This window comes from Adiantum capillus-veneris, chromosome 7, assembly GCF_014529385.1.
Source record: "Adiantum capillus-veneris isolate H3 chromosome 7, ASM1452938v2, whole genome shotgun sequence".
Lineage (NCBI taxonomy): Eukaryota > Viridiplantae > Streptophyta > Polypodiopsida > Polypodiales > Pteridaceae > Adiantum > Adiantum capillus-veneris.
This window is the reverse complement of record NC_140937.1, coordinates 50,385,312-50,457,400: the sequence shown is the minus strand read 5'-3', so window position 1 is coordinate 50,457,400 and position 72,089 is coordinate 50,385,312. Positions and strand designations below refer to the sequence as shown.

The following is a 72,089-nucleotide window of genomic DNA, read 5'->3' as shown; positions in this document are numbered from 1 at the left end:
AGGATGGAACCTTCGCAACACTTTCAACAATCTCAAATGGCGTCTTCCCCGTCGAAGAGTGTATTGTGTTATTGTAGGCAAATTCCACCAAAGGTAAGTTCTTTTCCCATTGAGTCTTCTGATCTGAGATACAAGACTTCAATAAATCTAAAACCACTGAATTGGCAATCTCAAATTGCCCGTCAATCTACAAGTGGAACGATGACGAGAACTGCAATTGCGTGCCAAACTCATAAATCTGGGGTCTCTGTCGGAGACAATCGTCTCAAACGTGCCATGTAATCGGAAAATCATCGTGATCATTCTACGTTCTCAAGAGATCAAAAATGAAATCCATTGCAATACTTTCCCAGGGGTGGGTGGGTATGGGTAAAGGCTGTAACAATCCCTGTGGCTTATGCCTGTCAAACTTGACCTTCTGGCATACTGCGCACAAACTCTTCCACATCCTTTTTGAGTCTCGGCCAAAAGAAGTATTTCTCTACCCCTTTCATGGTGGTAGCAATGCCGCGGTGACCCGTAAAAAAGGTGGACAGTGGCATTCAGTCAATAACCTTTTCCTTCAACGGCTGTGTAACGCACAACATGGTTTTTCTCATCAAGAAGACTTCCCGAAGGGAGTATCCTGCTACTGTCTTCCCATCCCGTATCCGTGTGAAAAATATCTGCAAAATCTGTATCTGTGGCATACTAGTCAACGATATCCTCGAAGCTCCTATGATGTATCGCGGAAAAAAGCCAGAACCAACGGCTTCCGAGATAAAGCATCTGCCACCACATTCTTTTGTCCCTGCACATGGACAATCTGGAAGTGAAACTGTGACAAGATGTTCACCCGCCGCATCTCCTTTTTCGAAAGCTGCTTCTATGACAAGAAGTAACGCAAACTCTAATTGTCGTAAGACAATAAAATCCGCTCCGAGTAGATAATGCCGCCATTGAGTAAGAGCATGGATAACCGCCAAAAACTCTTTCTCATATATCTGTGCTGTCATCTCCGGCCTAAAGAACAATCGGCTCTCATAAGCAATGACATGGCCTTCTTGCATTAAGACCGCACCCAGACTACGACCACAAGCATCACAAAATACTTCAAATGACTTCTGCAAGTCCGGCAAAGTCAAATCTGGTCTTGTAGTCAACTTCTCTTTCAATGTCTGAAAGGCAATCACCTCTGTGGATCCCCACGAGAAAGGGACTCCTTTGTGTATCAAGATATGCAAAGGGGAAGCAACCTCTGCAAACTTTCGTATGAACCGTCTGTAGTACGAACACAGTCCAAAGAAGCTTCCAACTTCATGGACATTCTTCAAATTGGGCCAATCACGGATAGTGTCTATCTTGGCCACGGATCCATTTGCACTCCTGCTGCTGTTGAGACAAAGTGTCCCAAAAAAAATGTATCTCTGAAGCAGATGATCTCTGTGTCCCAAAAAAAATGTATCTCTGTGTTCTGCCTCATTCTTGGAGAAAACAATGATATCATCAAAGAAAGTGCCAACAAATAGCCTGTACTCTTGAAAAATCCTGTCCATCATCTGGGTAAAGGAGCATTGGTTAAGCCAAAAGGCATCACCAAAAACTCAAATAACCCAAAAAGTAGTCCGGAAGGCTGTCTTGTAGACGTCTCCCATCGCGATTCGGATCTGATGATATCCACTCTTCATATCAATCCTGCTAAAGCACGAGGATCCCTGTAACCTCTCGAGTATATCATCGATCCTAGGAATCGGAAATCTGTTCTTGATGGTGATTTTGTTGAGAGCTCTATAATCGATGCACATTCTCCAAGATCCATCTTCTTCAAATTTAACAACAGTGGAGAGCAATACGGCGAAACACTATGCTGGACAAGACCTTTTTCCCAGATGTCTTTCACTGGGTTCATAATCTTTTCATTCTGTAGTCGGCTCACACAGTAAGGTGGCCGGTTCGGTGGCGTGCTTCTAGGTATCAGGTCAATGGTCTGATCTTCAGGCCCTCTAAAAAGCAATCGGCATGAGTGTGGAGAAAAATCTTGGCGTTCTTTTGATCAGGTCAAAACATATTCAACCTTTGTCCATCGTCCAGTTCTCTCCCAAAAGAATGAGTAAAGAAACTGAAGTTCATCAAGTACTATCTCTGAGCCCTTCATTTATCAAAGTCGCTTTCTCTGCCCGGTAGTCAACCACGGCGTAGTTCTTGTGGTACCAAGGTATCCTGAGTAGAACGTCACTCACATGCCCTGAACACCCCTGTCATTGCAAACGAAGTTTGCCAATGCTCGGTGTAATGGCAGCATCCCATCCGGGTGCCAGTCGAACTACCTCCGCCTGTGGCGTCAATCTGTCGGGCGTAATTCCAAATCGAGCCGCCAATTCCTAGTGAAAAGAAGTTGGCCTTGGCTCTTTCACTTTGCCCCAAAAGCGGCAAAGTTTGTACTTTCATTCATTAGATTCGATGCAGGTCCCACGCCATGTGGTATCAGTTCTGCTTTTCTATTTGCCTTTTCTGCCACGTTCCTCAATTGCTCTCGAACTCTCAGGCCTGTCGTCATCTTTATCATTCTGTCCTTTCTGTGCCTTTTTAGGGCACTTCGCGGAGATATGTCCATGTTCCCCGCATCCAAAGCACTTCCCCTCTCTGATGAAGCGAGCTCTCTCCTTTGGAGTAAGCTTGGGTCGTGCATCCTTTTTCTCTGGATTGCCCTTTTTCTTTCTACTTTCATTCCCAGAAGTCTGTTCGGCTCGTTGTGTCATGGCCTCATCTGTGGGGTAGGTCAAACTGCCAGAGTGAATGGCAAAGCCCCGCTTCGCATGACTCATCAACTCTTGAATAGAAGCTGACTTCTGTTCCAAGCAGTGATCTCGGATCTCTGTAGGTAGACCCAAGGTAAACCGCTCAATGTGTTCTCTAAACGAGATCTTCTTGAATGAAGAGGCGGGTAGAAAAAGAGCTCCAGAATCTTTCACAGTAAGCATTGATTGTATCTTTCTCAGTCATCCGAAGATGGTTCCAAGCAGCTCGTACATCTCGTTCATATTCTTGCGTCAACCAAGAAGAAATAAAAAGCTTCTTAAATTTCAACCATTTAACTGGCGCAGTCTTGTTTAAAAGAAGCGTGGACCACCAAGTACGAGCATTCCCCTTAAAGAAAGAGGCAGCTCTCCGAATCTTGGAGTGCTCTGAATAGCGTCCTCCCGCGAAAGCAATGTCAAATTGTTGTATAAAAGACAAAGCCTTCGAAGCATCTGAGTATCCTGAAGAAGTATCAAACTTGATCGAGTGGCCACCTTCCTTAAACTCTCGGAATTTCTTGCTTTTATCTTCAAGAAAGTCATACTGGTTGGCTTTGAAAAATTCTTCTTGTTCGCATAAAAGTTTCCGTCATCCGAATCTGAGCTGTCTGTAGACGAGTCCTCAGTAGAACTGTCAGTCTTTGGGTGAGATTTAGCCTTCTTTGTCTTTTTCTTGCCCTTTCCGAAGCTTTGTTTCTTGCTTCGCTTTTTACCTTTTCTGTCTTCTTCGCTCGAATCTGAAGAGCTAGAAGAACTGTCAGAAGAAGAAGAAGAAGAAGAAGAAGAACTGGGTACTCCTTCAAATTGAACACGCTTCTTCTGTTTCTTTGCCTTGTCGAATGTCGACTGACGACCCAAATATCCCGGGAAGTCAGTGCCTTTTTTCTGCTTTTTGCCGTGCTTTTTGGCTTTCTTTTGCGCGTCAAAAAGCTGAGCAATCCGTGCATCAACCACCTCTTGTAATTCCTTCTTTGAGTACTGTTTGTGATCAGAAGGTTCCTTGAGAACGAGTTTCAGGGGTGGTGTAGTGGTTTTCTACCACTGTGCATGCACTTCCTGAAAAGAAATTTTGCCAATTTCGGATCCTTAGCAAAACTGAGCATCATCTTTGTTGCATCGCCGATCAATTGACGACGCTTCATCTCTCTTTGCTCCGCCTAAGTAGGCCGAGGCGGGCCATACTCTCTGCCGGAATCTTGTTGTGATCCCTGTCCGCATCTCCAGATGCAGAGGGAGTCGACTGATCCTTGAGTGAAGCCATAGGTGCCGCGAAAAAAAATTGGGGATCTGATTTCCAGTAGAAGAGAAATCGGCCGTGCTCTGATACCACTATAACAGACTTGGACACTCCAAGTCAAGAATCAATCACGACATCACCAAATAACCACGCTAAAACAATTCACAGATCACAATAGATTTGCACTAGCCCGACGGAGTTCCGTGCCTAGAGATATTGGCCCCAAAGACTAGCGCCCCTTTCGGTATTTCTTTATGTATTAAATCAATGTCAGAGTACAAAGAGCGGTTACGGTTTCACTCTCAGACTCTGCGTCCAGATGCTCTAAGAAGTGAGGCACTCACCGCATATTTGAATGTTACAAGGGATGCCGAAAAGCAAAGCCCCAAAAGCTTGAAAGCAAAAGCAGATTCTCTCTCTCTCTCTCAATGAGAGTAAAAATAAAGCATATTCTCTCTTTATCTCTCTTCCAATTTCCTTGCAAAGCCAAAAAGCAGGGATTTGCGTCGCTCAAAAAAAACCCAAAAAAAAAAATCCACCTCCAGGATTTCCGAAAACTAGGGTTTCTGGCAGAAATTAGGGTTTGCAAGAATTTTAGGGTTTTTGGCAGAAATTAGGGTTTTTGCTTTCGGTAGCCACGTCATCACTTTGTGACAAGCAACCCGAAGTGGAGGAAAACGAGGAGATCCTTGTTCCTAAACAGATTTTGGCACATAAGGACAGAAAGAATAAGGATAAAGTACGAAGGCGGTTCTTGGTTAAATTCAAGAACTATCCTGCATTGGATGCGAAGTGGATGGAGGAGGAGGACCTAGCAGATACTCCTCAGATTGTGAAACTTTACCTTGAAGCTTTTGGTTTAGCATAGTCTACTCCTAATGGAACCCCGAATTCAGCTTGGCTGGAGATGTGGTGCAGTGGGTTGTACAAGAGGAGAGTTACTCCGCTCCTTTGTCAACAGATGCCTCGAATTTTTGAATACTAGAGTCACTGATGTCTCTTTGAGCTTCAGGGATACTGAGAGCTGACAGGATTCTACTGTATGACTTTATGAAATGGAATTCCTGAATATGAAACTGATTTGTTCTTGACTTGTTTTTAAGTGCAGGAATTGATAGACGAAATGACTGCAGTATTTTGGTATGAATGATCTCAAATAGACATGGTTGCAATAGGGGTTAGTCAATTGGGCATCTATGAGGTCCTGAGTGGATCAAATGCGATTGATAACTGCATTGCCGATAAATCATGGTCTAAGATCCGAATAAATGTTGAATGTGATTTGTCATGTGATGTCCTGCGATGTCTAGTGATGTCCTGTGATGTCATGTGATGTGACTGTCGAATGGTACATGTTCTAGATGTGTGTTCCTAGTGCATCGGTACTAACAGTAGTGTCTGCTAAGGCAGTTTATGGCTTTTGTCTATTTTGCAGGCATAATCGAGGGCGATTACAATGCTTTCAAGAGGGGGGTATGTCACAACTCAGTGACGTGGCTGCCCCATACTCGCACACACCCACTGGCTGTTTCCAAAAATGCTGACATGGTTGCGGAAATGCTAATGTGGCTTGTTGTACGGACGCCCGCGTTTGGCGGGGCTGTTGACACATGGCAGCAGCATACGGCAAGTAGGGACAATGCCACATCATCAGTTTGTGACATACTCCCCTCTTGAAAGAATTGTAATCGTCCTTGATTATGCCTGCAAAAACAGATAGAGGCCATAAATTGTCTTAGTAGACACTGAATGTTAGTACTGACGCACTAGGCACAATACATCTAGCGAGGAGAGAGTGAGGGGAGTGTAGGGGCGAGAGGGGGAGCGAAGGCGGGTAGGGGACTAGGTGGGTGATGGTGAGGTTGAAAATGGCATGCTGCCATGGGACCAGCAAAGCAAAAGCCACAGAGGAGAAGCAAAAATTTCTTTGAAAATACTCAAGTATCTTAAATGCCCGAAAGGTGCCACATCACGCTTGAAGATATTGAAGATGCCAATGCCGTCAATAAAAAAATACCAGACAAGGACACAAGGGGAGAAGAAGAACGCCACATTCACAGTTCCAAAGCTCTGTAGGCTGAAGAGACTGACTAGAATGGCAATAGAAATAAGGACAACATATTCTTCTTGTAACCACCCTTTTGGAAGCTCATCGAAGGGAAGCTCATCATATACAGAGGAGAGCTTTGACTTGGTGGAAGAGGCAGACATCGAGAAGGCTGAGGTGAAGGCTTTCACAGCCTCTGTGACCTCCACACTGGCGAGTAGCTCACGTGGCACAGTTGTTGCTGGCCTAGGGGGCTTACTAGGTTCAGTTACAGTAGAAACGTTGGAGGAGAATGTATCTTTATGTACATATTGAATAGAGACCCCATAACAAGGCATAGACTTGGTGACTTCCAACCACTCCATAAGATCTTCATCTGACCCGTTAGGTGGAGTAGGTTGTTCTAGCTGAGGCTTGGTTTCCATTGACAAAGAACTATATCGCATCATAGGATCCATGCCTCCTTCTAGGCGAATGGGTTGCATTGGGGAGCCAGAGTATGTATCCACATTCGTCATTTCCCCAATCATGCAGTGCTTTAGTTTATTGTAGCCATGGTCTACCGATGAGCAAGGGAAATCCTCCCTCAACCTGGGGAAGACGAATCATAATAAAAGCCAAGTTAAAGATAAAGTCTTGTATCTGCAGAGGCATGTCACAAAGTGATGACGTGGCGGACAGCAGAAACCCTAATTTCTGCCAAAAAACCTTTAAAAAAACTGCAAACCCTAATTTCTGCCACAAACCCTAATTTCCGGAAATCGCGGAGGTAAAAAAAAAAATTTTAAAAAAAAAGTTAAAAAAATTTGGGGGATATTTTTGAGCGACGCAAATCTCAGCTATTGGCCAGAAAAGCATAATTGCTTTTTATTGCTCTCATTGAGAGAGAGAGAGAGAGAGAGAGAGAGAATTTGCTTTTGCTTTCAGAAACTCTCTATGAGAGAGGGAAAAGAGCTTTTGCTTTCAGGGCTTTTGATTTTGAAGCTTTTGGGGCTCTGCTTTTGGGCATCCCTTGTAATCTTTAAATTAGTGGTGAGGGCCTCACTTCTCAGAGCATCTGGACGCAGAGTCTGAGAGTGAAATCCTAGCCACTCTCTTGTACTTTGATCTGATTAATATAAAAAGAAATACCGAAAGGAGCGCCAGTCTTTGGGGCCAATATCTCTAGGCACGGAACTCCGTCGGGCCAGTGCAAATCTATTGTGATCTGTGAATTGTTTTGAAGTGGTTATTTGGTGCTGTCGCGGTTGATTCTTGACTTGGAGTGTCCAAGTCTATTTACAAGGCACCTTGTCCACTATTGGGTAAATTGTTCTCTGGTCGGCCAACGTAATTGTGAAGGGAGCAAGTCGTGTAGGCTGCAGACCTAAAGCCAACATAGTGAACTCAGGCATTAGGTTGATGCCAGATCCACCATCCACTATCACTCCTGAGAATTGTCACCCCAAGACGGACGCGGTGAGATGAGGGCTTCTATAATCCGTGAGGGGAGCAACGGGATGGGATATCATATAGGACTCGGATGATTGCACTGGGAGGTACCCGCCACTAGGACCTGCTCCGGGGTAAAGCGATTGAATAATTGCAAGGGTGTCACTTTGAAAACTCGCATCTAGTCGCAGCATGTCATAGAGAGACACTTGTTGGAAGGTGTTCTTCAAGATTGTCTCTGCTGTAAGCTTTTCTTTTTCTAAGAGTGGTTTCTCTGGTACCTTCATCTGCAACAGATCAGAAACGACTTCCAAGAAAACTTCATCAATATCGGAGAGCAAATATTTGGATCCTTGCTTGGAAATGGGGGGATGGCTAAGACTGAGAGCGGCCCTCTGGCCCGAGTGAGGATGCCCGATGACTCCTCTACCAACTGTAGCTTGTCTTGAGGGGTAACCACATGGGCGGAAGGAGGCGGTTGAGGGATGGTGCAATTGCTATCAGATTGATCTTGGGAAAGGTAAACTCATTTTGGCTTTGACTTGGGCTCGAAGCCGTGGATGCATGAAGTTTGGGACAATCCTTACTGTAGTGATCCTTCGCTTCAGGGCAATGATGGTAGGGAGAGGACCCTTCTGGTAGGTGGCATTTGCTTTGGTAATGTCCATATTCCACGCATCTGTAGCACAAAATGGGTTGATTCGATGGACGAGTCGATTGGCGAGGTGGTCCTTTCTCCTGGTGCATGGAGGTGGAGGTGGAGGCGTAGAAGCTGTGAGGGGTAGAGGGAGCATTCGCATGATAAAATCTATGAGAGGGAGAAGTGATCGCATATCTTGCATAGGAGGGGCTATCAGCAAAGGTGGCATGTGGCTTGGATGGCCATAGGGGGAAACCGCTAACCCTTGTTGAAGAGTAGGACCAAGACTTTGTTGTATTTGTCGCAATTCCTTGAGGTAGTAGCAATCCTTGTCCTCGTGTACAGACTTTTCACAGAAGTGGGAATAAGTCCGAAGGGGGCATCTTATGCAGGGTTCTCTGGAGAGCGGCATGAGCTACACCAGACCATAGCCTTAGTCTCCTGATGAGACCTGAGCTCCTCTAGCTCGTGCTTGATTTGGTCCAAAGCCTCGTGATGTGGAGGCTTCTCCTTTTGAAGAGAGAAGGATCTTTCCTCTTGAAGAGCTCGTTGTAACTTCAGGGCTTCGAGTTCCCTGCATAAAGAAAAAGGATGAGGACTTTCCAAAACGACTGAGATGGCCTCTACCAGAGGGGGGTCAGTGAACAGCTTCCTAGCCCCTTCTATCTGAGTAGCAACCGTAACAAACTCCTCCAGAGTGGCGTCAGTTCGAAGACTCTCTCGGAGTTTTTGCTGAGAGGTTTTAGGAAGAGCCTTCTCCACCCACTTCTTAACCATAAATTCATGTGGTTGTTGAGGAAGCTTAGCAACCAAAGACTTGGTTCTGGTCATGAGTTCTGTAAAAGTCTCATTTGGTTCGAGCATCAGGTTGGCCAACTCGTCCAGAATCTTCTCTTGGAAATCCCTGGCCTAAAAGCTTCACAAAACTATTGTCGTAATGTGGCCCAAATCGTAAAGTGGTTCTCTGCAACCGACTGTACCATTTGTCTGCTAAGTCATCTAAGGTGGATGGGGAGAGTACTAAGTAGGCGTCTTCTCTAATGAGGCCATGACCCTTGCAGAGGGATACAAATCTCCGAGCATGGTCGTCGGCATCCTCTGTGGAGAGACCTTTGAAAGTCGGAAACTTGATGTTCACCTTAGCCAGAACGCTTGTCAGCTCTTCCATGGCTATCTGCTCCTGAGCCTGCTATTCAAGAGGTCGCTGTAACACAATGGTTGAGAATTGTATTGGGGAAGGTGACCTCGGAGGTGAAGAACTAGTTGAGGGAATGGAGGGAGCTGCGTAGGAGGGTAGGGGTAACGGGGCTGGTGGACTTCTACTTGGCACGAAAGGTTGACGCTTTTTGTGGTAGTACTTCAGAGGGCTTAGTAGTGGCTTTATCGATCTTTAGACTACCTTGTATGTGTCATGCAGTAGCATCAACCCACCCAACAATCTCTGGGCGTCGAGATCCTCTAACTTGCTAGATAGTCTAGATTGGCTAGACCAGACCCCACTAGACCCTAGGCCACTCATGTTGAATAGGGGCGAGAGAGACTAGACCAGCTAGACCAAGTTGGACGAGGCGAAGCTGGTCTAGGGCAAAGCTGGTCTAGAGCGCTGGTCTAGGACGAAGAAGCTGAAGCTGGACCAGACCAGACGAAACAAGCAGATTAGCACAAACGTCTCGATTTTGACTCTCGACGGAGTGAGACTTTAGTTGAGGTCCCACCGGGCGTGCCAAAAATGAGAGCACCTGTATAGAAGAGAAAATGTGTCGTGCTCTGTACAGTGGGTGCTCCTCAGTACAGTGTGCGTGAGATCTCACTCCACAGAATGCAAACACAGAAGACAATGAACAACAGAGCAACAACAACACGACTCAGCAGTGAACCTGAACATGAACATTGACTAACTCAAAGAGACCAATACAGACTCTGCCATGGCAGCACACACAACTCCAGTCCAGATCTCATAGGTATAGTGGGGGTATCAAGCTAGACTCGAGACGAATGACCACACAAAGTAGATGATGTTGATCGTGTCCGCAACTAGAACCAACCACACATATGTATCTCCTAAAGGGCCACCAACGGCTGGCAGATATCCCAATCTAGCTAAGCCTATCTCCAAACTGAGGTGGTGGTGATCTGGCCACGGTGTTCACTGGACCACCATCCATATCACTTGCCACGTGTCACTGCCCAGGCGAGAGTCCGTCCAGTGTGAACTCCAGCCCAACTGCAACTAACTGCTTGTCCTGTGCAAGTGACATTGTAGCCCTACTACAATTTGTAAACCAATAAAAAATACATGATTCTTTCAATGTTGATGTTTGTTGTGATAGAGTCCTATTTCTCTATGTATGTAAGACATTAAAGGTGTCTACTTTAAGGGTCTTGGGGTGCTAGGCATAAACCATTCCAATTAGTTACATGCATGTTGCTAGAGAAGATTTGTGTGTTCAAACTTTAAGGGCTTTGAGTTTTACTTTTGTGGTTTCATGTTCGTAGACACCAAAGAGGCAAATGAAGATTGTGGGGTAAAGAGGAACCTACAAAGGAAGGAGAGAAGCCTCGCAAGTTGACTGTAAGCAGTTCTATCCTTTGTTTGTGGCTCCCTGTCACTTTTGCTAAAATGTATTCTTCTGATTGATGTATGCATCTTTCAGCAGCTTACCATATTTTGGCTTTCTAGTTGTCTAGTTGTTGAACTTATTCGTGTTATGCGGATACATTTAAATGATCCAAATGGTGATATCCTTCTCTTTTTGAGGATGGGAGAGCTGATTACACTCCTAGTTTATAGTGCCCTTCCTGGTGAAATCAAACAATAATTTTTGACCCAGCACCACCAAAAACAAGGAAAATGGTGGTTTCTACCCAACATTGCAGAGGCGTCTTTAAGCATTGTTGGAATTGACTATGTGGTAGATCCAAGTTTTGCGAAGCAAAATGTAGACTCCCGGGCTTGGGCTATATTCACTTATCATCACGCCCATTTCTCAAGCTTCTACAAAGCAAAGATTAGGGCAAGGAGAGACCTATGGCTTATCCACGTTGAGTGCATATAGGAATGAAATGTTAACAACTGTGCCTGGAATTCAAAGGAAAAGTCTAACTTGCAATAAAACTGCTCTTTGATTTTATGACCGATCAATTGCCTTCATAAGCTTTTAAGATTAGCCATTGAATAGCTCTATAGTTTAGGAGCCCTGGATGAGCAAGGGCTTGTCACAAAGCTTGGAATGAAGATGGTTGAGATTCCTTTGGAACCTTCTTTATAAGCATGGACCTTGGCTAGAGTGATGAGATCTTAACCATCATTGCCATGTTATCTATACAACATTTTCTATAAGCTTCGGGAGAAAGAGGCACAAGCCGACCAAATAAGAGCAAAGTTTTCCCAACCAATGGAGGGCCATTTGACTTGTTGAGCTGTTCACGAGGCATGAAAACTAAGGTTTCCATGCAGACATCGTCACTCTTTCCCTCTCATGCCAATTTCTATAGTCCAAAACAACTCTTTGAGCATGGGTTTCAAAATTTGGCAGAGTGAGGGTTTGTCTCGGGCTTTGCATGGTGGGCATTTCCCAGGCTTTGTATGTGTGCATTGCCCCAAAATACATCAATGAAAATGTCAACTAAGCACGACTAGAGATTGCTAGAGAGAGTTGCTCCACTAAATATATGCTAATGGATCCTTAGATTTCTTGTTTCAAATGTCTTGGATAGGAAGTCGCTCAAAAGCAACTCACAATAGTGGGTTACACTATGCAATGAAAATCACTGAGCCGTTTCACTTTGGTGTCGAATATTTAAACCCAACAATGTTTTTCTTACACACCACCAACAACCTTGCATGCTTTGGGATCTAGGCAAGGTTCAAGACTAGGATTTCACAATCTACTTTGCTCTAGTACAACATATATTTCAAGCAAATCTTCGCTATAGAATGACCATGTGGTTACTCTTTAATCGATACTATGTAAAAATTCAATTGTGAACATGTTGATTTTTCTCATTTTTTACACTTTATATAACTCATCATGGTTTTATACACTGATAAATCAATTCATTATAATTTTATTTTTGCTATTTATATGAGAGGTTTAAGTCTTGTTTTCGCTATCGAAAGCCTTAAATCCCTTGTGGGAGTCCTACTAAGTGGAAGGCATTCTTATTTGATAAGATTTTGAAATTAGTGTCAACATATACAGAAAACTTTGGTGAAATTTTTAAAGATGACAAAATATCTACAAGAGTTAATAGAGAGCTTTAGAACCCGTATATATATTATGGAGGGGGATCAACTTAACTATACAAACACTGTAGAAATGGACACTAGCTAAGGCCACAAATGCATGAGGATCAAGCATGTAAATTCTTGTGCAAGCAAAGTGATCTCAAATCGTTAAATGTCTATTAATATTTTAGCAAGGAATATCCGCAAAATATCTATATCACTTGCGATGTGCTACGTACAATCAACCAAACTAGTCTAGTAATTCCTTCTTTAAACTTAAGAGTACTCAAGCACATTATTGTATAGACTAACAAGAACAATCTCTCATTCCAACTTTAAATCACAAAACTCTAGACTACAAGCTCTGCAAAGATTAAAATTTGATCTCAATCAAATTCACTTTTTCTTAAAACATAGTAAGAGAGAGAGAGAGAGAGAGAATCTCCATCCACAAAAGTATGCCATTAACCACACAACCAATAATGACTTGTCAAGCTTGAAGAGTACTAAGCTACTTCTTATTCATCCTACTCAATTGCTACAACTACATCAATATTCAATCTCAAATGTCCTAAGTTAGGATATGTATTGCGACAATTGACTCTTTAAGGACCATGCTATCACACATGGTTGTGGTCTTTAAAAGTGGAAAGACTTCTTCTATGACTTCGCGCCTAACCACTTCATCAAAATCATTTCCTTGCCATTTTCCTTGAGGGAAAAACAAAAATTTAGTACACTTAAATGAGAAAGGACAATCTATATAGAGAATCCAATATTTGAAGACACACCTCTTATGGCATGCTGGGTCTGGCTTCAATTCGGACTTGTTATCATAGAATAAATAAAGTCGAATGGTTAGTGTAGCTAAAGAATGGTCACTTCATGCCAACTTGAAAAGCTTGCTTCCTCAATTACCTTTGTTTCAGTATTTGACAATTCATGTCACCATCTGACTCGTCGAGCGTGTCAGTTTTCTCACCTACATGCAACAAAGTGCATTCACGTGGGAGGCCATCATAGTGCAGGTGGTATATGTGGCATGAGAAACAACAAGGAAATGACTATATAGAGTAGTGGTGGTATAAGAAACAATATGCATAAGATTAAAGCCTTATACCTTCATGTCCTTGAGCCTCTTCTAGCTCCTTGTGTTGCTGCATGCATGCAAGGTGAATTGTATTAGGCCGGTATTGTCCGACATCAACGACAACAACCACCACCTCCATGATGAGGATGAAAATACTGACAACAACAACAACAATAACAAAAAACAAAATCAATAGAAATGTGTACCTGGTTGACTCACTACAAGAGGCTATTCATATTAGCGACGCTCACACAGCGACACTCAAAAAAAAAAAATCCCGGCGTCGCTATGAGCTTCGCCTTGTAAATTTGCGACGCTCATAGCGACGCCGGCTGGGCTAAAAAAATAACAGAGAGCGCCCAAAAACTCAGATCTGAGTTTTTCGGCGCCCTCAAGCAAGGAGCAGGTAACGCTCTCCCTCTCTCTCTCTCTCTCTCTCTCTTTCTTCTCCACACACACACACACACACGAGGAGAGGAAGGAGAGCCATGTATGCTCCTTTCCTCTCCTCACTCTCATGTTCCCTTCCCCTCTTTCTCTCTCCCTCTCTCTCTCTCTCTCTCTCTCTCACACACACACACACACACACATAGTGTTTTTGAGAGAGAGAGAGAGAGAGAGAGAGAGAGAGAGAGAGTACAAACATAAACAAAAACGCACACACACATACATAAACAAAGAATGCACACACACATTGAGAGAGGAAAAGAGAGAGAGAGCATGCATAAACAAAAAACGCACACATTGAGAGAGGAAAAGAGAGAGAGAACATGCATAAACAAAAAACGCACATATTGAGAGAGGAAAAGAGAGAGAAAACATGCATAAACAAAAAAACGCACACACATTGAGAGAGAAAGAGAGAGAAACTAATTTAACGTCGTAGGAAACTAATTAAAATTAAAAGACCTAAAGATCTAGCCGATGAGGAGTTGAACTCAAGACCTATTATTCAAGAGGGAAATGGCATAACCAATCTATCATACTTGGCATGGGTGATAGAAAGGTTATACCATTTATCTCTTTTTATTGGCACACACATCCACACATGCGCACACACACAAGAAGAAGAGAGTTATAACGTCGTAGGAAACTATCCTAAAAGACGTTAAAGATTAGGTTAGATGTAAACTTACGTTAAATTAGATTTAGGTTTATTTAAGTTAAATTAGATTAGATTTAAGTTTATTTTTAGTTAGATTTACGTTTATTTACGCTAGATTTAGATTTACGTTATATTAGATTAGATTTAGGTCTCCATAGACTGCGATGCCTACATGAAGCGGGTGAAGAAAGCCCTCAATGGAATATAGGGTATTGCTGCCTTCACTCATGGTGGGCTCCGTCGATCCAAAAGTAATGGTGAAATGTCTTCAGAAGATAGGGAAGAAGGTGGATCTTCAGGGCGGCAAGAGTCACTACATCCTCGACAATGACCATCTAGACAACCTCTAGTCATTCAACAGCAACTTCAAAGTTAGTAACAAGAGCAAGAACGGTCCAAAGGGCCAATTGTTGTCGTCAGATGTGGATGGAGATGAGGCAGCGTCACCGCCGGAAGTTAACTCTCACATCTTTAGTGATGAGAATGCCAACTCTTGCCGAGTTATGTGAAAAATTATGTGTTAAATTAGTTTTAAGGTTCTTATAATCCCTGTTAGTTTAGTTCTTTGTTTTTAATATAACATAATTTACGTTAGATTTAGATTTATGTTATATTAGATTAGACTTAGGTTTATTTAGGTTTACCCACACACACACACACACACACAAAAGAAGAAGAGAGTTTTAACGTCGTAGGAAACTATCCCAAAAGACGTTAAAGATTAGGTTAGATGTAGACTTACGTTAAATTAGATTTAGGTTTATTTTTAGTTAGATTTACGCTTATTTACGTTAGATCGAGTCCACACAAGAATTACTTACGGTTTAGGGTTTAGAGTTAGACGAACAGTGAAAAGATCTACTGTGAAAAGATGTTAAGATGCTCTGAAGTGCTACAGCTAGAGAAGAGGCAAAGGGGTTTTGTCCACTACATGCAGTATCATGTAGACGTGGGTCTGTAGATTTCTTGTACCCACAAATATAGGTATTGACCAATAAAGACGAGGTTATAACCCGGTGGTTCTGATCTCCGTGCACCTCTAGACCGAGGTGTGCGGGGATTGGACATGACTAGAGAATGTGAGGTAGAGAGAGAGAGAGAGAGAGAGAGAGAGAGAGAGAGAGAGAGAGAGAGAGATAAGACGAAGAATGCCAATAGAATATTAAATTTGTTGTCCAGGTTATAAGATTTTTATCCTCATTATGAGTAGTGACGAGGATGTGGGACCGTCCAACCGAAACACCTCTCTCTCAACGAGGGTCTTATGTCCTTGTAATCAATGCAAGCATGTTGTGCGACGGACAAGACGTGTTTCTTTGCAGCACGTTCGCGAATTTGGCGAGTTCGATCCATCTATTATAGATCAAGTTGTTGCCAATTATAACTCGTCGGACTCTGACGCTGGCCAACAAGCAGCAATCTTGCAACCCAATAGACGTGTTCGCAGGCGCTTTGGTCAAGCAGCATATGTGAGGCCACAAGATGTAGCCTCTAACAGCTCGGGGGATGATCATGCAGAGCACATTCCCAACGAGGCAATGTTTGAGCCCGAGATTGATGAAATGATCGAGACGATCATGGATTCAGAAAGGCTTATCTATGATGATATGAAAAGTGAAGCCGATACGCCATTGTATAATGGAGCACGTATGTCTAGATTGAAAGCACTCCTGGTTCTTCTCAACATGCAGGCAAAGTTTGGATGGAGTGACACTAGCGTCACAGCGCTTTTCAGGTGATCTATTACAATTAGTTTACTTTAATAAAACTCTAAATGTATAATGATCTGATAGATTTTTACACGACTGTATCATATTTTTATGTTGTGTAGATTGCTTAAAGAGCACATACTACCAGCTGACAATGTGATGCCAGATTCCTGAGATGAAGCAAGAAAGATTTTGCAAAACTTGGGGATGGATTCAATTCTATCCACGCTTGTCCTAATGACTGCATTCTTTTCAGAGGGGAATACATAGACATGGAGAAGTGTCCGAAATGTGATTCCCAAAGATATCGAGTAGATCTCCACGGGACAAAAATTCCACAAAAGGTTTTGCGACATTTTCCTCTGCTTCCTCGTATCAAGCATTTCTTCGAATATAAGTCCATGGCCGCCCTAGCATCATGGCATGAGGAGAATAAATCTTCGGATGGTGTGCTACGAATTCTTGCAGATTGCGCAGCCTGGAAACATATAGATGGAACATGGTCGGATTTTGCCAGGGAAGCTCGAAATTTGCGCTTAGGCTTGGCTATGGATGGCGTAAATCCATTTGGTCAAAGATCAACATCTTACAGTGTATGGCCCGTTGTCATCGTCAACTACAACATTCTCCCGTGGTTGACTACGAAGAAGGGGCACCTATGGCTAAGCTTGATTGTGCCAGGGCGATATAAAGTGGAGAATATGGATGTGTATCTTCGTCCACTATTGGAAGAGCTACAACAATTGTGGATTGGCATAGAGGTGGTGGATATGAGCCGACACACAGGACGACGGAATGCTTTGATCAGAGGCATTCTAATGTGGACCATGCATGACTATCCCGGGCTAACAGAATGCTCAGGTGATCTATTGACACTCCTCACTCAGACACTGTAAATCTTGTTTTTTCCCATAGTTGATCTATTATCATGTGTATACATGCAGGGCTTCAAACAAGCGGATACAGAGCATGTGTCACATGTGGACCTAGACTGAATGCACGTAGGGTGCCCTCATTGAAGAAGCAAATCTACGAAGGTCATCAAGCGTATCTTCCAGAGAATCATGTGTTACGCGACGGCTTTTTGGGAAGAGAGCCACCAAGGATGTCTGCACAAGCATGGTTAGAGCAGAAGGAGATGTGCGATGACGGATTGCCTCCAGGGATGAAGAGACTATCTCTATGGTACGAGTTACCATACTGGCCCCGACTCATGATCAATCACTTGTTCGATCCAATGCACATATTCAAGAATGTGGGTAATCTACTATGGGACCGTCTGACTGGCAAGAAAGATACTTTGGGAGCCAGAGTTGACCTTAGAAATGTGGATCATATGGAGCAATATTGGCCGCAAACAGCGTCTGATGGATCGATAAAACTCCCTAAAGCACCATGGATTTTCACAGGAGCCCAAAAACGCAAAGTAAAAGAGACCATTCGATCTTTTCGGACCCCCACTGGCGTAATGCACTCGCTCCGAACGTGTTTTACTAAAGAAGGAAAGCTTACCGGTTTGAAGTCACACGATTGGCATAAAATGTGTCAGGTACGTTCATAGTGGACTTTAATATCATTGCATAAAATGTGGACTTTAATATCATTGCTGCACATACTTTACAATTTATTTTACCGGTTGCCATTGAGGGATGTTTGTCTCTCGACATCCGTAACACAATCTACAAACTTGCAAAGCTGGTGCAATGGATCTCACAAAAGGAGATCAACGTAGACTCCATACCATTCGCCAAACTAAATGCTGCGGAGCTTGTGTGCATGTTTGAGAAACATTTTCCTACTACCATGCTAACCATTCAGGTGCATCTTCTTGTTCACATAGTTGATGAGGTGGAAATAGCTGGCACAGTTCATTCCAGATGGATGTTCTTCTTAGAACGTTTCATGAAAACGCTTAAGGGATATGTGCGTCAAAAGGCACGTCCGGAGGGTAGCATGGCAGAAGGTTGGTTGGTATCAGAGTCCCTAGTGTACATGGGAGAGTGGCTAGACGGATTTGATAAAGCCCGGGACACGCTATGGCGAACCATAGATGATGAGCGCATATCTGGGATTTTCATGTGCAATCTCGGTGTTGAGAAGAAGATGACGGAAGATCTAGAGGCTAAAATCAACCGATTTTGCATGCTTCACAATCCAGTGATACAAAAGTGGATTTCACAATATGAGGATGCAAAGCAAGAGCGACAAAGGGCACGAATCGAGTGGAGACGGGGAAGACGACCACCGATGCACTATCCGACGGGTCTGGAGAGCCTACCAACATTCATGAGCTTAAGATGGTTGCACAACCAATTGAAAAGCGCACAACAATGCGGTGACGAAGTGAATGAGGAAGAGTGGGAGTACTCTCGGGGTTGCGCGACCAAGGTAAGTTTGCAATGTACGACTAGCTAGTGACTTTATTTCTAAACGTTTGAACGGCCACTCATAATCTTTGTTCGTTGTAGTATAAGTCATACACAGCAGCATGGTGTAAAGGTCGACATTTTAAGGTGGAACGGATCGACAAAAAGCGTTTTACTCAAGATTGTGGAATCATGGAAAAATTTGAATAGTCTAGTCGACGACGTTCCTCTGATGCAGATCCTGTGGTGGCGGAACTCACTTACTTCGGCACGCTACAAGAGATTTTGAGGATCGATTACAGAGGATTTTTTGTCGACTTGTTCGACGTGCAATGGTTCAAGATAATCATGGAGGGTCGCAACGCTACTGTGCGTAGAGGAGAGTCTGGTTTTCTTGAGGTGGATTCTACTAAGAAATGGACTGACCTAAGAGACACTTTCGTACTACCCGAGCATTGTGAACAAGTAAGTATGTAAATAGTTAACATCCCCCTTTTACAAGTTATGTGCTTGAAAGCTCTCATGTAAGTTATGTGGCTCTGGCAGGTAATATTTCATCCTTCAAAGTCTACGTCAAACTGGTGGTACGTCATAGAGGTAGCCCCTCGTAGTGCAAGGACGTATGAAGGCTACCATGAGCCAATCACAACGGCATCAATGGAGGAGATCAGAGAAGATGCTCAATCAGAAGCCGCTGCGGTGGTGTCAGACGAGCATCAAGATGCTACTACTCTATATGGGGTGCATGCAGAGAAGCTACAAAATGAAACAGAGGATATGTGTTTAAACGGAGAGCTCTATATAGATATAGGAAGTTATGTTGAGTTATGCGAGGATGAGAGAGAGATCTCTTAAAGCCACAAATATTGTATTTGAACAATTTTGCTCCGTGTTGTAAAAGCTCTGGCTCTCTAAGTACCTTCCATGGTGTATAACGCTCTTTTCTACTCGCGCTCACATCTTTTGATTGAAAATTCTGAGTTTTCGACTTGCCTCTTCTATCACTCAATTCATTGCGTCATTGTATTTATATGCGTCATTACGTCATTGTATTTAATGGTCTTTGCGTCATTGTCTACTCTATTCATTCAATATTAAGTTTAAATATTCGTGTGTTTAATGCAGGTATGGATGATGAGGAGTTTCTTTCTTCTTTGTCACCGCAGCAAAGACAGTGGTACGTGGAGCGTCATCGCTCTGGCGCATCATCGCGCGTTCCTACTCCATCCGCATCTCCCTCTCTTTCGGAGCATTCGGCGCGCTCCGAAGCTTCGGTGTCGACGAGACAATCTTCACACTCGTCTAGACACCGGCGCTCTAGTGGTGGCGGTGGCGGTTGTTGTGGGGATTCCGCCGCCGATGCCTCCACACCGCCTCGTGTTCGACGAGGCTCTTTACCCTCCCCTTCTTTGTCCGCCCCCACACTAGCCACAGCATCGCCATCTACGCCAGGTTTTGCGCGGCTGACTGTTCCTAGCAGCTACACACCTCTACCAACTCCGCCAGGAGCCACCCCACTCGACACTCCTCGCTTCGGGGCCCAGACGTCGGTGGAGACACCTGACGTCCGTACCCCCATCGACACGCCGCTAGAGACCCTTGCCGGGACACCCAGGTTCACGCGTCACCGGCCAGAGGGCTTGCCTTACTCCGTCGACTTCAGCAGCGGCATCATCATGGATGATGACGGCAAGAAGGTGATCTCGCGCATGTGTGGTCTTTGCTCTCAGCTGTTTAGACACTACATACTAAACAAATGGAGTGAAGTACCAAGTGATTTAAAAGCCAGAGTCATCAGCATACTTCATGATGAGTTTCCCGTTCCAACACGGGATCAGCGCTTCAATGAAGACCTGATGAAGATTCGAATGTGCGAATACTGCAAACACAAGCGTTCCGAAGTGCAAAAATCAATCAAGCATGGGTGGAACATGCCAGATTGGCTGGCCAAAGAAGATTGGAAGAATGCGAAGAAAGCAGCGCGCGAGAATTCCGACAAGTGGAAGCAACAAAAGGATGCAGCCAAAGCGCGAGTAGAGGCAGGAAGCTCGCACCACTTGGGGAGCGGTGGATGGGCATCATTTGAGGCCGATTTTGTAAGTGTTTTCGCATTGCTCTTTATGTTCGATAGTTTAGGGTTTATGAGTTTTTTAATTCTAACATAATGAAATCTTTGTATGTTTTGACAGTGGTCGATGACAGGACGTGATCCCACACCGTACGAGCGCGAGTACGCAGGCAGAAAGGGCTTAAACGTCCTGATGGACATTCTCAGTTCTCGCGGCGGCATGATTAGTATTAGGGTTTACTCTTTTCTATTTTTTGTATTGTTTTATAAATGTCGTTATATGTTTATACTTACTGAAAGCTGTCTTATTGTCTTTTTTTGCAGAATCCGACAGATACGCCGCTTGGACGCGATGAGACGTCTGACTAAACGACGTCAGTTTAGCCGTAGCTAGATAGCATTAGTTTAGGGTTTCTCATAGCTTATGTATCATGAGACGGATTTTATACGTCTTTTTGAACCATGTATATTATTACATTTGTCACCGCAGTTCATTTTGCCAATCAATTCTTTATGCCTATGATGTTGTACAATTGTCATTATTACATTTGCCAATCAATTCATTTTGCCTATGATGTGTACAATTGTCAATTTTACGCTTGTCAATTTTGCAAACAATGCGTCTTGTGGGTGACTATTTTGGGTCTATTATCTACCCTTGCACTTTTTTTAAAAAGTGAATAAGTACAATATGGTTGATGGGTGGCAGGGCATTCAATGCCCTGTCACCAAAAAAAAATCTCTCGGGCGTCGCTATAACCGTCGCTATTTATGGCTCTGGAGTGTCGCTATAAGCGTCGCTATAGACTTCTGTGTGAACGTCGCTATAACCGTCGCTATGACCGTCGCTATCAGCGTCTCTATATAGCGACGCTTATAGCGACGCATATAACGACGCCTATAGCGTCGCATATAGCGACGCTATTAGCGACGGTTTTAGCGACGCCGGGGGTTATAAAAACCCAATGTATTTCCGTCGCTAACAGCGTCACAAGAGCACACAACCTCTTGTAGTGACTAGATCTTGACCAGATTGGAGAGCCGGAGCCGGAGCCGGAGCCGCTGGCTTGATTATTGTTAAGCCAAGATCATTATTAAAAGAAAAATGGTTAGTGTAGCTAAATTAGAATGGTCACTTCCAAGTTTTACAGTCCAACTAAGGAAGCTTGCGCCATACTTATTAATTACCTGTGCTTGTGTTTTATTCATGTCATCATCTGACTTGTTTGACTTGTCAGTTTGTGCACCTGCATGAAGCACTGGTATATTGAGTAGTGGTGGCATGAGAAACAAAAAGAAAATGATTATATTGAGTAGTGGTGGCATAAGAAATAATATGCATAAGATTAAAGCTTCTTCTCGATTCTTCTTGACTTTATGTGGACAGTCCGTTTGGACATGCGGGCTTTGTGTGGCAGAGACGCTAGCATGGTGATCCATGCTGGCGCCCCTGGAGAGGCGTTTTCCGGTGATGAGGACGATGGGCCCCGCCCTTCTCGGCATGCTTTATGGTAACTACTGTCTTTGGTCGGGGTTGGTCCCCTCTATTCTGGCTAGTTGTCCTTTTTGTGGTCTGGATTTAGGTGCTCTAATGTTCTCTCTATGGTTATGGTTGGAGGTATGGCTCGTTATGAGCATGCTATGCTATGTAATTTTTTTGGGCTTAATACATTCTACTCACACATTGTGAGTTTTGGGAAAAAAAAAAAAAAAGATTAAAGCTTTATACCTTCATGTCCTTGAGCCTCTTTCAGCTCCTTGCGCCTCTGCATGCATGCAAGCTGGTTAACACAAGAAGTTTTGGACAGATCTTACAATTATTTCCACATTATGACTTACCTCAACATCATGAGCTTCTGTGAGGGAGGCACGGCATACCTAGCTAGGTACGATTGGGGGCAAGGGACCGCCGGCCCGGTGGGGGGGCTGCGAGTCCCCTGCCCCCAATCGTACCTAGCTAGGTATGCAGTGCCTCCCGAGCAGAAGCTCATGATGTTATGCATTGTATGAAAATACTGGAAAAGGCTCCATTTTCCTACATGAGAAAATTTCGTATGAGGCCTGCATTGTCAGACATCGACGACAACAACAACCACGTCGACAACATCAAGCATGAGAACAATGATCACAACAACAACAATAACAATAATAATAATACATAGTTGATTATTAGTACCTTCAAGAGAGCAAGTGGGATATCTTCCTCTTGGGCAAGTGATCTCAATAAGGGCGTCAGCTTCTCTAACTCTTGATCTGAAGAATCACCTGTAAAATAACTAATGCCGATGGCATTTAGCGGGCAGGTGGAATAATATAATGGGTCATCATCCACAGCAACCACTCTGCTCAGGTCTCTCCGCAGCCTGGTGAGGTCCTTCACTCTCACATACTTCCCTTCCTTAGGGTCGAAATACTCATCGCAATCCACATTGCAGAGCGTATGGGCGATGCAACCAGATTTGTCTAAATGAGAGACGGCGTTGGTTGCGTAGCGAGGTGCACCAGAGGTGAACACGACGATCTCGTAAAGTGTAGCCATCTCGTGAAGGAAATCGTCGATGCCAGGGCGCTTGATGGCCGTCCACCAGTTATCGCCAGTACCTAGGAAAGAAAACTCAGAAGGTGCCTGCAGGGGAGGAGATGTGTACCCCTTTCTAACCGACATGAGGGTGTTGTCCAAGTCCAGTATGAGGGTGGGGCGGCCATGGTTCTGCGGAGATTGGGCAGGCAACAATGGTGTTGAGGAATACATTGCTGATAGTCGGTTTCTTTACAACCTTGCACTCTCTTTGTTTGCACTGGCGTAATGAGGAAGATGTTATTGCCAACGGCGGAGAGAGAGAGAGAGAGTCATGGGCAATGCTTTTTTTACACAAGCGCTATTTTTGGTTACAAGCACGGCTCAGCATCTTAAAATAGCTCTGCATGCATGCGCTTAGATGGGTTGCAAGCACGGCTCACCATCTTAAATTGCATGCAGACCAACCATTGCTAAACTGACCTCCTCGTAGAGAGGCAGAGCACTTGTTACTTGGTGAGCCTAAGATGGTATTCCGAATTCTTGAGCCAAAAAGAGGCCGCTTGGCATGATCTCAGCCATTAGCTTTAACCCAAATCGCAGGGCAAGCAGCTCCCAAGGAGGTTTTTTTTGTCTTTTCTTGACCGCGCACTCGTTAATTGCTTTTTTTTGACTGCTAAGGCGCCGCCCACCTGCAGCCATTGCATGACAAGTAGGAGCAGAACTAGCTGCATTTTGACTCATGGGCAACACGTTCACGGTACCATTTCTTACGGTTTACAATCCCTTCATCAAGGACTTGCCATTCTAGATAGAGGTTTGCCTCGACCCTGGGCAGGGGTTATATGTCTATATGGTTGATTTGATCATACCACCCTCGTTACTAGTGTGTGTGTGTGTGTGCGCGCGCGCGCGTAAATTGACCCTTAGTTTTCGTTAGGACAAAGAGGGCTCCCCCATACACCCATTAAAACAACAATTTAAAAAAGAGCCCTCTAAAGTTTGAGGAGCCCTTTCAAAATCTCATTGTGAACTCATATGCCCTTTAAAAATAAGTTTTCTCATTGTGAACTCATATGCCCTTTAAAAATAGGTTTTCCATTCGACTACGCAAAGAATTTTAGAGCACACCCTCACTTTTGACTTGTTAACAGCAAGCTGTAATTGCGTTTTTGAAATGTAGGGGGTGGTAAAAAGACTCCCTAAAACTTTTGTGCTACATTTTAAGTGAAGGACCCTTTACTTTTGAGTAGCCCTATGAGGCTCAATTTATTTTTTAGGAGGGCCCTCTTATAGCACCATTAGAGGGTCTATGGGGGAGCCCTCAAAGCACTTCAACCTCTTGCGGGTTTGATTGTTTCTAGCTTTCGGAGCACCATGGTGCTTCTTCTTTTGTACCTCTTATTTATAGTGGGTTTTCCTGGGTTTGAGATTGTAAATTCAATCAAGATTCACAACAAAAAAGTGTGTGTGTGTGTGTGTGTGTGTGTGTGTGAGAGAGAGAGAGAGAGAGAGAGAGAGAGAGAGAGGTTTCTGGTGTATATACATGCTTGTAAAATATGTGTGGAAGTATGCCACAGTCTTTGAGGGATTATAATGCATTCAAACTCATATAACTGAAACATGAAGCGCAATTTAGATCCCTTTTAGGTACTATAACTTCCGCTTGCATTTTTTATATTTTCATTTCTATTTTGTGGTTGGTGTTGATCCAAATCAGGATTGAAGTTTATCGAAGGAGATCTCTATATTGAAACCAGTTTTTAAACTCTGTGTGAAATAGCTCAAGATAATTTTGACACCCAATTTATCCCCATCGGGGGACAAATCTTTTTATGATTGGCCTTCAAGACCAAAGACAGGAGGAAAATTTGCATTTTTGTAAACCCAAAAGATGGCCAATGGACAGTGCAATTGATGTGGAGTCCACCACATCCTTGTAGCATTCCCTCTCTTCGGCACGAAACAGCCTGCTTGATGTTCTTCAGTAAGCTAGCAGTGTAGAGTTCTTGACATCCCTAGAGCGTTAATGGCTTGGGTTGAACCATGAAGAGGAGAAACCTATAAAGTTCCCCTTCACAACCAACCTACTATGTCTCAACTATGACCACTCAGAGCCAAATAATTGATCACCCATATACTCCAAAAACTTTTGTCATCTACATGATATTATCGTCAAGCTGTCATGTGCTTGCAAACCTCAATTGAAAATTATATGTATCAACAAAATGTGGATCCCTTTAGGCCGATTTCGAGATTACACAAAGCCTCTAGAGCATCTTACGTAAGTGTATCATGCATTCATGCTCAAATCAAACTTGTGCTCCTCAAGCAAAAGTATAACGCAAGTCCATGTCACAAGAGGAGTATCTGGCCAACATAACTTAGTAAGTAAACAGATCAAACCAATAGCTTCCCCCAAGTAGTTCTTGTACATCAGTAGAAAATAAATCCCATGCAGAAAGACAATCAGAAATGGTAAATTCAAGCACATGCACATTGATCGATAATTTGACTGTCGAGAAGGGCTTTAACGCTTTCTTATCATTTTATCCACCCAATGGTCATGTCTCTCATTAAAAGGGCAGAGCACCATCTAGTCAGTTATCTCCATTCCACTCTAGATTGCCAAAGGTACAAGGGTATGACAACAAATCTTAATTGGAAAAAAATGATTTGGTCTTTAATCGCCACAGCGCCCAAGTGCAAGATCTGAGGTCAACACACCGGTGTACTTGGGAACAGCAAATTTAAATAGAAACAAGGAGAAACAACAAACTGCTATAGAATCAATACAGAGTCCACAGTTCAGTTTCTTGCAGCTAATCTCACACCTTGAAAGAGTGGCCTACTTGGTCATAGCAATTTAAAGTGGAAAACGAGGAAAAATGCATGCAACACCCGATCCCATTTTTTGCCATATGTACTGAGAATTTTCAGGAGACATGGTTGCACCTTCAGATGCAAGGTGTCGGAAAAGAAACAATGCAATAAAAGAGCCACGAATGCATGGCCAAAAAGGAACGTCGTGACAGATAGCAAAAGCTACGCAATTGTTGCGGTGAATTCCTGATGCAAATAATTCAACAGGCTAACCCTTTGAAAGAGTGGGCCATTAGGAGAAAGCCCTATGAGAAATACAACGATGTAGGAAACCTTATCATCAGGGTATATCAGAAATAGAACACCCCTCAATGTGAGCTGATGTAGATACTACAAACAGAAAGTCTTAAGATTTTCAACAAATCTACTGAGCTTATGCACCTAGGGGTCTTATACTGAGTAGGAGAAGCTCCAGATTCCAGCACAAAATCCATAATACTCTGAAATGTCTGTTCCTTCACAAGACAAAGCTCAAGGGGCCCTATAGTTCCAGCAGCTCTCCCACGTTGGTACGGGTCATTGAAGGAGGCATCCAGATCCTGGCAGCACTGTTTCAAAATAGAATCATCAATGCAAGCGGTACTCTTGAGTTCCCAGAAGATGGTGTAATGTCCCGGTCTAGAGGTATGATCCGCATGAGACGTGAAATCAAGCAGGTCCATAGTTCCACCTTTTAGTCTTTCCAATGCCCGCCTGACCACCTCGCAAAGTTCTCTTTCATCAGTTTTATCTGTGTTTATGCTAAGCATCACATTCTTCCGGTGAGCAAAACGAAACTGTGGCAATGCATAGTAATACCCTGTGATTGTGATCATATCACCAAGTCGATATCGATAAAGCCCTGCATATCAATGCACACATTAGGATGTTAAACATACACCAATGAATATTAAACAGAGCACCTGAACCAAAAGCAATAATCTAAGTCATCCATGGCATGTAAAGAATATGAATGCCTATGTTGGAAAAACTAGCAGTAACTTGCCACATCCACACTACTATATGAAAAGCAAGCAGAACTACAGTTCCTCTGATAAGAACCAAATGTTGCAAAGGGTGATTCTCTTTAACAAACCCTCATGCACACATAAGTTTTAGAGAGTGCTTAAGATACAAAAAATCAGGAAAACTCTTCACAGAAAAAAGGGGGACTTGATCATAACCTGCTACTGTTGTTACAATCACTTCGTACTCTTTGCCGACTTCAAGCTCCATGAGGTCAATAGGCATGTCTCCTTCCTGATCCAAAGGTAGAAACTCAAAGTAAGCTGCATATGGCACCAATGTGAAAATGACCTCCTCTGGTGGAGACATAGGGCTTAGATTGATGCCCACAGTACACTCAGAGGATCCATAATCCCCACATACAATTGGGATATCTCCAGCATAACTCTTCAAATAGGGAACATAAGGCTCCATGGCTCCAGTTACTATTGTGTTTATGTAAATCACATTTGGCCAAAGGCGCTTGATTATACCCGACCACCCTTTCACACACTCAAAATGAACCTTTTCTGCAAGCTGAGGATCACGCTGAAGAAACTTCGAAGTAGCCGCTCTCACAGAGTTATCTGTAATTCGGTGACTCAAGGTGCCAGAAGAAATGTCACTGCAGAGTTCCTCCCAAACATCCTCCAAAAACCGCAAGGCCTCAGTTATCCCATATGCAAGAAATGACGATATCACAGTCACCTCCGGAGCCTGCAGCAAACCACAAAGAAGATGGCAATACATGGACTGCCGCACATTTGGTCCCAACACAACCCCCAGAGGGCTTGTCCACTGAGGAAGACGATCCAAATGAGTTCCACTCCTGAGGTGATGTGTACTTGAAGATCCAGCTTTAAGCCCACCTTTTGTTGTCAAAAGCTTCCCAGCATAGAGAAAATTGAGGGCTTTACCCGTAACATGTATTGATAAGTCCCTGAAATCTATAACATTTCAAATATCATCACAAGCTATTTGCAGTTTTACAGTAGTACTTGCCAAAGTTTCATAGCTAGCTTATGGTTAGTATGACCTTGGAAAGAAGTAACAATACCTCTTTATAATTGAATTGCTCAAGAAAAACCTCTTTATAATTGAATTGCTCAAGAAGTAACAATACCTCTTTATAATTGAATTGCTCAAGAAAAACCTCCTAAATGTTATCTTTCGCAACTCGGTTGTTGCAGGCACTAATCTTGATCTGCCACTTGATGTTCCAGAACTGCACATACCACAAATCTTTCTTAACTTTGGGGAAGGAGCTCGGTCTCGTGTATATATATTCAAATCTAGTTTCAATAACAAGATGACATAATGTCTAATCTCAGCATTTGCCTGAGGATCATACTCAAAAATCAAGTTGATGGATCAGAAATATATTTGTACAACTGAAACTTTGTAGTCCATACGGCATCCTCCACAAACTATACCTAGCAACTTTACATTTGCTCTCATCTGCTACATTCAGAATCTCTCTCTCTCTCTCTCTCTCTCTCTCTCTCTCTCTCTCTCTCTCTCTCTCTCTCTCTCTCTCTCTCTCTCTCTCTCTCTCTCTCTGCAGCAGGTGGGTTAGGGTTTGTGACACTCCTACAGCAGACGGATTAGAATTTCCTGTGCGTGCCCAACCTGCTGCCCTGCGAACAGATAGTCAATTTCAGGGTGCAGAGAGCGTGCAGTCAACAGAAGGCACACACACCAGGTTCCTCTCTCTCTCTTCAAGTCAGGAGACCCTATGTTTCCCGGAAATTACCGAACCATCATGGTTGGTCACACTCTAGCTAGGCTATACGCATCAATTCTTGAGCATGAGTTGAGTGGATGGGCAGAGAGAGAGGGCACACGGGCAACAGGACAGGTAGGGTTAAGGAGAGGTTTCTCCACTCTTGACCAGATTTTGACACTCAGAGCCATTATTGAGGAGGGTAGACACCATGGCAGAAGGATATAATGTAGCTTTGTGGATTTCCGCAAAGCCTTTGATACAGTGCCATGAGCTGTCACAAAGTGATGACATGGCGGACAGCAGAAACCCTAATTTCTGCCAGAAACCCTAAAATTCCTGCAAACCCTAATTTCCGGAAATTGCGGAGGCGGATTATAAAAAAATATATATATATATTTTTTTTTTGGAAAATGATGAGCGACGCGAATTTTGCTTTTGCTTTTTTTTTTATAAAAAAAAAAGAGAAAAGACTCTCTAAGAGAGAGAGAGAACTGATGCTTTTGATTTTAAAAGCTTTTGGGGCTCTGCTTTTGGGCATCCCTTGTAACCTTTAAATTAGTGGTGAGGGCCTCACTTCTCAGGGCATCTGGACGCAGAGTCTGAGAGTGAAACCCTAACCGCTCTCTTGTACTTTGATGATTGATTAATATAAAAAGAAATACCGAAAGGGGCGCCAGTCTTTGGGGCCAATATCTCTAGGCACGGAACTCCGCCGGGCCAGTGCAAATCTATTGTGATCTGTGAATTGTTTTGAAGTGGTTATTTGGTGCTGTCACGGTTGATTCTTGACTTGGAGTGTCCAAGTCTGTTACAGTGGTATCAGAGCACGGCCGATTTCTCTTCTACGGGAAATCCGATCCCCGAATTTTTTTTCCGCGGCACCTATGGCTTCAGGCAATGATCAGTCGACTCCCTCTGCATCTGGAGATGCGGGCTGGGATCACAACGAAGATTCAAACAGAGAGTATGGCCCGCCTCGGCCTACTCAGGCGGAGCAAACAGAGATGGAGTGTCGTCAATTGATTGGCGATGCAACAAAGATGATGCGTAATTTTGCCAAGGACCCGAAGATGGCAAAATATATGAACCAGACCTCTTTGGAAGAGGTACAGATGGAGTGGCAGAGAACCACAACACCACTCTCGAAACCCACTCTCAAGAAACCTTCTGCCTCCAAAAAAATATACGGAGCAGGAACTGGAGAACGTGGTTGATGCACGGATTGCTCAGCTTTTCGACGTGCAAAAGAAAGACAAAAAAAACACGGCAAAAAGCAGAAGAAAGGCACTGACTTCCCGGGATATTTGGGTCGTCGGTTGACATTTGACAAGGCAAAGAAACGGAAGAAGCGTGTTCGATTTGAAGGAGTACCCAGTTCTTCTTCTTCTTCTTCTGACAGTTCTTCTAGCTCCTCGGATTAGAGCGAAGAAGACAGAAAAAGCAAAAAGCGAAGCAAGACACAAAGCTTCGGAAAGGGCAAGAAAAAGGCAAAGAAGGCTACATCTCGCCCAGAGACTGACAGTTCTACTGAGGACTCGTCTACAGACAGCTCAGATTCCGATGACGGAAAGTTTTATGCGAACAAGAAGAATTTTTACAAAGCCAACCAGTATGACTTTCTCGAAGATAAAAGCAAGAAAGTCCGAGAGTTTAAGAAAGGTGGCCACTCGATCAAGTTTGATACTTTTTCAGGATACTCGGATGCTTCGAAGGCTGTCTTTTTTCAGCAGTTTGACATCGCTTTCGCGGGAGGACACTATTAAGAGCACTCCAAGATTCGGAGAGCTGCCTCTTACTTTAAGGGGAATGCTCGTACTTCGTGGTCCACACTTCTTTTAAACAGGACTGCGCCAGTTACATGGCTGAAATTTAAGAGGCTTTTTATTTCTTCTTGGTTGACGCAAGAGTTTGAACGAGATATACGAGCTGCTTGGAACCATCATCGGATGACCAAGAAAGATACAATCAATGCTTATTGTGAAAGATTCTGGAGCTCTTTTCTACCCGCCTCTTCATTCAAGAAGATCTCATTCAGAGAACAGATTGAGCGGTTTACCTTGGGTCTACCTACAGAGATCCGAGATCACTGCTTGGAACAGAAGTCAGCTTCTATTCAGGAGTTGATGAGTCATGCGAAGCGGGGCTTTGCCATTCACTCTGGCAGTTTGACCTACCCCACAGATGAGGCCATGACACAACGAGCCGAACAGACTTCTGGGAATGAAAGTAGAATGAAACAGAGCAACCCAGAGAAAAAAAAAGGATGCACGACCCAAGCTTACTCCTGAGGAGAGAGCTCGCTTCATCAGAGAGGGGAAGTGATTTGGATGCGGGGAACATGGACATATTTCCGCAAAGTGCCCTGATAAGGCACAGAAAGAACAGAATGATAAAGACGACGACAGGTCTAAGAGTTTGAGAGCAGCTGAGGAATGTGGCAGAAAAGGCAGATAGAAAAGCAGAACTGGTACCACATGGCGTGAGACCTGCACCGAATCTAATGAATGAAAGTACAAACTTTGCCGCTTTCGGGGCAAAGTGAAGGATCAGGAAGCTCTTTTGAAGGAGCCAAGGCCAACTTCTTTTCACTTGGAAATGGCGGCTCGATTTGGAACTACGCCCGACAAACTGACGCCACAGGCGGAAGTAGTTCGACTGGCACCCGGATGGGATGTTGCCATTACACTGAGCATTGGCAAACTTCGTTTGCAATGACAGGGGTGTTCAGGGCACGCGAGTGACGTTCTACTCGGGATCCCTTGGTACCACAAGAACTACGCCGTGGTTGACTACCGGGCCGAGAAAGCGACTTTGATAAATGAAGGGCTTAGAGATTGTACTTGCTGAACTTCAGTTTTCTTACTCATTCTTTTGGGAGAACTGAACGATGGATAAAAGTTGAATATGTTTTGACCTGAAGAAAAGAACGCCAAGATTTTTTTTCTCCACGCTCATGCCGATTGCTTTTGAGAGGGCCTGAAGATCATACCATTAATCTGATATCTGGAAGCACGCCACCGAATCGGCCACCTTATCGTGTGAGCCGAGTACAGAATGAAAAGATTATGAACTCAATGAAAGACCTCTTGGAAAAGGGTCTTGTCCAGCCTAGTACTTCACCGTATTGCTCTCCAGTGTTGTTGGTTTTGAAGAAAGACGGATCTTGGAGAATGTGCATCGATTATAGCACTCTCAACGAAATCACCATCAAGAACAGATTTCCGATTCCTAGGATCGATGATATACTCGACAGGTTACAGGGATCCTCGTGCTTTAGCAGGATTGACTTGAAGAGTGGATATCATCAGATCAGGATAGCGCCAGGAGATGTCTACAAGACAGCTTTTCGGACGACTTTTGGGTTATTTGAGTTTTTGGTGATGCCTTTTGGCTTAACCAATGCTCCTGCGACATTTAACCGGATGATGGATAGGATTTTTCGAGAGTACAGGCTATTTGTTGGCACTTTCTTTGACGACATCATTGTTTTCTCCAAGAATGAGGCAGAACACAGAGATCATCTGCTTCAAGTATTTCAGGCATTACGAGATCACACGTTAGTGATTAATGCAAAGAAAAGTGAATTTTTCCTACCAGAGATACACTTTTTGGGACACATTGTGTCAACAGCAGGAGTGCAAATGAACCCGGCCAAGATAGAGACTATCCGTGATTGGCCCGATTTGAGGAATGTCCATGAAGTTAGAAGCTTCTTGGGACTGTGTTCGTACTACAGGCGGTTCATACGAAAGTTTGCAGAGGTTGCTTCCCCTTTGCATACCTTGACACAGAAAGGAGTACCTTTTTCGTGGGGACCCACAGAGGTGACTGCCTTTCGGACATTGAAAGAGAAATTGACTACGGGACCTATTTTGACTTTGCCGGACTTGCAGAAGTCATTTGAAGTATATTGTGATGCTTGTGGTCGTAGTCTGGGTGCGGTCTTGATACAAGAAGGCCATGTCATAGCTTATGAGAGCCGTTTGTTCTCTAGGCCGGAGATGACAGCACAGATCTATGGGAAAGAGCTTTTGGCGGTTATCCACGCTCTTACTCAGTGGCGGCATTACCTACTCGGAGCGGATTTTACTGTCTTTACAGACCATCAGAGTTGGCGCTACTACTTGTCATAGAAGTAGCTTTCGGAAAAGCAGATGCGGTGGATGAACATCTTGTCACAGTTCCACTTCCAGATTGTCCATGTGCAGGGACAGAAGAATGTGGTGGCAGATGCTTTGTCTCGAAAACCGTTGGTTTTGGCTATTTCCGCGATACATCATAGGAGCTTCGAGGATATGGTCGATCAGTGTGCCACAGATACAGATTTTGCAGATATTTTCACACGGATACGGGATGGGGAGACAGTAGCTGGATACTCCCTTCGGGAAGGCTACTTGATGAAAAAGACTATGTTGTGCGTTACACAGCCGTTGAGGGAAAAGGTTATGACTGATTGCCACTGTCCACCTTTTACGGGTCACCGCGGCATTGCTACCACCATGAAAGGGGTAGAGAGAGATTTCTTTTGGCGGAGACTGAAGAAGGATGTGGAAGAGTTTGTGCGCAGTTGCTTGGTATGCCAGAAGGTCAAGTTTGACAGGCATAAGGCACAGGGATTGTTACAGCCTTTACCCATACCCACCCGCCCCTGGGAAAATGTTGAAATGGATTTCATTTTTTTTTATCTCCCGAGAATACAGAATGATCACGATGATTTTCCGATTACATGGCACGTCTGAGACGATTCTCTCCGACAGAGACCCCAGATTTATGAGTTTGTTTTGGAAGGCAATTTGGGAGAACATTGGCATGCGGTTGCAGTTCTCGTCATCGTTCCACTTGCAGACTGACGGGCAATTTGAGATTGCCAATTCAGTGATTTTAGATTTATTGAAGTCTTGTATCTCGCATCAGAAGACTCAATGGGAAAAGAACTTACCTTTGGTGGAATTTGCCTACAATAACACGATACACTCTTCGACGGGGAAGATGCCATGTGAGATTGTTGAAACTGCTGCGAAGGTTCCATCCTTCCTGAGCACGAAAGATTAGAAATTTGAAGCGGATGAATATTCGCGAGATTTGGATACGGCTTTTGCCAAGGTTCGTGAGACTTTGCAGAAGTCTCAAGAACGACAGAAAAAGGTAGCGGATCGCCATCGTCGCGACTGGAAACTGAAGGAGGACGATTGGGTGCTCTTACTTTTGAGAAGGCACGCCTAAGAAAGAAAAAGGGAAAGGAGAGGCTTTTTCCAAAGCTTAGTATGTGATACTACGGACCTTTCCAGATTACTAACAAGATAAATGATGTCTCCTTCCGATTGAAACTGCCAGATACTTGGAGGATTCACAATGCATTGCATGTGAGTCTCTTGAAACCTGTTAAGGGTGATGTGCCTGATGATGGGGAGCCCGATGAGCAACCCAAAGTGGAAGAAAACGAGGAGATCCTTGTTCCTGAACAGATTTTGGCACATAATGATACGAAGAAAGGTAAAGTCCGAAGGCGGTTCTTGGTTAAGTTCAAGAACTTTCTTGCATTTGATGCGAAGTGGATGGAGGAGGAGGACCTAGCAGATACTCCTCGGATTGTGAAACTTTACCTCGACGTTTTGGTTTAGCATAGTCTACTCCAAATGGAACCCAAAATTCAGCTTGGCCGGAGATCTGGTGCAGTGGGATGCACAAGAGGGGAGTTACTCCGCTCCCTTGTCAACAGATGCCTCGATTTTGATACTAAAGTCACTGATGTCTCTTTGAGCTTCAGGGATACTGAGAGCTGACAGTATTCTGCTGGATGACTTTATGAAATGGAATTCCTGATTATGATACTAATTTGTTCTTGACTTCTTGTGAGTGCAGGAACTGATGCCGAAATGACTGCAACATTTTGGTCTGATTGATCTCGAATAGACATGGTTGCAATAGGGGTTAGTCAATCGGACATCGATGAGGTCCCGATTGGACCTAGATGTGATTGCTAGCTACATTGCCGATAAATCGTGGTCTAAGATCCGAATGAATGTTGAATGTCATGTGATGTCCTGTGATGCCAGAAACCCTAATTTCCGGAAATTGCGGAGGCGGATTATAATAAAAAAAAATTTTATTTTTTTTTTTTGGAAAATGATGAGCGACGCGAATTTTGCTTTTGCTTTTTTTTTTTTATAAAAAAAAAAGAGAAAAGACTCTCTAAGAGAGAGAGAGAGAGAACTGATGCTTTTGATTTTAAAAGCTTTTGGGGCTCTGCTTTTGGGCATCCCTTGTAACCTTTAAATTAGTGGTGAGGGCCTCACTTCTCAGGGCATCTGGACGCAGAGTCTGAGAGTGAAACCCTAACCGCTCTCTTGTACTTTGATGATTGATTAATATAAAAAGAAATACCGAAAGGGGCGCCAGTCTTTGGGGCCAATATCTCTAGGCACGGAACTCCGCCGGGCCAGTGCAAATCTATTGTGATCTGTGAATTATTTTGAAGTGGTTATTTGGTGCTGTCGCGGTTGATTCTTGACTTGGAGTGTCCAAGTCTGTTACACGAGCCACACTCATACGCAGATTGCAAGACATGGGGGTGCCCACAAAGCTGATTTGGGAGATCTTAGCTTTATACAGGACAGTGGTAGGACAGGTACGCACTACTCAGGGCATGTCCGACATGGTTCATTCCACCATTGGGGTGAAGCAGGGTTGCCCCCTATCTCCGACTCTCTTTGGGATATATGTAGATGAGTTTTCAGATTATGTACAGGTAGAGGGTGATAGAGGTGCTCAGCTTGCATGGACATGGATTCCGTTGCTATAATATGCTGATGATATTGTGCTGATCTCAGATTCTCCAGAGGGGATGCAGCGTCATTTGGATGCATTGCATGCATTTGCACTAGACAATGGATTGTCTGTGAACCTTGGTAAGACCAAGGTAATGGTGTTTAACACCACGGCGCAGTGGGTAAGGAGGTCCGCCCCCACTTTTACATATGGTTGAGAGATTGTGGAGTATGCAGATACATATACTTATCCCTGAGGCGTGCAGCAGATACGCAATTGACCAGGTGTCACAAACGGGAGCGCATAACAATATAAAATATACTCGGATAAATAGAATTTATCACTTAATACTGAAGCCAAAGGATATAGAGAGAAATAAATAGAGAGAGAGAGAGAAGATCGACACGGTACTGGGGACCAGAAGATGGGCTGGTCCCCCCCCTTAAAGAGTATTCTTTATTAGGGAGAATCTTTTTACAAGCACAAGAACCGGAGAAAACCCCTCCGTTCTAAAGCTCTGACTCGATGGTCGTTCCTTCCCGTAAGGGAAATCCGAAAGACAAGCTCTCAATCCTTTTTCCGCCTGTACTCGGAGTTGAGACTCCGCAGACAATTTCCGAATTTCGTTTCCGGAATTCCCAAGCGTAGGCCGAAGCCTTCTCACTTCTCCTTCGCGATGAAGTACCTGCAAACACACACGCAAACACACGACAACAATTCGTATGGCGAATCCACAATAGATACCTGTCGCTCTTGCGCGGGAAAAGCGACTTCCGTGCTTCGTAGTCTCACGATCTCTCGCGTCTTCTGGCGGCAGAGTCTTCTCTTGTTGGCGCTAGCAACCCCCCTTCAGTGAGGGAATGTGGTGCTTTTATAGCTCCTTCACCACAGCACGAATAGCTGCTCGCGGAGAGATCGCGGCCCGTTTTTTTTTTAATTATTTTTTTTTCGTTTTTTTTTTTTCTTTTCCCTTCTTTTCTACCCGAAATAGGGAGAGAGAATTCGTTGGCTGGTTTTGTTGCTTTATTTTCTAAGTGGCTGCCCACTTATTAAGTGGACGGCAGGCATATTTTTAAAATTGGTCTAAACCTGCCCAAAAACTCAATAAAACCTTATAAGTTAAAAACAATGCTTTCACAACACTTCCCAGGCGTCCCTGGATGCAACCACATGCACGAATGCAATGCAAGCATAGATTCCTCGCAGAAAAGCGTTTGCTCTTCCCAGAAAACTCGTTAAAATATTCCACTTTTTAAGAAAAGCTTCTCAAAACCCATCTTTATTCTTGTGCTTGCGTCTTTACGCGTATTCCTCTTTCTAGTTCGGATTTCCTCTCGACTATGGATATCCCCTTTTTGATGCATCCGTCACCCACCTTGTGACACATCAGGAATACCCATCACCTAGTCCTTTCCTACCGAACTTACGGTACAATCCCCTTCACGATGCTCTATGTCACCCATCCTATGACGCATCAGAGATGTCCGTTCCCGGATGGTCGGATACTTCTTCCCGACGCTCCCTGTCACCCATCCGATGTGACACATCAAAAGTACCCGTTCTTGGTGGCCTTACAGATATTCCCGTTTACAGTGCTCTCGTCATTACTTTGAATGACGCACTAGGAATACTCTGTACTCGGATGTCTCCAGTGAGAAAAACCCTCTCACTTAAAATTCCAATAATTCATTTAGAATTAGTTTCTTGGTATTCCAAGCGAGAAAACCCTCTCACTTATAAATCCAATAATTCATTTAGAATTATTTTTCTGTCAGATAAAGCAAATTTAGCAACATCCCTCTCACTTATAAACAGTTGTCCTCAATTGTAGAGGTCCAACTGAACTGCCGGGGAGAAACCGGAAAATTTCAAATCTTGCTCAATGGTGAGTTGAGCCAGTCCTTTCTCAAAAGAGAACTTAGAAATAAAATTAAACAAAAATTCAATAATTCAATACTTACCTTACCAATTCATGTCCTTCCTCTCGTACCTCGAGGATATCCTTCACCATTCATTAAACTTACGAGCCATGTAAGAACTCGTCATTCGCGTCTTTCCAACAGATCGGAAGTTTCCTCATCCGAGAATCTGTTAACTCGATTCCACCTTCTCAATCCCGAGAAGAATAATCCTCCTAGAAATGAATCTAGGTATCTGTCCTTGCGCATAATCTTGCGTTGTTAGTCGAGAGGGTATTAAACCTCTTGTGTCCTCCCACATAGGGAATGCCCAAATCATGAGTATTAATCTCGATATCTTCCTTCACAAACAAAGTCTGCGATCACCTTAAAGAAGGTTCTTGTTCCGGGCCGTCGCTCAACGCAGGCGGACGGTTCCAATCCGAAGATTCCTTGTGCACGGCGGCACTTCCTTCCAATCTTATTCTCTTGCGAGTTATTACCACTAGCAATGTTTTCCCGACGTCCATTAGCGTCTCTTTCTTGCAAAATCATAAAAAATGATTCACCTTGCAAGCATCAATGACAACTTGCAAAATCTCAGGCAGATAGGATTCTAGCCATAGCATTTTCTGAACGTACGTTCAAACCCGGTTCACAATAGAGCAAACCCTCTTTGATTCTCAGGGATATTCTCCCATTTGTAATTCTTACCATTTTGAAACGGTTGGCGAATTATATTCTTACGAACAAAATAGTTCAAATTTATTCCAGCAGCGTGTAAATGTTACTTGACCTGCTCATGGACAAACATATACCGCAACCAAAAGTTGCTACTGTAATGGTAAAAGCACATAGCGTACTCAATGATCAACGACCATCGGAAAACCTCTTCTCCGTAGAGAAACTCAAATTCCTTCTACCAAACACATCTCAAATAGAGATTCTCGTGTCGGAATATTCTTGCGCGCAAAAAGGCACTCAAGAGAGTATAACAAACTCTCGTCCAGTTCCTTGGCATAGGTCTGCATCTTCATGTGTTATCCATGTACCCAAAGGTGTACATAAGTTTCAGTGAGCCTGGGAATTTACCTTCCCTTCGTAAGATCCTTAGAGCGAAGACGCTTAACCTGACGATCCCTTGGCTCAATCTTAGAGCAAAACCCGCTCATCAAATAAACTAGGATTTCAATCCTTGGATTCCTCGAGCACAGGCCGTAGTCGTCACTTGTTCCTTCCCTCGTAAAGAGAGTGTTCATTCACTTGTGCGCAAAGCACTACCATGTCTTCCCTGACCACGTAGGGGGTGTCGGCTTAAAGAGTATTCAAGCTTAATGAAAGCTTTTCTTTGCTGGAAAGCTCAAAATGGTTCCTTCATAATTTTCCTACCTGCAGTAGCAGGATTACCGGATACCAGATCAATAGTTGCCCTTCCGGCTAGTTGAGCAAACCAATTCATCTTAGAAAACAATGTTTCAAATTGATCCTACTCTCATAAACACTCGAGAGTGAGTAGTCCTGGTCAGACATAACCATACCTCCTGCAAGGGCAAACAAGCACCATGTTCTTTATGATTTCCTCAAAGATGTAACTTTGATCAAAGACATGCCCTCGCACTTAAAGTTTGAGGGTCTTCTATTCAAGAACTCAGGAGTTAGATTGAATTCCCTTACTCCAAACTTTCTCCGGATAGCAACGTATCCTTCGAGTAGAGGTAACAAAAATTCATTGTTTCTGTGTTCAATGGTTCCCGTCCCACTGTGGGGATTAGATTCTATGTACACTGAGGTGTACACTTTCAGCTTGTATTGCTGACTCCACCATCCGCTACAAAGTATCTTGCGGATGCGTTTAAAAAAATTCAAGCAAAAGTCCTTCGTTGAACTTCTTTACCGTTTCTTCCTCAAAGAGGTTCAAGAATGGAGCCACCTTGGACAGAGTGAACAAATGCTCATTCACATAATCCATGATTCGCTCGTGCTCCTATCAGGCAAACCGATCCCAATCTTCTTTGATGCCTTCCTCAAAGCATAGAGGAAAAAAATTTGTCCAAAAATTCAGCCTTGAATTGAATCTAGGTCTTGTTGTAAGTTCCTTGCAGAGCTTTGGTATACCACCAAGTACTTGCAATCCCCCTTGAGGTGTTTGGTCACATGCCTCATCTTCGACGCTTTTCAAAAATTGCCACTTGCAAAGGCAACTTCAAACTGTCGAATGAAAGCGTTAGCTTTTGGGACATCTTCCCATCCGTCAAAAGTATCAAACTTGACCGGAGTGTTCTGAGGTCTGAAGACCTTCTTCATATCCTTCCCAGAATGACGGGATTTCTTGGATATGGTTATGGATTGATGTTCATGGATATTCTGAAGGATCTTGAGCATTCTCCTCCTTGGATTCTCTATGTTCTTGAGCATCATGCTCTTGTCGCCTTCTCAGAGAATCCCAAGTCTTGTGTCGACTTCTTACAGATAGAAAAAAAAAAAATCCAACTCTGCGAGCTTTTCCTGCAGGGCTTAGGGTTCCGCCTGCTTACTTCTCTCTTGGCTTGTCATGGCTTCTTCCCGTATCTTCCCAGAGTCGTCCTCCTTTACAGAAAAAGAGAGGAGACCATGCTCTGATACCACTGTCACAAATGGGAGCGCATAACAATATAAAATATACTCGGATAAATAGAATTTATCACTTAATACTGAAGCCAAAGGATATAGAGAGAAATAAATAGAGAGAGAGAGAGAAGATCGACACAGTACTGGGGACCAGAAGATGGGCTGATCCCCCCCCTTAAAGAGTATTCTTTATTAGGGAGAATCTTTTTACAAGCACAAGAACCGGAGAAAACCCCTCCGTTCTAAATCTCTGACTCGATGGTCGTTCCCTCCCGTAAGGGAAATCCGAGAGACAAGCTCTCAATCCTTTCTCCGTCTGTACTCGGAGTTGAGACTCCGTAGACAATTTCCGGAAACGGAATTCCCAAGCGTAGGCCGAAGCTTTCTCGCTTCTCCTTCGCGATGAAGTACCTGCAAACACACACGCAAACACACGACAACAATTCGTATGGAGAATCCACAATAGATACCTGTCGCTCTTGCGCGGGAAAAGCGACTTCCGTGCTTCGTAGTCTCGCGATCTCTCGCGTCTTCTGGCGGCATAGTCTTCTCTTGCTGGCGCTAGCAACCCCCCTTCAGTGAGGGAATGTGGTGCTTTTATAGCTCCTTCACCACGGCACGAATAGCTGCTCGCGGAGAGATCGCGGCCCGTTTTTTTTTTTCAATTTTTTTTTCGTTTTTTTTCTTTTCTTTTCTGTTCTACCCGAAATAGGGAGAGAGAATTCGCTGGCTGGTTTTGTTGCTTTATTTTCTAAGTGGCTGCCCACTTATTAAGTGGACGGCCCGCATATTTTTAAAATTGGTCTGAACCTGCCCAAAAACTCAATAAAACCTTATAAGTTAAAAACAATGCTTTCACAACACTTCCCAGGCGTCCCTGGATGCAACCACATGCACCAATGCAATGCAAGCATAGATTCCTCGCAGAAAAGCGTTTGCTCTTCCCAGAAAACTCGTAAAAAAATTCCACTTTTTAAGAAAAGCTTCTCAGAACCCATCTTTATTCTTGTGCTTGCATTTTTAAGCGTATTCCTCTTTCTAGTTCGGATTTCCTCTCGACTATGGATACCCCCTTTCTGATGCCCGTCACCCACCTTGTGACGCATCAGGAATACCCATCACCTAGTCCTTTCCTACCGAACTTACGGTACAATCCCCTTCACGATGCTCTATGTCACCCATCCTATGACGCATCAGAGATGTCCGTTCCCGGATGGTCGGATACTTCTTCCCGATGCTCCCTGTCACCCATTCGATGTGACGCATCAGAAGTACTCGTTCTTGGTGGCCTTACAGATATTCCCGTTCACAGTGCTCCCGTCATTACTTTGAATGACGCACTAGGAATACTCTGTACTCGGATGTCTCCAGTGAGAAAAACCCTCTCACTTAAAATTCCAATAATTCATTTAGAATTAGTTTCTTGGTATTCCAAGCGAGAAAACCCTCTCACTTATAAATCCAATAATTCATTTAGAATTATTTTTCTATCAGATAAAGCCAATTTAGCAACACCAGGGCCTATGCAGCATTGGGGAGACTTGAGATCGAGACAGGAAGATTTAGAGGAGTACCCGCTGAGTCCAAGACTTGTGAGGTGTGCCAGATACAGCCAGAGACAGAGCTACATTACATATGTCATTGCCCAATATACTATGAGATACGAGGCCGCTTTCACTGTCTATTCAGAGAGGGTTTTGGGCCACTTTCTAGAGTCATGAGATACCAAGATCAGAGATGCCTCGGATTATACTTACTGGAGATTCGCAAACACAGAAAGGACCTCTTGAAGAGGGCATAATGAGAGAGATCCAGCAACAGAATAAGATTACAGATTTCTTTCAGTCACAGACACAGGAGTCCGAGCAGCCCCAGCAGGCTAGCAGCATAACAACACCAAAGGCACCAAAGGCATACTGCTTGATCGGGCGATAGAGTGGGGACGGTCACGTCGCCCACGGATGAGGGGGACCCTCTCGACATCAACGCAGATTGCGATAGAGGATCCATACCATACTAGCGCGACATAGGAGCCGTCCCGACAGAGTGCCTACCTTGGAGGACATTGAATCTCTATAGCCTTTTTGATACTAATGTATATGTATATGATGCCTCGATTGTCAGAGAGCTCCATTGTATCAACTCACCCCCCCCCCCCCCCAACCCCCGGTTTTGTATTCCCTTTGTATCAACTTTCACCCCACCCCTACCCACTATTTTCTTTTCAGTTCTTTGTACTTTTTGTGCCCAGACCTGGTATTAGATTCACCACATGTAACCTTTTGGTCTCATAGGTCATTTTGGCCTTTTGAAGACGTTAATTTTACATTTCATTTCATGTCATTTCTCTCTCTCTCTCTCTCTCTCTCTCTCTCTCTCTCTCTCTCTCTCTCTCTCTCTCTCTCTCTCTCTCTCTCTCTCTCTCTCTCTCTCTCTCTCTCTCTCTCTCTCTCTCTCTCTCTCTCTCTCTCTCTCTCTCTCTCTCTAATATAACATTTCATTTCATTTCATTTCTCTCTCTCTCTCTCTCTCTCTCTCTCTCTCTCTCTCTCTCTCTCTCTCTCTCTCTCTCTCTCTCTCTCTCTCTCTCTCTCTCTCTCTCTCAGGTCATGCTCTGTCTCGCAGCAGCCAAGCGTTCAGGTGATTTAGGGTTCACCACTATGTAGTGAACACGTTAGGGTTTGCGACAATGCCGGATTAGAGTTTGAGACAGTCCTGCAGAAGGCGGGTTAGGATTTGCGACACTCCTACAAACAGGTGGGTTAGGGTTCATGTGCGTGCCCAACTTGCTGTCTTGCATGCAAGTCGTCAATTTCAGGGTGCAGAGAGCGTGCAGTCGATAGAAGATACACACACCAAGGGCTCTGTTTGAGCGCGCAAGGGGAGAAGGTCATGCAGGGCTTTGCTGAGCGCGCAGGGGAGCAGGTCACGCAGGCAGGTTGTGCAGGGCTGTAGAAACGTAGGGAGCACGCGCGTCAGCAAGAGGGCAGAGCTGCAGGTTGCGAGCTCGTGCAGGGTACAGCAGTGGAGCAGCTCACGAGGTCGCACAAGGGCCGAGCACGTCGCCGGAAACAGGCTGCACAGAAGAGCTAGGGTTTGCAGCCCATTGCTCTCTCCTATACAACGTAGGAAGATAGTGTAACAGACTTGGACACTCCAAGTCAAGATCCTACCCCGACAGCAAAAATATCCACTTCAAAACAGTTTACAGTTCACAATTGATTCGACACTGGCCCGGCGGAGTTCCGTGCCTAGAGATAATGGCCCCAAAGACTAGCACCCCTTTCGGAATTTCTTTTTATATTAATCTGTGTTCAAAGTACAAGAGTGCGGGCAGGCGCTCACACTCAGACTCTGCGTCCGGATGCCCTGAGTTGTGAGAGGCCAGCCCACTTACTTAAAGATTACATGAGCCCACGCACAAATCTGATGTCCGTACAGTTCTGCCACGTTTCAGTGTGAAATGCGCCGCAACTCGCGGAAGCTGCCACGTCAGCATTTTTGCGCAGTTTTCAGGAATTTCAGCCACGTCAACATTTAGGGTTCCCATCGGGGTGTGAGTGTGGATATGTACTGGCACGCCACGTCACCCGTTTGTGACATACCCCCCTCTTGAAAGCATTGTAATCACCCTCAATTACGCCTGCAAAACAGACAGAAGCCATAAATTGTCTTAGCAGACACTGACTATTAGTATCTACGCACGAAGAACACACATCTAGCACATGTACCAATCGACAGTCACATCACACGAAATCACAGGACATCACTTGACATCACATGACAAATCACATTCATTCGGATCTTAGACCATGATTTATCGGCAATGCACTTAGCAATCGCATCTAGATCCACTCAAGACCTCATAGATGTCGGATTGACTAACCCCTATTGCAACCATGTCTATTCGAGATCATTTAGACCAAAATGCTGCAGTCATTTCATCTATCAGTTCCTGCACTTAAAAACAAGTAAAGAACAAATCAGTTTTATATTTTCCGGAATTCCATTTCATAAAGTCATACAGCAGAATACTGTCAACTCTCAGTATCCCTGAAGCTCAAAGAGACATCAGTGCCTCTAGTATTCTAAAAAAATCAAGGCATCTGTTGACAAAGGAGCGGAGTAACTCCCCTCTTGTGCAACCCACTGCACCAGATCTCCAGCCAAGCTGAATTCGAGGTTCCATTTGGAGTAGACTATGCTAAACCAAAACTTCAAGGTAAAGGTTCACAATCTAAGGAGTATCTGCTAGGTCCTCCTCCTCCTCCATCCACTTCGCATCCAATGCAGGATAGTTCTTGAATTTAACCAAGAGCCGCCTTCGTACTTTACCCTTATTCTTTCAGTCCCTATGTGCCAAAATCTGTTCAGAAACAAGTATCTCCTCGTTTTCTTCCACTTCGGGTTGCTCATTAGGCTCCCCATCTTCAAGCACATCTCCTTTAAAAGATTTCAACAGACTCACATGAAATGCATTGTGAATCCTCCAAGTGTCAGGCAGTTTCAGTTGGAAGGAGACATCATTGATCCTTTCGGAGATCTGGAAAGGTCCATAGTATCGCATACTAAGCTTTGGAAAAAGCCTCTTCTTTCTCAGGCGTGCCTTCTCAAAACCTAAGAGCACCCAATCATCCTCCTTCAATTTCAAATCGCGCCGATGGCGATCCGCTGCCTTTTTCTATCTTTCTTGAGATTTCTGCAAAGCCTCGCGGACCTTGGCAAAAGCCATGTCTAAGTCGCGCGTGTACTCATCAGCTTCAAAAATCTTATCTTTCGTGCTTAGGAAGGGTGGAACCTTTGCAGCACCTTCAATAATCTCAAATGGTGCCTTCCCCGTCGAAGAGTGTATCATGTTGTTGTAGGCAAATTCCACCAAAGGTAGATACTTTTCCCATTGAGTCTTCTGATCCGAGATATAAGACTTCAATAAATCTAAAACCATTGAATTGGCAATCTCAGATTGCCTGTCAGTCTGCGGGTGGAAAGATGACGAGAGCTGGAACCGCGTGCCAATGCTCTCCCAAATTGCCTTCCAAAACAAACTCGTAAATCTGGGATCCCTATCGGAGACAATCATCTCAGGCATGCCATGTAATCTGAAAATCTGGGCCACAAACAGTCTCGCTAAGTGATCCGGCTTCACTGTTTTCTTCACTCGAATGAAATGAGCCTGCTTGTTGAATCTGTCACTAGCAGTCCAAATACCATCGTGACCACTCTGTGTTCTGGGGAGATCAAAAATGAAATCCATTGCAATACTTTCGTAGGGGCAGGTGGGTATGGGCAAAGGCTATAACAATCTGGCAGGTGGGCTTTGCAAAGACCTTCTGGCAAACCAAGCAATTGCGCACAAACTCGTCCACACCTTCTTGAGTCTCGGCCAAAAGAAGTATCTCTCTACCCCTTTCATGGTGGTAGCAATGCTCCGATGACCTGTAAAAGGCGGACAATGGCATTCAATCATAACCTTTTCCCTCAACGGCTGTGTAACGCACAACATGGTTTTCCTCATCAAGTAGCCATCCCGAATGGAATATCCCGCTATTGTCTCCCCATCCCGTATCCGTGTGGAAACGTCTGCAAAATCCGTATCTGTGGCATACTGGTCGACCATATCCTCGAAGCTCCTATGATGTATCGCGGAAAGAGCTAGAACCAACGGCTTCCGAGACAAAGCATCTGCCACCAAATTCTTCTGTCCCTGCACATGAACAATCTGGAAGTGAAATTGTGACAAGATGTTCGCCCACCGCATCTGCTTTTCCAATAGTTGCTTCTGTGACAAGAAGTAGCGTAAACTCTGATGGTCTGTAAAGACAGTAAGATCCGCTCCGAGTAGGTAGTGCCGCCACTGAGTAAGAGCATGGATAACCACCAAAAGCTCTTTCTCATAAATCTGTGCTGTCAATTCCGGCCTTGAGAACAATCAGCTCCCGTAAGCAATGACATGGCCTTCTTGCATTAAGACCACACCCAAACTACGACCACAAGCATCACAATATACTTCAAATGCTTCTTCATCCGGCACAGTCAAAACTGGTCTCGTAGTCAATTTTTCTTTCAATATCTGAAAGGCGGTCACCTCTGTGGGTCCCCACGAGAAAGGGACTCCTTTTTGTGTCAAGATATGCAAAGGGGAAGCAACCTCTGCAAACTTTCTGATGAACCGCCTGTAGTACGAACACAATCCCAAGAAGCTTCTAACTTCACGGACATTCTTCAAATCTGGCCAATCACGGATAGTCTCTATCTAGGCCGGATCCATCTGCACTCCTGTTTGGTTGAGACAATTTGTCCCAAAAAGTGTATCTCTGGTAGGAATAATTCACTTTTCTTCGCATTAATCACTAACTTGTGATCTCGTAATGCCTGAAAGACTTGAAGCAGATGTTCTCTATGTTCTACCTCATCCTTGGAGAAAACAATGATATCGTCAAAGAAAGTGTCAACAAATAGCCTGTACTCTCGAAAAATCCTGTCCATCATTCGGTTAAATGTCGCAGGAGCATTGGTTAAGCCAAAAGGCATCACCAAAAACTCAAATAACCCAAAAGTCGTCCGAAAGGCTATCTTGTAGACGTCTCCCGACGCAATTCGGATCTGAGGATATCCACTCTTCAAATCAATCCTGCTAAAACACGACGATCCCTGTAATCTGTCGAGTATATCATCGATCCTAGGAATCGGAAATCTGTTCTTGATGGTGATTTTGTGGAGAGCTCTATAATCGATGCACATTCTCCAAGATCCGTCTTCCTTCAAAACCAACAACACTGGACAGCAATACGGTGAAGTACTAGGCTGGACAAGACTCTTTTCCAAGAGGTCTTTCACTTGGTTCATAATCTCTTCGTTCTGGGCTCGGCTCACATGGTAAGGTGGCCGGTTCGGTGGTGTGCTTCCAAGTGTCAAATGAATGGTACGATCTTCAGGACGAGCGGGTGGTAACTCGCCAGGCAGGCCCTCTGAGAAGCAATCGGCATGAGAGTGGAGAAAATCTTGGCGTTATCAAGTTCAAACATATTTGTCTTATCCTCATCACACTCAACTCTTTCATAAAGATCGAGTAAACAAACAGACTGGATTTCATTAACTTTGAAATGGCCGAAGCCGATACAATAGGGACAGACTTACCCTTAAGTTTAATGTCAAGTACAATGGTTCTGCCCTTCTCTGTGGTCAATGTCGCTTTCCTCACCCGATAGTCGACCACGGCGTTGTTCTTGTGGTACCAGGCAGAACATCACAACCTTCTAAAGGCATTATGTAAAAGTCTTCATGCCTCAAATACCCCTGACAATGCAACCGAAGTTTGCCAATGACAGGTGTAATGGCTACGTCCTTGCCGGGTGCCGCTAGAACGGCCTCCGCAAGTGGTCCCATCCAATCGGGAGTGATCTCGAGCCGCGCCGCCAATTCCGGTGAAATGAAGTTGGCCTTGGCTCCTCCATCTTAGAAGATAAAGGCTTCTTGGTCTTTCACTTTGCCCCAAGCTCGGCAAAGTTCTATACTCTCGTCCAACGTGCTGGGATTGGTACCCACGCAATCTAGAACCAGTCCTGTTTTCATCTTGCCTTTTCTTCCACGTTCCTCAGCTGCTCTCGAACTCTAAGGCCTTTCGTCGTCCTGTTAGGTGCAGCGGAATGATTGTTTGCGCTTTGCTCAAGATGAGTGCTCCGAACTGTGCTCAAGGTTCCTTTTGTTCTTATGGAAGGTAGAGCCTTCCGTTCTTAATGGAAAGTGCTATGATCACAAACAAAGTGAATGGACACTGTGCGTGCAAGTGTATGAGACTGAGAGATAGAGAGAGAAGAGAGATACGACACCAGAGACGCCGTAAAACCCTCCTCCGAAGGCCCCAATCTCGTCGGCGAGAGTGGTCTACTTATGATTGCACAAAGTGGTACAATGCATATCCAACGGACTGATGCAACTTGGGACTATGCCGATGACGACGGCGGTGATGACGACGACGACTTTAGGGCTGAAATCTGTGGTCTTCTATCTGCTGAATTTCGGGGCTGTTCGGTGGCTGAAAATGACTGTTTTGGCTGCGTTTTTGAGGGCTGAAAATGGGGGTCTTCTGCAATGCTTCAAGGGCTCAATCTGCTGCTTTTGATGCCTGCTGAAAACGCTGAACCAACTACTGCAAATGGCTGAAAATACAAAACGCTGGCAGATCTGAAAAACGCTAGTAAAAACGCTAGGAATCTGGTAAGTCTTGGCGATGACTGCGACTGAAAACGCTAGGGGTCTGGTACTGCTGATGGCGATCTCCAACAAACGCTAGGCTGTAGGGTACTGTGGCGATCAAGCAAATCTACAAAACGCCAAGGATGGGGAAGTGCTGAGGTTGTCCAAAAACGCTAGGCTATGGGAAGCTTGGCGCTTGAGGGTTCTTGCTGAGAAGAATGCCTGTTGAGAGGGAAGCTCCTGCTGCCTCTTCTGCCAGAAAGTGCTAACTTGGGTTTGCTTATATATTAACTTAGCAAAATTGCCCTACCTACTTTCGTCGGAAAGTCACTTAAAAATAATAAGTGAAAAATACCAAAAATAGGGAAAATAGGCTAAATGCACTGGAAAATTCCCCTGACTGATTCTGATGGATTCTGATGGGAATGCTTATGATCATGCTGTGTGCAACCAGAGGATATGCATCTATACTAAGTCACTGGGCATGCACGGTCTACGAATAGACTCACAAAAGTATCAGATCACTTCCTATTCTAGACTGACTGAATTGATTGAACCCTGATCATGTTGTAGCTTGTCCACGGACACATAGGGTTGGATGTGTCACGTGACATCCCCTCCTTTTCAAAGTGAGGTACTGGTACCGAACTGCATGGCGTCGAGGGAGATCGCCAATAGCATCCAGAATCCTAGAAGGGACTCTTCGCTGGCCCACTCTGATGTGTGGGTCGTGCGGTACTTGAACTTCATAAAGGTTTGCAACGCTTGCTTCTTTGGGCCGCGCCGAAAGGACACAAAGTCTTCTGTGGCTCCTTCGATGCTTCAACTTTGTTGAGAGTCATGCTTCTTTCGTCTTCAAGAATCTCCATGGCTGAAAATTCCTAAAACCATTTCCAACACAAAACCATGAACATACCCATTCCATGTAAAGTGAGTGGAAAAAATCTTGTCTTCCTCAAAGACTGTGCATGCAATGTAGATGAACAAAGAGACGGAGTGACAACCCGTTCATCAAACACATGCAACCAATGAGATCGAATCTTTCTCTTATGATCTAGAGCAATCAACTGTGGCAAAACACAATGGAAATGCCCACGCTTGGTGCTCATAGTTTCATGTGCTCGTTCGGAAACTGTGTCATGCCAAGGAAGAGACATGGAATGTGACTTCCTGACATACATACCTTTCAGCTTTTCATGAAAAATCCGCATACATTCGTGCTCATCCATGAGAGAAACGTGCTCAACATACAATATGTCATGCCTAGGAAAAGGGATCACATAATGATGTTGAAAATCAAAAGCCCAAAAATAAAGCAAAGGCTCTTTCTCTCTCTTGCTTGTCAAATAAAGCAAGTCCGAAAAGTTGTCCATAAAAATAGCTTTTAATATAAAGCAAAAGAGCTCTTTCTCAAGCTTGCGTAGAAAAAGCAAGAGTCTCTCTCTCTCCCACTCTCAATTGCGTAGCCAAAAACCTGCCAAAAGCTGAGCGCTGATTGCGCCGGAAATCACGGGATTCCGTACTGCTTCCACGTGGCACCACCTCCGCCATTTTCGGGTGTTGACCGTATGCAGCAGCCACGTCATCATTCAGCCTGTCCTTCCCCGAACTGTCCATGCTTTAGGGGGGGGAGTGTGTGTGTACATTGGGCAGCCATGTCACAGTTTGTGACAGGAGGTCAGCTCCCACATTTACCTATGGGCAGGAGATTGTGGAGTATACAGATGCATATACTTATCTAGGGGTAGCTTTCAGTGGGCCAGTTTTTTCGCTGAGAAGAGCAGAGCCTATGCAACCTTGGGCAGACTTGAGAGGATGTGTTCGCAGGTTAGCAACCTCGAACCAAACTTTGGCTTTTTGATACTTTGGTGACCTCAGCTATGATGTATGGGATGCAGATTTGGGGCCCCTCATGTGGTTGTCACGACAGAGTTGGTTGCACTAATGGATGGAAAGTGATGGAGTGGCTCTTGGTATCTATGACATCTCGGATGATTAGAGCCAAGGCCTCGATACCTCATGAGATTATTAGAGCAGAGCTAGTTGCCGCTCCGGTGGTGATTGAGGCACTTAGTAGATCGGTCTCTTTCATACATAGCTTGTGGGACCTTCCCAGAAACAGATATGCCCAGCTTGCTCTTGAGTCTTCTCGACAATTGGCCTTACAGGGAGACACCGCTTGCTGGTATGGACAAATGACTTCTTTGTTCTAGATGCATGGTTTTAGCATGAACAGACTGCCTCCCTTCCAATACTCTTTGGAGGCCCCCTCTCTCACTATGACACAAACAGAGATTACTAGACTTATCCGCCAGGACTTGATTCAGATGGACACCAAGAGGACTTGGATAGAGCCTGTTAGAGTTACACCACCGTTACGTTGCCATTTTGTACGGCTAGTGATTGTCCCGGGTTGGCCACCCATCGCACATCATGTAGATTGCATGGGCGGACACTTTTAGCACGTGTCCGGCCGGTCATTTTCTAAGCCTGGTTGGGTGCACACATTATTAGCCATTTTTGGGCTTTTATGTTTTTTACACCAGTTACACATTTCTCCGTACCTCAACCTAAGATTCTATAAATAGAATGCTTAGGGTCTTGTAGTCATTCAGATTGTGTATTGAGAACATCATTTGCAGAGCACTTGTGTTTCTCTCTCTCTCCCTCCAGCGTTTTCAACGCGCGTGGCTCACTCTTTCCGTTGCTCACTCTCACATGGTATCAGTCGCCAAGATGCGGAGAATCTGCATCGATCTCTCCTCCTAAGGCTAGCGCTAGCACTTCTGCCGGTTTCCATTGTCCAAAACGCTGATCAGCGTTTTCCAGCCCTAGCGTTTTTTGCGAGAACAACCAACGTTTTTGCATCCGTAGCCTGATCTGCAACCTCCCTCTCTAGCGCTCCCCTTCAACAGTAACATCGCACCCAAACGGCATCAGATCAGCCTGCGTTTTTCAAACCGGGTTGCATTTTTTGGACAGCTCTGCGTTTTCAGATCTTGCTGCGAGTTGACAACTGGTCCAGTGTTGAGGCCCCCTCTAGCTACAAAATGCAAGGGATAAGGCAGCAAAAACGTTGGGCATGAGGCTGCCCAAAAACATTGGGCTATCCTTCCTCATGCCCATGGCGGCCGGCCTCCAAGCTGCCCATTCGGACACCCTGGGGAAGGCGCCCCCGTATTGGGGCTAGTCTACACCATCGAGAGACTCGCTCCCTCTGCCTGCCTACATAGGATCTGCATCAACTTGCCCGACCCATGATCTGCCCTCCCACGACCAGCAAAAGAAAGAATGTTGGAGAGGGGCCAAAGGGCATATGGGAGCACCTGGGAAGTGGGAGAAACATCCTTTGTGCCTACAAAAGCCAACTGGCCATGGAATTGAGCCAAAATCCGAGCTAAACATGGCTAAACACAACCCAACATGAGAAACCTACCTCTCACTAGCCATGCAGTCACAAAACAGTCCTCACTCCCTACACCTATCTCGCAGAGAAACTTGGACCGACTAGACAAATCCAGAGAGATGCCTGAACTCTAATAGGACCCTAGATGCAAAGCAAACATCCATGAGAGACCATGTCAACACGACGCAAGAGCTCCAACAAGAGATACTTCACATAGGCAAAGGATCTGCAACTAAGTTGACTATCAATCTATAGTCTCAACATGATTACTTTTGTGCACAAATGAATTATTTTTGGATCCATATATATGTTCCAATTCTTGATTTGCTTGTCAAGTTTTAGAGTCAATAGAGCACGCACATAAGCAAAGAAGGCATTCTTAGGCCTTAGTTTAAAGCTTTAAGCAAGTTTTTACAACTTCTAAATGTTTTGTTCCTCCAAATATTGGACGAATGAGCCGAACAATAATGTCGTAAAACTTCCAAGAGGTGGATTGAACCTGCTCAGGCCAGTGTTGAGCCAGAAAGGTCAAAGAGTCCCAAAATCTATCAATTTAAAGAGTTCTCACACGAGAGGCGCAACATTTTGGGGGCATGCGTTTGAGACTATTAAATCATTCAGTGTCTGGCAAGTGTGAACAATCTAAAGGCTTATTACATTAAGGGAAAATTTCCAAAATACCCTTGTTTTAATTTTGAATAGTTTGCTCCAAATTTTGTATAGTTTAGACTTTTTGATGATAGAGATCTATATTTAAGTGTTTTATAAAAAAAAAATCCCCAATGATCTCACAAATAGAGGTCTTTGTGCGTACTAATAAGAATTCATTTCAACTTGAGAGCCCACAATGCCATCCAAAATCCTAGTTCTATCATCTTTGGTTTAGAAAGAACTACTCCTCCTATGAAGAGTTGCAAAAAGAAAAGTATTTAGAGATGTTTGCTAGAATAACAAGGGGTATTTTGAGCATTTAAAAAAAAATAAAGGACATTTTGGGAATTTTTGGCAAAATACGAGGGGTACTTTGCGAATTTTCTCAAATTTCAAGGATATATTGGTAATTTTTCCAACATCAAAATTAAAATAAGACTAAAAAACTAATGAGGCAGTGTGGGAATTTGGGAGAAGTGAACGTGGGCTGAATTTTGATCGCCTCTTCCTCTATCCCAAACCTTTCCATTTTCCCCCCCATATTGTGCCATGATTGGCTCTCCCTCCCCGCGCCAACATACCTCACCAAAAATTGATCTCCGCTCTCTCGTTTTGATGTTTTCAACCTACGATTCTCTCAGTGTTGGCTTCTTCTCTTTGCACAGTGACTCTCCCTCCCTACAGCATCTCTCTCTTGAGAGTTAAGAGTGCCAACGAAGTGTGTGTGTGCACTCTCCCGTGAGAGATGCACTAGAACACCCCTTCATCGCGAGAAACTCAGAGACATGAAGGAATTTGACCCTCAATTCAAACGGCATTCGAAACGGATGGCTATCCAGAATGGCGCAGGGATCAGCCAATGGTCATCTTTTGGGAAAGAACAGCCAGAATGTTAGGGAGTGTTCTAGCACGCTTCTAGGGCCATTTTTACCGTCACTTTGGGGCTCCTTTAGGGCCACTTTTGGAGGCCCCCCATAGCCTACCAAAGGAGGCCTCCTCATGGCTCAAGCCTCAACTTTCATTGTTGAAGGCTTCAACCTCTACTGGACATACGTGCAGCTCAAAAATATTTTTTCAGTAATGATTTGTTATTTTTTCCATTCTGGGCACCAACCAACCTCGACCCCGATTCCATTCTCCATTCCCACTCCCCATACTATGTTTCTATGTCCGCATGGCCTAGACCTCTTCCTATTAGAGATGCACGGGCATCGGGACAGTCTTATAGCTAGCATGGAGGAGCACCCCCAACAGAGATGAGTTAGACACAGACAGCACACAGTGACAACAATTGATCTGTCGGAGCCACAACCATCGAGAACGAGGCCTACTTGAGGTTTCACCTTGAGAGGTAGAGGGTATCCACCAAAGACTCTGAAAGATAGGCACCTCAAGCGGCTGCGATGCGGAAAACACCCAGGAAGGTATGGGGCGTAGCTGAAGCCCTAGACAATATCAAAAGACGCACTGAGAGATGATCATTCTCTAGGAGAGTGAAGGATCGAACTGAAGAGGATAACCAAAACTGCAGCTACAGAAGGTGCCCATCTAGGATGAAGATATTTTTCAGAGATTGAGGGCCCTTACTAGCCTCCAAGCTGGAATATACAGACAGTGATGTATGCGATCTGTCGTAAAGATAATTTTGGCCTCATCCTCTCTCTCCCTCTCTCTCTCTCTCTCTCTCACACACACACACACACACACAAAATGAAGAGCGAAACATCCAATCATTAGCAAGAAGCAATTACCTGAGGAGCATGGAGGTGATGGGCGAAGAGGTGAGCAGAGCAGAAGAGTCTCCATCTGCAATGCGCTGAATGAGAGGGTGGAGATCGTCAGGATCGACGATGGGGATGCGAGACTTGAAAGAGCGGACATCGGAGCGGCCATCCATGCCGTGCTGCTGCAGATAAGCGCAGGAGGTATTGTGCGTGAGGATGGAGGAGAGCAGGCCAGCCTGCACTGAAGCAGCATTGCGAGCTGCTTCGTGAAACTCTGCAATCGCATCTAACTCCTCATTCGACAGGAGTGCTGCCATAGTGACCCCTCTACGCCTCTAATTTGTGGAAATTCCCACAATAGCCCTCAATTTTCAAAAACTCCCAAAATACCCCCGATATTTTATCATAAATTCCCAAAATGCCCTTCATATTTTCCAAAATTCCCAAAATACCCCTGGTTGTGAGAGTAAATTTCTCCAGAAATAAATTTTTTGTAGGTCTTCATAAGAAGAGTGATTGTCTTCGTACAAGATGCTAAAACTACAATTTGAGTTGGTTATGGAGGTTTTGGAGATGAATTACTTCATTATTTTTAAACATAATTGCCTTTTTTGCGATGGTAACTGGTGACAAATTACATGCTGAGCACTCAAAAACGGATCTCAATTGTCGACAACGAATGAAGATTAGAAAATCTTGAACAATCCAACCAAAATAGATACAAGGGTATTTTAGGAATTTCCTCAAATTAGAGGGGTATTTTGGTTATTTTCCGACAGGCTTCGCCCGCCTCTCTCTCTCTCTCTCTCTCTCTCTCTCTCTCTCTCTCTCTCGCATGCCAAAAGGAGGTCCTTGCTTCAAAGGCCAATGCCATCATACCGAACTCCCTTCTTAATTTAATGGCTCTATTCTAAAGCAAATCATTCATTTCCTATCGATATTCCCTCAACTCCCCTCCATGGTTCGCCAAAGAAAAATTCATAACCAAAGAGAAAAGGGCACACTTAAAACTCTCCCACCACATAGTCCTTCCTTCGAAGATCAACACACCAAATTTGCATTCTCCTCTCTCTTCACTCTTGTAAGGTTTTGCATGTGACTCTCTCACTCTCTCTCACACACACATGCATCTTTGGGATGATCTATTGACGAGTGGCAAACGAGGAGGAAGGGGAGGGAAGGCAACTTGCAAGGGGGAAAGTTAGAAAATCACGGTTTAGTGTGTGTGGGCAAGAGAGTGCAACGATAGGGTTTGCAAAAAACATTGTTTTTGATGGATTGAGCTTTTGTTGTATTGACCAGTGTGCAATGAGAATCTCGCAGCTTGTGAAGGGGTCCAAAGCCTTAAATTGTTTTCATCTTCAAGCACGCAGGCTCAAGTGGCCAACCCTCTACCTTGCTATTGTCATGGGACCGTCAGCTCTTGGGATTGCAAGTTGGAAAGATGTGCATCACAGGACACTCTAACTACAAGAGCAAGCTAGTTCTAGAAAGGCAACAAAGGTATGAGGTGAATAAAAATCATGTAAAGCTTTGTGACTTTGTCTATCCACAAATATGTAGACAAGTTTTGGGATTTACATCTCAAGGCTATTGTCTTCCAAAAGATAGACTTTGCCGAGCAAAAGTAACAATTCTGTGCGGGATTACCTGAAGAGATGGCCGAATATGTCAACTCTCAACGGCCTTGTTCTATCACCGAAGTAATCCATCACACCATGGTTGCTTCACGCATCAATTTTCAACAAGGGGCTAGACGGAATGTTAAGCACGTGGAAAACAAAGACAAAAATGATGCAAAGGGGAAAACCAATGCCCAAAATTCTTCCCAAGGCACTTTCAACAACAATCGGTCCAAGAAGAAGGGAGTTTACAAAGGCAAAAACAAACTCTCTCCTGAAGAGCTTGACAATTTTTGCAAGGACCATAAGTGTTTTAAGTGTGGGGAGCAAGGACATGGCTATCGTTCTTGCCCCAAGAAAAATGCTCGCATTGAGACCCCTAGGGCTTCCACCATCGAAGCTCCAAAAGAGGATGCTCATTGCAAAAGATCATCTCTCTCATATGCTTGGGAAAAGGTAAGGGAGCATGATGCCTTCATCTTGTTTGACCCTGGCTCTACTCACAGCTTCATATCAACGGAGTTGGCCACCAAGTTGGGCATTCAAGCTTTTGAGATGGGAGATATTGTAACGACTGACACAGCTTTCAAGGGACAGCAAGCCTCCATCACTCCCTTGATTGGGAAGTTGAGGCTTCATGTCCAAAGCTATGTTGACAAAGAAGACTTTTCATCTCTCCTCTACAACATGAGGATGCCATCCTACGGGCGCCATGGTTTGATCACATGGCTACCAACATGAAGTTCCCTAAAAGAAGAATCTACTTCACCTACAGGGGAAAGAACATGTATATAGATGCTATTGAGTGTGGTCTTACAATACCACTTGTAAATCCTCCAGCTTTTGATAAATCAATGAAGAGCTCAGTTTCTGCGTATATGATTTTTGTCAAAGAGTCCCTAAAAGATCCTAATGTTTCATCAAATGTAAATGGTAGGAATCAAGAAGAGTTAGACTTGTTAATTTTCTAAAAGGATTCCAAGATGTGTTCATCGATGATATTTCTATGGACTTACCTCCAAAAAGCGGGGATGATGACCATCACATTGAGCTCCTTCTAAGAAGCTCACCACCTAACAAGCCTCCGTATCGACTTTCTCAAGCTCAACAAGAGGAGATCATGAGGCAAGCACAAGAATTGGTTGACAAAGGGATGGTGAGACCTAGCTCCCCTCCTTTTGTTCTCCAGTCCCTTCAGTGCAAAAGAAAGATGGTACATACCGTATGTGTGTGGACCATCGAGCACTAAACCATATCACTATCAAAAATAGATTTCTCGTGCCTCGGGCAGAAGGTCTGTTTGATAAGCTACAAGCCTCTACCTACTTCAGTAGGATTGACCTTAAAAGTGGCTATCAACAAATAAGAATAGTGGATGAAGATATCCTAAAGACCACATGTCGCACAACGTTTGGTCTTTATGAATATTTAGTCATGCCTTTTGGCTTGACTAATGCACCGGCCACGTTCAATCGTCTAATGGAGAAAAATTTTAGACCCTACCACAAATTCACTGGAGTGTTCTTTGATGATATCATCATCTACTCCAAGTCTTTGGAGGAACATAAGCAACATCTCCAAGTGATTTTTCAAGCATCAAGGGAAAACAAGCTTTTCCTCAACCAAAAGAAAAGCGAATTTTTCCTTCAAGAGATTCAATACCTAGGTCATATTATCTCTCAAGATGGTATCTATATGGATCCATCGAGGTTAGAGGTAATAAAAGCATGGCCTAATCCAATGAATCTACACGAGCTAAGAAGCTTTATTAATATGTGCACATACTATAGACGCTTCATAGTATTTATAGACAGCTAAGGAGCAAAATGCTTTTGACAAGCTCAAAGAGACGCTTACCTCCCAACCAGTCCTCATGCTTCCGGATCTCTCAAAGCCATTTGAGGTCCAATGTGATGCTTGTGGTGGTTGACTTGGAGCAGTTTTGCTTCAAGAAGGGCATGCCATAGCATATGAGAACCGAAGGCTCAATACGCATGAACGAGTCTTGGGCATTTATGAGAAAGAGATTTTAGCTATTCTACATGCCCTAGACACATGGAAGCATACTAATTGGGGACTCCATTCATTCTCCGAACAGACCACCAAAGTCTCAAGTATTTCATGACGCAAACCAAGCTTTCCGACAAACAAATGAGGTGGGCCAATTTTCTTTCGCAATGTAATTTTCATATTGCTCACATTGCTGGTAAGCACAATCAAGTGGCCTGTGCACTTTCACGATGACCAAAAGTTAATGCGGTGTCTATAGCTACTCACAATGATCTATATTCTATGATAGATGAGTATGCTATTGACCCTGATTTTAGAGACATAACGTCAGCCCTTGCTTTGGGGAAGAAAGAGGAGTCATTCACCTTGTAGGATGGTTATCTTCTCCACAAAAATAGGCTATGTGTTACCCATTCCCTTGGTGAGAAAGTTATGTATGAATCCCATGCTCCTCCCTATGTGGGTCATAGAGGCATTCAACCTACTCTTCACGGAGTAAAAACATATTTCTATTGGCCTACTATGAAAGTGGACATACAAGAGTATGTTTCAAAATGTGTGGTATGCCAAAAGACCAAGTGTGATAGAGGGAAGCAACGTGGATTACCCCAGTCACTTTCTATCCCAAATTCTCCATGGGAGAGTATATCCATGGATTGTATCTTTGGATTACCCAAGTCTATCCATGGGAATACGGTATATATAGACATAGTCGACAGGTTTAGCAAGCAAGCACACTTTATTTCTATCAAAAACGACTATTTCTACCAAATGGCAACTCTCTTCATATCACAGATTTTCAAACACCATGGATTACCAACATCCATCGTGTCAGATAGAGATCCTAGAATGACCAATAATTTCAAGAAAGGTCTCTTTGAAAATGTAGGAACGAGGCCGAATTTCTCTTTGGCCTATCACCCACAAATGGATGACCAAAGTGAGATAGCCAATCTTACGATACTCGATCTACTAAAGACTTATGTTACAGAAGTAGATCAATGCTCACAATGGGAAAAGTACTTACCTCTTGTAGAGTATGCTTACAATAATACTGTACATACTTCTACGGGAAAAGCACCTTTTGAAATCATAGAGGGAAGACTTAAAAGTCCTTTGCTACTCAAAGTACATGGGAAGATCTTCATTGCTAATGAGTATAGCCATGACCTACAAGAATCTTTCCAAAAGATTAAGGAGGCTAAATCCATCTCTCAACAAAGGAAAAAAGCTGTTGCTGACAAGCATAAAAGGGCCTTAACGTTCAAAGAAAATGATTGGGTCTTACTTAAGTTTCCTAAGGCTCGATTAAGGCAAACGACGAGCAAAAATCCTACGGGCCATCAAAAGTATTATGCGAAGCTAGCAAAAAGATATTATGGTCCTTTCCAAATCTTGAAGCCTATCAATGAGATGGCTTACCAACTCAAGTTGCCCAACCATTGGCTCATACACAATGCTTTTCATGTGAGCCTACTCAAGCCCTACAAAGGAGAGCCACCAAGTGAACCAATTATTGAAGACCCTCCCGAAGTTGAAGACCAAGAAGAGGTGCTACAACCCAAAGCTATTCTTTGGCATGAAGACGAGGTACTACGACATGGTAAGATTATCCGACAGTATCTTATTAAGCTCAAAAATTATCCTTTTGAAGATGCTAGATGGATGCAAGGAATACAGCTTAAGGACAGTATGAACCTTGTCAATGCTTACAATGCTACAAAAGAGTAAGCACATGTACAAATTTCTTTTAAATGACCAATTTTTTTGTCTTATAAGACTAGTTCTCTTTTTATTGTGCACAAATTTAAATAGTATGCATACTTAGAATCATGTTTATGATGATGATGTCTCTCAAACACTAAGTAAAATTTGTCACTCTACTTGAAAGAATGAAATGGACTAAAGAGCAGACATGATTGCGGCAGCTATGTCTCCCAAGCACCAAATGGATTAGTCATGTACAATTATCCTCTTGAAGATGCTAGGTGGATGCAAGGAATACAGCTTAAGCATAGTATGAACCTTGTCAATGCTTACAATGCTACATTAGAGTAAGCACATGTACAAATTTCTTTTAAATGACCAATTTTTTTGTCTTATAAGACTAGTTCTCTTTTTATTGTGCACAAATTTAAATAGTATGCATACTTAGAATCATGTTTATGATGATGATGTCTCTCAAACACTAAGTAAAATTTGTCACTCTACTTGAAAGAATGAAATGGACTAAAGAGCAGACATGATTGCGGCAGCTATGTCTCCCAAGCACCAAATGGATTAGTCATCCATCTTGGAAAGATGTTCTAGGGTAAAAAGGGATCCTCTACCTGCTAAGTAAGATGGACTAATGAATAAGGCATTATCTCTTCTACCTCATAGTTGGGGACGACTATGGTTTCAAGAGAGAGGTAATGTCATAAAATCTAATATCTAACCAACCCAAATGATTTTCTCATATTAAACTGATCATTTAATGTGGAAGAATAAATGGGAACAAGGGTTAAAATATATACATGTGCTTATAGATCTATCTCAACATGTGGCCAATGGTAAAGGGGCCCAAATGAGAGATGGTTCATCAAAGAGCAAGGCTAGCCAATGGAGCATAAAGACCTTAGGGTTAGCTTCATTGAAGACCTCCAATAGTTAATGTTAAAAGTCCTTTGACCTTAGTTAAGCTAGGCTGTGCTCGAGGTGGGAACCCGGCCCAAGCTTAAGGTGCTTGAGGTGCGTGTCGTGCTTGATGACTAAGGTTCTTGAGGTGCTTGCTGACTAAGGTGCTTGTCGTGCTTGCCGGCTAGGGAGCTTGAGGTGCTTGTGGGAACACCACCCAAGCTTGAGGTGCTTTGTCATGCTTGCTGACTAAGGTGCTTGAGATAAGGTGTGCCAAAAAGTCAATCATCAATCCCTCCAAGGAGGGGGCTAGCCCTACAAGAGGGGGGATGAGAGAGAACACACAGACAATCACACAAGGCATGCATAGTACAAAGAAAGCAAAAGGGACACTTGTCAAGTTCCTCCTCATGCTGCCCTCATGGTGTGCTTAAAGCCTATTGGTTGGCCTCCCAAGGGGTCCAATGATAAGTTAGTTAATTTAATTAATTGTTTTAGCATTTATCAAGTCCTCTCTCTCAAAAAGGGAAAGGGGGACACTTGTCCCAAGACTAGTATGCTTGCTTGGTATGACTCTTGCTTGTGATTGGCTAGGCCAGAGGGGTCCAATGAGCTTCAACCATGAGCTACAAGGGGGGGGTGTCGACCAAAGCAAGTAGGAGGCATGCTTGAGGGGTACTCACATACTCTCTCTCTCTCTCTCTCTCTCTCTCTCTCTCTCTCTCTCTCTCTCATTGTGTATTGTGCAAAGTGAAAGGGCTCCCTCTCCTTCTCCAAGCCAGTAGAGGTTGAGAGCCTACACCAAAACACTTGGCTATGGAATGCAAATCCAACCAAGAGCCATGCTTCAATGCTTAAGCTTTCCATCTTCTCCATCTTCATTACTATGCTATTGTGTATGCTAGCAAGAAGAGTGATGATAAGTGAGGAATTAGTTCTTTCTCCTATGAAATGTTTCTTCTTCCTCTTCCCTACTCTCATCCCCTGCTAGCTCTCTCCACCTTTGAAGGTGTTTGAGGTCTTGGGATTGAGGTTTGGGATAGTTAATGCTTTCTCGTATGAAATGTTTCTTCCTCCTCTTCCCTACCCTCATTCCCTGCTAGCTCTCTCCACCTTCGAAGGTGTTTGAGGTCTTGGGATTGAGGCTTAGGATAGTTAATGATTTCTCCTATGAAATTTTTCTTCTTCCTCTTCCCTACCCTCATTCCCTGCTAGCTCTCTCCACCTTCGAAGGTGTTTGAGGTCTTTGGATTGAGGCTTGGGATAGTTAATGCTTTCCACAAAGTTTATGTTATGCTCGTGATGCATGACTCTTTCCATCTTCATTGCATCACCTAGGTTACAAGGAACACAAAGATTGTATTGTATCAAGTCTCTCTTGATGGGAGAAACTATAATACAAATGCCTATTGGAGGGGGGACCGGCTCCACATAAATCATGTCCTCAACTATTGTCATGTTCTCTGAACTCTCTCTCTTGCAAAAGTATTGTTCATGCCAAGCTAACTAATGCTATGTTTTTGTTGCTACCATCAATTATGTTCACCCACTATGGTCACAAAGTAATTTCACAAAAGTACTCTCTCTAATTTCCAATACTCTCAAGTTAATAGGCCAATTCTAGTAGTCGATAAATCTATAAGTGGCTTCTTCCTAGCATGCCATTGCTTGAATATCACAATATCAAATTTTGCTATCTTGTAATCTTGAAATCTAGCCTCATAGGACTAAGTTTTAAGAGGTAGATCAACCACTCGTTGATCCCAAATCTCAATCCCCTTGCCATATGCTAGCTCCATATAAAGGATGTAATGATGGAAAACTATGTGAGTAATAAAGCTCATAGATATAGCACAAAAAAAGGAAAGATTCTTTGGTACAAGGCTTATGTGGTAGCTATATTAGCTAGTGTATAAGTGGAGGGGAGATGTTTGAATATTTGCTATAAAGAGTGCGTTGATTATGTGACATTATGGTTATCATTATTTAAGTTGGCATGCTAGAATAACCTACCGAGATTAAAAGCGTGCTTCACAAATTCGTGTATTCTTTTGCATGCTTCTTGTTTCCCTTCCCCCATCTTATAAGCTCCTTCAACATTGAGCCCTATCATGTACAATGGCCCTCCACGTCCCTTCTTCTACACTTAGAAGGAGATGTCAAAATCGTGCGATGAGTAGTGTGGACGGGGGGTTTAAGGTTTCTTGTGGTCTTCAACAATAACAAGCATTTTCTTATTCAAAGAGGTAAACCTTTGTTCACTTGCATGTTTTCTTGAATGAGTAGACCAGATTTTAGGAAGAGATGGCACATGGTTGGACTTGCCTTCCATAACTCTAGTCTTAGGATGACAGGCTAGTGTATTGGAAAGCAAAATCTAGTTTGTTTTTCAAGCATGCATGCCCTATGGCCCACTACAACAACATTTTTGGCTAGAATATGCCTTCATTAGCTTGACATCCAACGGAATGCATACATTTTGCTTATGTAAAGTAGCACGCCATGAAATTGTGCACAATGAGTAGTGTCCCTTTGCGACTGAGCTAGTGGTCAAGCTTCAAAGTCCATATTGGCTTGTCTCCTTCAATTGATGCTATTAGGCTTAGCTCAAGAAACCTTTGGTGCTTATATGAGGTAAGCACTCTAATCGTTTGGGATGTGTACTTCAAGTGTGAATCTATCTTGCACTAAATGAAACATAATCGAACCTAAGCAGCAAATTGTTGCGTCACTTGATGTACTTGCTCTTGTGGATTCATCATCTTCCATAGTCATTCCAGATTCACATCATGCTCACCAAAGAATATCAAGGAGAAGTTTGAAAAGGAGGGTTCATTGTTGAAAAGGTGTCGGGCCTCTTCCCTTAGAGGTATGCAAGAAACAATCGTGACACATGAGAAAAATGTGAATAGAAACCCTCACAACTTTCAAAAGTACATCATAATTGGCATGAATACTGACCAAATCATAGCCTACACCATGGTTTATTTTAACCACCTCTCATCACCATGGAGTGGTTTGCATATGTCAAAATCCTACATAATGCCATATGCATTCAAAATATAGGCATACGTGGTCTCATTTGCTAGTGTGAATCTCTTGCTTTGCATCTACTATGAATGCTCACATTCTCTTCATGCTTGTTGTGTGTGCATAGGTGTTGGGTATTCCTATTTTCTTTGTCTTTAATTCTATATCTTTATTCAACTATTCCTTGGCCATTGGTTGGGTGAAATGACTTTATTTACACAAGACAATATGTATTATACCTAATGGAAGCACATATTCTATCTTAGGTTTGGCTTCGTCTATTCTATGAAACTTTTCTTGGGTTAGTCTACAAGCATAAAGATGCCATGATTGTTCCCCTCAATAGGTCGCTTGGGGAGAGTGATAATGTTTTGTTTTGTCCTCTTTATACATAGCACCACTTCAAAATGCATTAATAAGCACTTCTAAGACTATGGGAGCTACTTAGCACTTCCAAAGTGCTTAAAACTACTTATAAGCTATTATAAGCACAAAAAGAATGTTTGGCAATGGCTAAAAGTTCTTGGAAAGTTGCCTAAGGTGCTTGGAATGCTTAGAATATGTTTGACAGCGACCAAAATGTGCTTAGAACTTCTCATGGTTTCATACTTAATGGCACTTTGAAAGTGTTTAAAGTGCTTTGTAGCATTGTCTAAAAGTGCTTGAAAAAACTTGAAAATTCTTAAAAGTGCAAGGAATTGCTCCCAAGCACTTTAAAATGCACGAAAAGTGCACTTGAAAGTTCTTTTCAAAGTGCACTTCAAAATGCTTGAAGTGCAAGGACTTTCAAGTAGTTGCAAATGCCTTGAAGTGCTTGACATGCTGTTAACCCTCACGGCTCACGGACACCCTATCACCTACAAGACGGACGTTGTAACCTACGACGGACATTGTATTATTTATTTGGTAGAGTCAGGTACCGGGCTTGTCGGACCAATTGGAAAAGGGTAAGAGTAATCGCCGATGAGAGGCGCACTCTAACTGGAACATTCAAGGGATTAGTTGGCTAAGCATGGGCGCCCAAGTGTGAATGGGGTGAGCTCATATAAAAGTCAACTAAACCTAAAATTCACTCATTCTCTCATTTGTGCAATAGAAGAGTGCTCTTGCTCCATCTCCATCTTCTTCTTCTTCATCTCCTTGTGTGTGTATGTGTGTATACGTGAGAGAGAGAGAGAGAGAGAGAGAGAGAGAGAGAGAGAGAGAGAGAGAGAGAGAGAGAGAGAGAGAGTGCGATCGAGCATTGCGACGACGGCACCGCAACGGCGAAGTGGTTGAGCGTGGCAAAGCGGCGGCTTCTTCTTCTTCGCGGCGAGGAATCCTCCATGAAGCAAGCGTAGAGCGGTGAGTGACACACCATCGCCTTCTTTGAGCTTACTAGTTTAGGTTTGTTGTGTGCTTGGAACCATTTGTGGCTCGCACACGTTGTATCGGCAAGTTCCTTGCATTGACACGTGCGACATACGCGCACATTTTTGGCACCGTTGCCGGGGAATGCCGTGCATTAAGCTCGAGTAGCACTTTGTGCTTCTCCGTGGTGCAATTTCAATTATAGGAAAGGTAGGGAAGGAGCGTGTGTGTGTGTGTTGAGAAGAGAGATTTGGTGTTATACTGTGTGTGTTTTTTGTTAATGGAGTTTTCAAAGGTACTGTGTTTATTCTCTGTGTATTAAGGTTGTTAGTTTTCTTTGTTAATGGAGATTTCAAAGGTACTGTGTTTATTCTCTGTGTATTAAGGTAGTTAGTTTTCTGTGTACAGTAAGTAGGAAGTAGATTAGTGAGAGTTAATAAAGTGTGTTAGTGTGTAACAGTAGGTGTATTAGTTAGAAGTTGGTAGATAGAGTGTGTGTGTGCTCTCGCGTAGGCCACGACGACCTTATCCTTTTTAAAAAATAAAAAAAAATTAATTAAAAAAAGTTTTTTTTAAAATTTTAAAGGTAGGATCGGAATCGGGAATATCTCCCAAACCCAAGCCGAGACCCAAGCCCAAGCCCAAGCTCACGCTCAGGCCTAGGCCTCAGTCGCCTTAAATTTTTTTTAGCTTCACACGTAGCTAAAAATCGATTTTTTGAGGACCAATGGAACTTCAGATGCCCGAAAATTGTGTTGTAAAGCACACAACGACCCTCTAAGTGATACGCTCATTTCGAGCTATCACACACTTTAATAAAAAAAAATCAAACTTTAAAAAACATTAAAAAAACATTAAAAACGTAAAAAACGCGAGTGAAAACCGACGCTTAAAAAAGGTAAGCGGTTAACCTTCGAGGTTATTCGCCGACGTTTGTAGGGTGCCAAAGGCACATGCATCTGCGCTCTGGTCGTGTGCTAGAGACGGAGCAACTAGAGAGAATTTCGACTTACACGAATTCTCAATATCGACCTACTTTAGGTTATGGACCCTCGGCGGGGACCCAAGGTAGTACAAACCAAGACCCGAACATAGCGGCTAGTGACTCTTCCTCTGACTACGACGTCATGGAGGGTTTCCCAATGCATAATCCCGATAGCTCGAGCCAAGACATGCATGGGTCCTCGGTCCGGGCCGAGCGTGCTTAGCCGCCTGAAGGAAACCTTTACTTCCCCACCTCCCTCATTTACATCATAGTAATGTCTCTTGAGCTAATGATGTAAATGAGGGAGGTGGGGAAGTAAATTCTCCATTTGTGACAAACGTAGACCCTATACCGTTAGAGAATGTGCACGTGAATACTTCATTCACTGCACCTCCTGACTCTTCAGAGTTATTTCCCTCCGAGGTCATATTACCCGATGGTAGAAGCCTTGCCGAAGTGCAAGAGGTTGAGCGATATATCCTTGCAGCGAGGGAAAAGGAAGTCGAGAACTTACGCAAGGCGGAGCAACGAAGAGAGTTAAAAGCGAAAGCTCCTATGTCAATATCCTTGCTAAGAGAGCAATCAAGTGCTCCTGATTTAGCAACCGCTAAGGGCCAACCCCTAGAAAGCAACATTGCATCTAGCTCAAAGGACACCCCTAGCACCTCAATCCTAGATGGAGTGTTCTTAAATGAGAACTGGGAGTACGAAACAAAGACTCTGACCGACCTATACACAGGTCACACCTATCATGTGGGTTGGTTAGATGTCCTACAATCCACAATGGGCGCTACTAGTGTGGAGGATCAACAACAAAGAGTTTGTGAGGTCATCCATAGGGTCATTGAGTTAGAGAGACAGAACAAGGGGATCAACATGCCTTCAACGGGTCTCATGAGATTCTTGGATACAGGGAAGGCTAAACAACCAATCTTATCGCAAATGGAGACTCCCTCGGTAAGTCCAATGGATCCTCCATATGTTGTTTCTCCAAGGGTCTCAGTGCAATCTGAGCCCACAAGTGATAGCTTCACCTTTCCAAGTCTAGCTCATCTTTCCCTTGATGACACCACGGCTACCATGCCTACCCCAATGATGGGCATGCCAAAAAACATGCCATGGACCTCATTTGTTAGTAAAGCACCGCTACATGGTAGCTCAATGCCTGCAATAGTACCTACAAGTGTGTACCAATCGTATACACCCATTGGTCCTCGTACTCATGTAGTCCCTACCCCTCCTATTGTTTCAACTACCTATGCTCCACAACCACAATACACAAGTTCTTATTTCCATGGGACTATACCGGCTAGCATTAGCATGTCACATCCGATGTCTGCTATGCCTACGGCCACCCATATGAACTATGGACCACCACATGGCACAACATCGTACCCAACGTCGAACCCAAGGGCTTCCTATGCACCAAGCCCGATGTCAATACCTACTCCACATGTAGTCTCTGGAGCACCTCCACCCACTGTGCCTGCTCACTTAGGTGACTTGGCAACATTTGCTCAAGCTATCGGTCTATCCATTGCTGAGAATATGCGTAACGCGCCTGATAGAGAGCCTAGAAGTAAGGCAATACAAATAGCCAAGCTCACACAAAAATTTAGTGGAGACGGGGATGTGAGAAAGCATATCGAAGTGTTTGAACAAATATGCGATTCTCTAGGAGAACGCAATGACCTACATAAGAGAAATGCTTTAAGCCTAACCTTAAGTGGAAAGGCTAGGGATTGGTATAGAACCCTAAGGGTGGAAGAAAAAACGATTTACCCTACTCTTAGGAGACTGTTCTTAAAAGAATACATACGAGAGGGAGTGCTTTGGGGTGTAGCCTCTCAGCTCCAGAATTTAAACATGCTAGAAGGAGGACTCTCAAACAAAAAAATATCTTAATTCTAACACCATGGCTACATGCAAATGTGAATATGTTCAATCTTGACAACGTTATAGAAGCTATTTTTGTAGATCTCAATAGTGAAACAAAGAATGGTGGACAATGGCCTCCTTATAGTTTTCAAGTTGCTAATCAGGACAAAAGACACAAATTTCTCTTAATTTTGATAGATCCAAAGCTTTCAATAGAACTTTCTTGTAGAGGAAGAACATGAAGAATGTACATGTATATAAGTTTCATTGTTTTGGCTATTTTACAGATAAGTGTCCTTTTCCCAAAGGGTCCAACAACGATAAATATTAACCCTTCAACAATACTGACCACAAAAACCACAATAACCCCACAACTATCAAGATGATAGAATGTGAACCTTAAATTGAATATCACCCCGAAGCAAAAAGTAACTTTGGTGAGGCTTACAACCTAAGATAATTACAATGGTGATCACAAACTTGCTTGTGATGACATGAATAGTTTTATTTTTTGCAATTGCAAGCAAGTTGAGAATTTGAAGACGATTAGTCATGTAGAGTTTTACACACGAAAGAAAATTTTTGGTCACACCATCTCATGGTACGAAGATGATGCTTGCTATACAATCATAGCACGGATTCAACCCTACAATTGATTATTGTACATGCTCTCTCACACTCACATATAAACATAAGCACATTCTTTGTAAGCAGTCATTGAATCACAAAAATCACATATAAAGATAAGCACATTCATTTGTAAGCAGTCATTGAATCACAAAAAGTTACTTTGTCTCATGCACAAACAAAAGCCATATTAAGCAAAAAATAAAAACATAAAAATAGTTCCTCTTGATGAAGTGCCTACTGATGCATCCATCCATTGTGAAGATACATGCATCATTTCTCACCAAATGTAAATATTGTCATATGAATGAGTTGCTTCTTGGAGTACCACCCTCTAGACCTAAAGGCCATAGACTAGACCTCATTTTTCGTAGAGAACCTCCTTGTATAGCACCAAAGAGAGTGATTCATGTAGCACAGCAAGAGATATAGGCCAAAATTCATGATCTGCTAGTCACATGACTTAAAAAGTATGGTAGCTCACCATATGGAGCTCTTGCTGTCATAAAATCTAATATCTAACCAACCCAAATGGTTTTCTCATATTAAACTGATCATTTAATATGGGAGAATAAATGGGAATAAGGGCTAGAATATAGACATGTGCTTATGGATCTATCTCAACACGAGGCCAAAGTCAAAGGGTCCAAATGGAGAGACGATCTATCAAAGAGCAATGCTAGAATGGAGCTTAAAGACCTTAGAGTTAGATTCAGGACTAAGGGGCTTGAGGGGCTTAAGGTGTTCCAAAAGTCAACAAGGATCCCTACACATGGGGGTGGGGTGGGGGGGGAGCCCTACTTGTAGGAGCATGATGAAGAAGAAGAAGAAGATTGTTTTAACGTTGTAGGAAACTATCCCAAGAGAGGAGAGCACACACACCCTCATACAAGGCAAGCCTAGTCTTAAGAGGCAACAAGGACACATGTCAAGCTCCTCTCCATGTTGCCCTCCTAAGGTGCCTAAAGCCTATTGGTTGGCCTCTAAAAGGGTCCAATGATAATTTAGCTAATTAAATTAATTGTTTAAGCATTTATCAAGTCCTCTCTCTCAAAGGGGAAGGAAGACACTAGTCCAAGGACTACCCCTATTGCTAGTTATGATCGAGGCTTGTGATTGGCTAGGCTTGAGAGAGCCAATGAGCTTCCAGCAAGGCCAAAAAGAGGGGGTCGACCCAAGCAACTTGGGGGCTAGATTGAGGGGTACACTCTCTCTCCCCCCCCCCCCCACACACACACACACAGACTCTCTCTCTCTCTCTCTCTCTCTCTCTCTCTCTCTCTCTCTCTCATTGTGTGAAGTGCAAAGTGCAAGAACTCCATCTCCTTCTCCAAGCTTGTTGAGAAGTTGAAAGCCTGCACCAACACTCTTGGCTATGGAATGCAAATCCAACCAAGAGCCACGCTTCAAGGCTTAAGCTTGCCATCTTCTTCATCATCATTATTATGCTATGAGGAAAACCATACATTGAGGGAATAAAACCGAGCGTGGCAATTTTTGAGCAAAAGTAGGGAGAATTATAACACAAAAAAGCTCTTTTGCATAAAGCCCTACCATAATATCAAGTGCAGCCAATCCAACAAAATGGTCAATCCATAGAAGGTGATAGTTGCAACAATATAAATGCCAAAGGGATTAAGTAACACAAGCTATCAAAACAATGCAAGTATAATATGCGCTCATCCTACAATGGCAATTGCAAGGATTCCAAGAAAATGGCCAATCCATAGAGGACTGCAAACCTTAGCTCAAGATGCTGGCACTCTGGCCCCACACAATCCATGGAACAACTCTACTTTTGTCAATGCTGCCTGATGCACAAACTCATGAGCTACAGAATTCAAACCAAAGACTCGAAAATACACAAAGTAAATGCGTTTTCACGGCACACATATGAGACGCTTGCTGTCTCTTTTTTGGAAATCCTCACAAGTACATTGAGGAAAGTCTGTAATGGTCACCGCATAAGTAACCCCCTTTTGAATTGAGCCTGGAGTGCTAACATGAAAAACATGCGATGCATTAGGTACCAATATAACCTCTCTCACTAGGCTGTGCTTCCATGCTTCGGCCGGATGATATCCTCTCATTGAAGTCTTTAGTTAATTTTGTCCTCCACCTTACATGCTTTCCATCCCTAAATCTAGCACGAAAAGAACTTGAATGTGTTCAACATTTCCCACCAGGATGGAGGTTCTGTTGTGTTGTCGTATTATCGCCCTGAAGCACAAATCCATTTTTGTGCAGCATCTCAACCTCCCATGGAAGCAGACACATTCCCTCTTCCACAACCCACATCCCCAGGGCTGGGCCAAGAGGTCCAATAATCATCCCATCAATATTCCATGCATGAGTGTTACTATCATTGCAAGACCATACAAACCCCTCAACAATTCCTTCTGGTTTGGCACCCACAACGGGATATTTTCTCCTTCCCCAAAAGCATACTAGCCATGCTGGTAGATCAACAAACACATACACATGCACGCACGTGCGCGTGCACACACACACACACACACACACACACACACATGCACACAGAGGTGCAAGCTCCACCTTTGATGGTGCATGTTGAGGAACGTAAACCGAGACCTGCAAAGTGGCTCGACTGCCGCCCACATATCATATGTCATCTTGCTATCATTGTCCACAACATACTTTGATTTATTCAAAATCGACAAACATATTGGCCATGCTGGTAGATCTTTTGTCTTATTGCCCAAACCTTGCATACTTGTGCTGCATGTTTTGATGGTGCATGTAACCATTTTTTACACAATAATTTATGCTCCTCTTGATAAGAGGAACATACACACTTGACAATGTGCTTAACCATGCTTTGATCCCAATGAAAAACACATGATCTCTCTTTTTTAGGCATCTTTTTTTTTGCTCCACCAAAGTAGACAATACGAACCGCAATGGTCTTAAAGAAACAGAAATGCAACATCGAGCCATACAACCTCATCTTAAAAATTTATAAAATTTAGGAGAGAGAGAGAGAGAGAGAGAGAGAGAGAGAGAGAGAGAGAGAAAGAAGTATAGTTGCATCATTGCTAGTTGTCCAAATGGCACGTAGGGAAGTCTCAAAGACACTCAAAAATATGCCACCACACCATACAACCACATACTAAAAGTTATGAAAGTTCTGAAAGAGAGAGAGAGAGAGAGAGAGAGAGAGAGAGAGAGAGAGGGTAGAAGTTATGAAAATTTTCCTTGTGAAGATATATATATATATATATATATATATATATATAGAGAGAGAGAGAGAGAGAGAGAGAGAGAGAGAGAGAGAGACCCACTCCGTCCTAGCGTGGTTCAACCACTTGGTGAGGGGGGACACCACCAAGTGGTGACCCACCCCTACACCAAGTTGCTAGAGGTTCAATAGCTGAATGCCTCTAGTACAAAGTGTTGTAGTGCTCCTTGAGGAAATTCAATTATCTCATTGACAGTCATGTCTGTCAAAATAAATTTTGGTCCATCAAGTCGTCCCATAGCAGCAATTTTGCAAGCTGTTTGCAAATGATAGTAGGGATATGTGGTGCTTTGTCTAATCCGAGAATGAACCATTCATGTTTAAAGTTAAAAAGCATTTGTGAAATAAGGGTGAGAGCCGTGAAGTCTCATTACTCAACCAAGGTGGTGGAGTTGTTCCAATGCACGTCTGAAAGTGTGAAAACAGACGATTTGTTAAGTATTACAATGTCCAATGTTAGGACATTGGCTATGTCAGCCAAGCAATCAAGTAGTGCGGGAAAAGCCAAGTTTTGACTCAGTGGTTGGGTGGGGATATGTTTCAACCCACAACTAAGGAATTCTTTCACCTCCTTGTCAGAGACAATATTCAAATCATTAGTGCATACATACCATACAAGATAATCAAAGTCTTTACAAAAAAGCATGAATTCA

The 72,089-nt window shown here is 43.6% G+C and overlaps 2 protein-coding genes and 1 long non-coding RNA gene across 3 annotated transcripts; all 3 read right to left on the bottom strand.

Moving 5' to 3' along the window:
* Positions 1-12,927: 12,927 nt before the first annotated feature.
* On the bottom strand, positions 12,928-13,578 carry LOC147453831 (uncharacterized). Its single transcript, XR_015188755.1, has 4 exons — positions 13,481-13,578; positions 13,279-13,342; positions 13,152-13,186; positions 12,928-13,071 (listed from the first exon to the last, which is right to left on the bottom strand). It is a non-coding gene; the product is annotated as an uncharacterized LOC147453831 (long non-coding RNA).
* Positions 13,579-22,041: 8,463 nt separating this feature from the next.
* Positions 22,042-23,522, bottom strand: LOC147453830 (uncharacterized). The gene is made up of 2 exons (XM_086517205.1): positions 22,875-23,522; positions 22,042-22,464 (listed from the first exon to the last, which is right to left on the bottom strand). The coding sequence occupies exons 1-2, from the start codon at positions 23,448-23,450 to the stop codon at positions 22,414-22,416; spliced, it is 627 nt and encodes a 208-aa protein (XP_086373331.1). The 5' UTR covers positions 23,451-23,522; the 3' UTR covers positions 22,042-22,413.
* Positions 23,523-26,187: 2,665 nt separating this feature from the next.
* On the bottom strand, positions 26,188-54,409 carry LOC147453829 (jasmonoyl--L-amino acid synthetase JAR4-like). Its single transcript, XM_086515913.1, has 4 exons — positions 54,087-54,409; positions 28,207-28,308; positions 27,263-28,023; positions 26,188-26,940 (listed from the first exon to the last, which is right to left on the bottom strand). Exons 1-4 carry the CDS (start codon positions 54,374-54,376, stop codon positions 26,408-26,410), a joined length of 1,686 nt encoding a protein of 561 aa, XP_086372039.1. The 5' UTR covers positions 54,377-54,409; the 3' UTR covers positions 26,188-26,407.
* Positions 54,410-72,089: the final 17,680 nt, after the last annotated feature.

Coding starts and splice junctions, on each gene's coding strand:
- LOC147453830 (XM_086517205.1), bottom strand. CDS start 23,450: ATGTATTCCTCAACACCATTGTTGCCTGCCCAATCTCCGCAGAACCAT. Junction 22,465..22,874: donor TCCCACTTGCTCTCTTGAAG/GTACTAATAATC, acceptor GCATGCATGCAG/AGGCGCAAGGAGCTGAAAGA.
- LOC147453829 (XM_086515913.1), bottom strand. CDS start 54,376: ATGGCAGCACTCCTGTCGAATGAGGAGTTAGATGCGATTGCAGAGTTT. Junction 28,309..54,086: donor ATCACCTCCATGCTCCTCAG/GTAATTGCTTCT, acceptor TGGTATGTGCAG/TTCTGGAACATCAAGTGGCA. Junction 26,941..27,262: donor GATTGTAACAACAGTAGCAG/GTTATGATCAAG, acceptor ATTGATATGCAG/GGCTTTATCGATATCGACTT.